General features: G+C 44.7%; 2 protein-coding genes across 4 annotated transcripts in view; one reads left to right on the top strand and one right to left on the bottom strand.

The window, feature by feature from the left end:
- CCSAP (centriole, cilia and spindle associated protein) overlaps positions 1-1,595 on the top strand; it is a 19,533-nt gene extending 17,938 nt beyond the window's left edge. The window contains exon 5 of the mRNA XM_027046902.2: positions 69-1,595. The gene's annotated coding sequence lies outside the window, so the exon portion shown is untranslated. The remainder of the gene's footprint in view (positions 1-68) is intronic.
- A 20,206-nt stretch (positions 1,596-21,801) lies between these two features.
- On the bottom strand, positions 21,802-67,111 carry RAB4A (RAB4A, member RAS oncogene family). 3 transcript variants are annotated; one of them, XM_027047014.2, is made up of 8 exons: positions 66,560-67,111; positions 41,871-41,951; positions 39,517-39,631; positions 34,607-34,669; positions 32,894-33,048; positions 31,560-31,655; positions 27,377-27,513; positions 21,802-23,274 (listed from the first exon to the last, which is right to left on the bottom strand). In XM_027047014.2, exons 1-7 carry the CDS (start codon positions 66,588-66,590, stop codon positions 27,398-27,400), a joined length of 657 nt encoding a protein of 218 aa, XP_026902815.1. In that variant the 5' UTR covers positions 66,591-67,111; the 3' UTR covers positions 21,802-23,274; positions 27,377-27,397. The 3 variants fall into 3 exon arrangements, with proteins under 3 accessions (XP_026902815.1, XP_026902817.1, XP_026902816.1); XM_027047015.2 differs by lacking the exon at positions 21,802-23,274 and adding an exon at positions 23,660-26,325 and having other exon boundaries at positions 66,560-66,874; XM_027047016.2 differs by lacking the exons at positions 34,607-34,669; positions 39,517-39,631; positions 41,871-41,951; positions 66,560-67,111 and adding an exon at positions 34,271-34,298 and having other exon boundaries at positions 32,894-33,010.
- Between the last annotated feature and the right edge of the window lie 4,535 nt (positions 67,112-71,646).

Raw genomic sequence — 71,646 nt, 5'->3', positions numbered from 1 at the left:
GGGGATGACATCCAGATACCAGTTAGAGATGTGGCTTACCCCTACTTTCTCCACTTTTTCCTCTACAGAACTCATTCGTAACAAAGCCTTGACGATGTACGTTGTTCAGACTTCCGCTGAAATGCATTTCTCCCGGATTCCTAGCCAGTGGAATGAGACGATGGTGGTGTTTGTCTAGGCACGGATGTTGAGCATGTAAATAAAGCGCTCCTTCCCTGGTACATTTCCTTTGGGGTAGAACAAAATGGTTTTAAGGAATGCTGGTTTCCATCCAGCTGATAACAGGAATCTACAGGAAGGAAGAGTGCCGAATTCTCTGGAAGAGGGAAAAAAGGTCCTTTGCCTGGGCCAGGTTAGCACCTGTAGATGGGTGAATAAAATTTGCTATTAGGTGTGAGGTTGAACATTCCCTTGCTGTTTTTACTCTGGATCTTTGAAGTGTTGTCAATTTTTACTCTTTTTGTTTTTGTTTTTTTTTTTAAGTAGGCTCCAGGCCCAGTGTGGGGCTAGAACTCGTGACCCTGAGACCAAGAAAGAGTATGCTCTACCAATTTAGCCAACCAAGCCCCCCACAGTCAATGTTTAGAACACAAATATGTTGTATTCCACATAAAATCTTCACACGATGTCCTCTTACAACTGTATAAGCTTTGAAAACTCAAGAATCGTGAGCTTTAAAAAAAAGAAAAAAGACTTTTTAAATACTTGCATCGTTCTGAGGTGAATCCTTTTACACAGAGAGCTCTCCTAATCATTGAGATGGGTATTTAACAGGAAGTTCTATATGTTGGTCCAAAACAACCCTGCTAATAATCCTGGTGAACGTTACTGTCGTTATTAAAGTCCTTATACACTGCAGGTACCTAACGATCAAATTAACGTGGCATTGTGATGGTGCAGCTGACTGTGAAAACTGTTCCTTCCAAAGCCCTTCGTGCTCCTTTGTGTTTAGGCATCCAGCTCAAGCATTCCTGTTGCACCTGACAATCTCCGGGAAGATGGCCTTGGGTGTAGGTCAGGTTCCACACTGACGGGCTGCCTTAGAAACCCGGCTTCCTCTCGGCTTTACCACGCCAGACTCCCTCCCCTTTAGGGAACAGACTCGTATTTAATGTGCTTCCTACTGGCAACTCCAGATGGAGACAAAACCTAGACGGCAATATTGGCCAGTTTTACCCCCTTTTTAAGTAGAAGACCAATGGACAGGATTTTTAAAGTACTTTTCGTGTGCATGAACAATGAGTACATCAGCCTGAATTAACTGTGAGTCCCCTTCCCACGTCCAAGTCATTAGTTGGTGAGGGTGTCTTTTTAGGGGTGAAAATCACCTTTGGAGCCCATGAAGTTTTTTAAGCGGTAACAATTTGATGGTCTGACTGTTCCCTTCATTCTAGAAACTCATGTTCCTAATTCTTATAAATCGTGTTCCTAATTCTTGGGACAGCGTGGAAGACAGCAGGCTAGTTTAAAATTACCTTTCATGTTGAAAAGTCTGAAACGGAAAATCCAGTGAGAATATGGAATAAAATAATTGCTGCCTAAGATTCTCTTTTTTAAATTTTGGTTTTAAAATTAAAAGTTTGCCATAAACATGGTTTCTGTGTTACTTTTATTAAGAGCAGCAATCGGACACTAAGTAACATCTAGCAACTCTGCTGGACCAAGGCAAATGACAAGTGAATAGAAATCTATTTCTTTTTTTGAAAAAATATTTTGAAATACTTTTTTAAATGTATCTTTATTTATTTTGAGAGACAGAGCAAGCAGGGGACGGACAGAGAGAGAGGGAGACAGAATCCCAAGCAGGCGCCGCACTGCCAGCACAGAGCCCGATGCGGGGCTCGAACTCGCGAACCACGAGATCATGACCTGAGCCAAACTCAAAGAGTCGGACGCTTAACCGACCGAACACCCAGGCGCCCCTATTCTTTCATTTTAAACTAAAAGGCTGCTCTTATGTAGGAGGTATCAAAATACTCAGTACCTCTGGGTTTTATATATATGTATGTATGTATGTATACACACACACACACACACACACACACACACACACACACACACATACATATACCCCTATATATATATAAACTCCACTGCAGTAACATTTCTAAGTACATATATACATTTTTTTAAAAGTTTACTAAAGGTATAATAGGGTATAGATTCTCTGAATTGCTCATGATGTAGTAGGTACCTATTTATGGTACTTCATATGTAATACCTTTGTCATTGTTTCATTAAATAAAAATTGCCAATAACTTGAAAGGTGTGTGTGTGAGGTCACTCAAACTCTGTAAACTGCACGGAAGAATGGTGTCTGTGAGCCCATAGACGTCACCCCCCCCCCAAAAAAAAACTCTCCTCCTCAAACAGGATTTTGTGCAATTGGCAGAGTTAAAAAAAAAAAAAAATTCTAGTGATAACCTTCCTCCTTTGACTTGAAATGCTGTACTGAGCATAAACTTTAAAAATGGAATGTTATCGTACTTGGTATTTAAAATGTTCAAAAGTATTATTGGCAAGGAGGGAGAGAGGCGAAGCATATGTTAGAAGTGAAAACAACTTTTCTGAGTAAAAAATAGTTTTACACTGGATTAGATACAAAATGGTGCTAATGTTTCTTTATGTTGATTCTGTGTTTGGTTTGATACTAAAATGCTAATGCCTGACTCATAAGGCCCCTGCTATATAGCTTGGTGATAAGTTAACATTTAAAAAGCAATACTGGGGCGCCTGGGTGGCTCAGTTGGTTAAAAAGCAATACTAAAAATGTGACCTGATCATTTCAAATGCTTTTGAAATGGAGTTTTTGGACAGCAGAGTGAATAGGGAGTAATACAGTGTAAGAACACACTTAATCCCAAATTCTAGGCAAGGAGCTATGTCGAGATTATTGGCCCAGATTTGCTCCCTTCAAGCCTAGTAGCGTAAAAGGGAAATAAATTGCTTCTTTAACACTTATTTCCATTTTGAAAGTCAGGACACCTGCATGAAGACATTGGAAGGCTCTCTTGAGATTTCTTTTACAATTTGCAAAACTGTACTTAAGAACAGTCCCTCCCCCCTGCCCCCCTCCCGCCATGTTGTTTTATGGTTATTTTGAGTAGTGCCTTCCCTTTAACATTCTGAAGGAATATAAGGCCTACTTACAATCCCAAAGCTCAGGCGATGAGAATTCTGGGTTGTCTTTTCGAAGAACTATGTATTTGCTTTTAGCTTCTATTTAATATTGCAATTACTTGGAAAAATGTGAATAAATTTAGGATTATGGGCTGAAACTTCTGTGGGAAATACTTCTGAGTAGTAGATCAATGGCTGTGTGTACGATGCATGATCACATTGACTCCTGAATGGGTTTTTTTCCCTCAGACAAATGTTACCAAGATACACTACACCCAGGAATAGATGCTTTCTGGATATCCGCTTTGAGTTGAACGATAAGTGTTTTGTCGTCTTTTCGCTCACGTCTTCCCATTTTGAAAATTACAAAAGCAATAATGCGTGCATGCTTAGAATCGTTCAAAAAGAGGTATGGAGTAAAAGGTGGAAGTTCTTCCGATACCACCCCTGCGCCGAAATTCCTTCTTCGAGGAAACCTGGGTCAGGTTGCGTAGGTAAGCTTGAAGACCTTCTTCCCTAGGCACTTACCTGTGGAGCCACACAGACCCTTTCTTCGGTGCACAAATACGCAATAGTGCCATACGCCTTCTAGACCTTTCTCTCAATATCGCGGGGAAGGTTTGTTGTTCTGGGTTACGTGGAGTTAACACACGCCTTCCTTTTCCTTCTCGCTGAACACGGCTGCGAAGCCCGGACAGAATGTATGGCACCACCACTGGACGACACGAAGAAGTAAGTAGCACCAAGCAGGTTGGGGAGAACCCCAGAATTCCAAGCACCCCTGAGGTGGTGAGTGTGCCGGCTTTGTGTTCCTCTGGTTCTCCCAGCTGTAACGCAACGCAGCCCCAGATGCAGCAGTGGGCACAGTGGTGCCGAGATCCTAGAGAAGCCAGTCTTGAGGAACAAACATAAATGCTAGAGCAGAAAGAGTGGGGGAAATGCCCGCTTCTTCCCCTCCTTTGTCTCCATGTTTCAGGCGAGGCCTCCCTCGGCTGCCAACAGGAGGCCTGCGGGAGCCAAGAGTCTGAGGGAAGGGAATTTCTCTTCCATTTGGTAGAGCTGTGGCACCAAGGAGGTAAGGCTGAGCCCGTGTGCTCGCGCTCCTCTCTCAAGGACGGGGCTCGGTTACAGGAGTGGGCCGGAAGTGGTGGGCTAGAGGACCCAGAAAGTGCTAGGGAGAGAGTAGCGAGGGAAGAGCTCACACAAGTGACTCCGCGGAGTTATTCTCGAGCTCTGGCTCAGCCCTGACCTGCTCACCTGTTCACGCTGTGCACCCGAGGAGCTGGTCCTAATTGGCGTACCAAGCACATCCGAGACCTGGGCTGATAGGAAGATTCCCTCCCCGGGTCTCCCAGGGGTCCCAAGATGGTGACAGATCCAAATAGCACTGCAAAGGCTTTGAAAACCGCACTGACGTGAGAACCAGCACTCACAGAACGTATGGCCCAAACCTAACCAGAGTGATCACTTGCCAAGACAAAGCTCAGCGTTCTCCATAGGATTGGCTCCCACCTCCTCATGCAACATTCAAAATGCCTAGGATTACTGTATAGTTCAACACAAGTCCTCCATTCCGATCAACAGAGAAGAAAGGAAAAATTTCAGGGTCAGGTCATAGCGATGAGGGACCATAAGGCAAGTTGAGGGCCAAGCACAAGCTAGCACAACCCCCGCCCCCGCCCCACCAAGGTGGGATAAGTGTGATGTTCCTCAGGCACTCCTGGCTGCCCAAGAACAAAGGAAAGGACACAAAGCAAATGGTTAAACTGCTAGTCTCCATCAGTTTACAAATATCTCATCAATAGATCTCCAGGAACTCCCCACTACCTTAATGCTAATGCTTCGCTAGAGGGAAAAACAACCTTAGCTTGACAATAGCTAGGCCTCCAGTAATCTGTAACTCCTCTTTAGCATATGGAAATCCCTTTAAGAAACTGACTCTTGACTTTGCCTCCCCTCCAAACTCCACGGTAGATAAGCAGTCACTCTGCACAACCCCAGGGCAGCTCTTCCTGCCCACTGGGTCCTGTCCCCATGCTTTAATGAAATCACCTTTTGTACCAAAGACGTCTTCAAGAGTTCTTTCTTGGCCATCGGCTCCAGACCCCACGAACCCCACCATCACCCCCAAACCCCATCAGTAGGAGTCACAGCACGAGAAGAGCAAGCATAATGCTGTATAAATATCTGCGGAAATGAGGGGCTGACAACCTCCCGAGTAAGCTGAGTGAACGGGAAACGGGGTCAACCCAAAGAAATCCAAGCCAGACATGTCATAAACAGTCGAAAACGAAAAGACATCTTGAAAGCAGCCGGAAAAAACGAAACGTTACCTATAGGGGATAGTTCAAATGACAGTCCATTTTTTCATCACAAACTAAGGAGGCCAGAAAAAGGGACACATCTCTTAAAGTGCTGAAAATAACTGAGAACTCAGGATTCTATATCCTGTGGAATATCCCTCAGGAATGAAGGTAAAATGGAGACATCTTCAGATGAGAATAGCTAAGAGAATTCATAGCTGGCAGATCTGCTTTAAAGGAAGAGCCAAAAGATGTTCTTCAGACCAAAGAGGAAACTTGGACCATTGGGAGTGAAGAAGAAGCAACAATGATAATATTCGGTCTTTGGCCCTCAGTTCCCGGAACAGTTCCAGAACCCTAAAGGCTTGTCTTCATGACAAGCCCGTTTCAATCACACCCGGAATTTGGGTTAATGAAGTGACTTTGGGAAGTACCCAAGGACGGGGGCTGGTTGCCCGAGGAACTCCTGCGATTAGGGGTTTGGAGCTGCCAACCTCTGCCCTGACCTCTGGGGAGGGGAGGGGGCTGGAGATTGAGTTCAGTCATCGAGGACCAACCCTCAATCATGCCTGTGTAATGAGGCCTTCACAAAAACTCAGAAGGACAGGGTTTAGAGAGCTTCTGGGTTGGTGAACACAGGGAGATGTGGGAAAAGTGGTGTGCCCAGAGAGCGTGGTAACGCCACACCCCGTCCCCCATACCTTGCCCTGCACGCCTCTTCCATCTGGCTGTTCCTGAGTTCTAGCCTCTTACAATAAACCAATAATCTAGTATGTAAAATTTCCTGATTTCTGTGAGCCACTGAAGCAATTTATTATTACCAAAAACATTCCTTAAACGTGTCCGCCATTTTTATTGTCCCTTTGGAGAACATAGTGTTTATACCCTGAGGTCTCCTCATGTTGCTCGAACTCCTTTGCTGACTTTGAAGTGAACTTCGTTCTCACGGTGCGAGAATCCATGTTAGGGCTTAGAGCTCATATAATCCAACCTCCTCATTTAAAAAGAGTCAGGGGAGGTCAGAGAGGAAATTGAATTGCTCAGACACCTCCCCCACGGTAAAATGGAGCCTGTGGATAATGGAGCGACCTGTGAGATCAGGCCCTAAGCTGAAATCAAGAGTTGGATGCTCAACCCCCTGAGCCACCCAGGTGCCCTGGAAGTTTTCCGCTATTATTTCTTCAAATAAATTTTCTGCCCACTTTTGTCTCTCTTCTCCTTCGGGGATGCCTATAATGTGAATATTGTTATGCTTGATGGAGTCACTGAATGCCCTAAGTCCATCCTCGTTTTACATAATTTTTTTTCTCTTACCTGCTCAGCTTTCCTACTTTCCATCACTCTTTCCTCCAGGTCGCTGATTCGTTCTTCTGCTTCATCTAGTAAACTGTTCCATCTGGTATGTTTTTAATTTTTTTTTTTTATTGTGTTCTTTATCTCTGATTGGTTTGTGTTTATCCAATTGTTAAGGGTCTTGCTGATGTCCTCCACTCTTTTCCCAAGTCCAGTGAGTATCTTTTTTTTTTTTAATGTTTATTTTTGAGAGAGTGCAAGTGGGGGAGGGGCAGAGAGAGGGGGACAGAGGATCCCAAGCAGGCTCTGTGCTGACAGCGGCGAGCCCAATGTACGGCTGGAGCTCATGAACTGCGAGATCATGACCTGAGCCAAGGTCCGACGCTCAACCGACTGAGCCCCCCCCACAGTGAGTATCTTCATGATCATTACCTTAAATTCTCTCAGGCGTATTATCTCCATTTTGTTTAGGTCTCTCGCTGATTCTGTCCCATTCTTTTGTTTGGGACATATTCCTCTGCCTCCTCATTTTGTCTAACTTTCTGTATCTGCTTCTTTGTGGTAGGAAAGACACCTATGTCTCCTGCCCTTGAAAGTAATGGTCTTCTGAAGAAGGGGTCCTGCAGTCCCCTGTTGTGCAGGGTCCCCTGTCGCTAGAACCTGCCGTTTCAGGGGTCTCTCCTGTGGGTCCTGTGTGCACCCCGCACTAAACTGTGGCGGCACTTTTCCTGTGTTGTCCCCCGGGGAAGCTTTTGTTGGTGGGTGGGGCCTGAAGTCAGACCAGTTGTCTGCCTCCAGTCCACTGCTGGGGCCTCCGTCTGACTGGCGTGTGTCGTTCTTTCTCTCTCTGGGGCAGGAGTCACTGTGGAGTGGTGCTGGCCACTGTAGGGACTGCTCGCGCTCCCACCAGGACTGGGATAGTGCTGTGTGTGGACCCTGGTCAACAGTGTATCCGAGAGGGCGGGTCCACCAAAGTATAGCACAGAGGGTCAGTGCTGGGGGGTTGGGTGGAGGGTGGGTGTGGGGTGGGGGGGTGGTGGGCGCCAGCAAGTTTGGCCTCCCTGCTGTCCCTCTGCACGGGGAGCCCTGCGGTGCCTGGATTGAGGCAGGCTCTCCAGGATGGTGGATTGAGGGAGGCACAGCGTGGGTGGGGACAGCAGCGGTGCTAGTAAGTTCTACGGGGGGGGGGGCTGTGTGTTTATGCTGGCGGGGGGGAGGGGCGGGAAATGGTGCCTTCTGGTTCCTTTATTCCTGGAGGAAGTCCCCAGTGCTTTCTGTCCCTCTGGGGCATGCTCTGAGATTAGTAAATAACTCTCCCTCCCATATGCCCCAGGTGTTTTTCAAACTGCCGCAGGGTCTCCGCGGGCTATTTGTTGTGCCTTTTTTTTTTTTTTATGCTTATTTATTTATTTATTTATTTAGAGAGAGAGAGGGAGGGAGAGAATCCCAGGCAGGACCTGAGCTGTCAGCACAGAGCCCAACCTTGGGGCTTAAGCTCAGGAACCGTGAGATCACGACCTGAGCCAAAACCAAGAGTCAGACGCTTAACCTGTGAGCCACCCAGGTGTCCCTGTTGTGCTGTCATTTTCAGGGCGGGGACTCCGCTTCTTCTTGCCCACCTGCTCTCCCAGAGCGGAGCCCACTAATTTTTTTAATTATAGTTTTAAGGCCCACTGGTTGTAAGGATTCCTGAAATTTGGCCCGTTTGGTTTTCGAAGCCAAACGCTGTGGGGATTCATCTCCCTTGCGTGGGCTCCCCGGGGTGGGGGTCTGTTTCTCTGCCCTCTCTATGCCCGTGGCATCCTTCCCTCCCATGAACAGTCCTGAGGGTCCATTTAATTCTCAAGCCTTGACCCTTCCTACCCTCTTTTATGTGGCCTCTTCTCTACCTTCGGTTGTGAAGTTTGCTCTGCCCATCTCTGGATTATTTTTCTGGGTTATTCACACTGAGGTGCCATTGAGTTGTATCCATGGGATAGGTGGGCCTACAGTCCTCCTCTGCCTTCTTCCCCAGAAGCCTCTCTCTTTTTTTAAAAACAATTAAAATATAGTTACATTAAAATACTAAAGAAAGAAAGGAAAGACATGTTACATCGGTGTTCAGGGGTACGGCACAGGGATTCAATAAGTCTGTACATCATGTTGTGCTCACCGCGAGTATGGCCACCGTCTGTCATCACACAACGCTGTTACATTACCATTTACTCTATTCCCTACATTGTACCTTTCATTCCTGTGACTTAGTCATTCTGTAAACTGGGAGCCTGTCCTTCCCACTCCCCTTCACCCATTTTGCTCCCTCCCACCCCCTCTCCTCCGACAACTACCGGTCTGTTCTCTGCATGTATGGGACTCTTTCTGCTTTGTGTGTGTGTGTGTGTGTGTGTGTGTGCGCGTGTGTTATATTCCACATAGAAGTGAAAGCATAGGCTATTTGTCTTTCTCTGCCTTACTTCACTTAGCGTAACACTCTAGGTCCACCCACGTTGTCGCCAGTGGCGAGATTGCATCTTTTTTTTTTTTTTTTTTAAGGCTGAGTGATAGTCCGCTGTGAATCTCTTCTTTACCCGTTCATCTATCAATGGAAACTTTGGTTGCTTCGATGTCTTATTATGAATAACAATAAACAGTAAACATAAAGGTGTATATATCTTGTTGAATTAGTGGTTTTGTATCCTTGGGGTGAATACTAAGAAGCGGAATTACTGGGTCGGATGGTGTTTCTTTTTCACAATTTTTGAGGAACCCCCATACTGTTTTCCACAGCGGTCGCACCAATTTTCATTTCCACCAACAGTGGATGAGAGTTCCTTTTTCTCCCACATCTTCACCAACACTTGTTACTTCTTGTCTGTTTTATCCTAGCCATTCTGACAGGTGTAAGATAGCTCAGTGTGGTTTTGAGTTTCTGTGGTGATGAGTGATATTGACACTCTAGCAATTTAATAGAACCCGGGGAGGGTGTCATGGGACCCTCCAATTTATAGTTGGTCAGACAGAAGAACAGGGAATAATCTGGAGTTGTGATCAGCATCTGCAGTGGAGACAGAAGGGCTGTCTCGTGGGACTGAGCCCTCAACCCGTGGGGTCTGATGCTATTTTCAGGTAGATAGGGTCAGAATTGAGTTGAATTGTAGCCTACCGCTGGTGTCACAAAACTGCCTGATGTGTGGAAAACCCCCAAATCTAGTGTCAGAAGTGAAGTCGTTGGTGCTCTGGTTAGAGTACTGAGAGTAGAGAAGACACATATTAGGAATTTTTCCTCAGCACCTAACAACAGCGGGGCGCCTGGGCGGCTCAGTGGGTTAAGTGACCGACTTCGGCTCAGGTCACGATCTCGCGGTTCGTGAGCTCGAGCCCCGCGTCCGGCTCTGTGCTGACAGCTCCGAGCCTGGCGCCTGCTTTGGATTCTGTGTCTCCCCCTCTCTCTGCCCCTCCCCTGCTCACGCTCTGTGTCCCTCTGTCTCTCAATAATAAATAAACGTTAAAAAAAATTAAAAAAAAAAAAAAAGAACCTAACAACAGTGCTTTAAAATATATGAGCTTCTGTCCCAATAGTGCTGTCATGGACACAGTGAATGTTCCTAAAACCCGGCGGACGTCTGTAAGAAATGTGGCCAGCATCATCCCTACAAAATGACAGCACGCGAGAAGACGAGGAATCTCTCTGTAAGGCCAGGGAAAGCAGGGCTCTGACAGGAAAGAGTGGCTGTGGGGGGGCAGACTGCGTTGAGCTGCCAGAAAAAGGTGAAAACTGCAAAGAAGATCACGCTTGGGTAAAATATATGAAGGCAAATCTGATCATCGAGAGGAGTAGTAGACAAATTTCTAGTCCTAGTTGGAGAGTTCGACGCTATCGGTAAGAGAACTAGACAGAAAATAAGCGAAGATGTTAGAAGAGCTAAACAACATCATTAATCAAATAACTGGCGTTTGTAGAACACTCTACCCAGCAACAGAAAAACATTTTTCAAGAGCACATGGAACGTTCATCAAGACAGGCCATATCCGAGTTCATAAAATAAACATTGCCAAATGCAAAATAGTTGAAACCACGTAAAGTGTATTTCTGACTCTAATGGAATTAAACTGGAAATCAGTGAGAGGACGATAACAGGAAAATCTCAGATCGGTTGGAAGTTAAAAACCATATACTCATAAAAATCCATCAAAGAAGTCTCAAAAGCAATTTAAAAATACGTCAAATGAGGTTGCCCCCGGGTGGCTCAGTCGGTTGGGCGACCGACATCCGCTCAGGTCGTGATCTCACCGTCGGTGGGTTCGAGCCCCATGTCGGGCTCTGTGCTGACAGCTCGGAGCCTGGAGCCTGCTTCAGATTCTGTGTGTGTCTCTCTCTCTCTCTGCCCCTCCGCTGCTCATGCTCTGTCTCTCTCTCTCTCTCTCTCTCTCCCCCACAAAAATAAACATTAAAAAATTATAAAAAAACACTGACATGAAAGAAAAATGAAATTACGACATATTAGAATTTGTGGGCACAGCTAACAGCACAGTGCCTAGAAGGGAATTTAGAGCCTTGAGTACTAATATTAGGAAAGAAGATCTCAGATCAGTAACCTACGCTTCCAGTTGTTAAGCAACCGGAAAAGGATGAGCCAAATGAACCCACATGAGTAGAATGAAAGACAAAGAGTGGAAATCGATGAAATTGAAAACAAAAACAGAGAAAATAAATGGCAGGTTTTGCAAAAAGAATGAGAAAGTTGATGAACATCTAGCCAGACTGACAGAAGAGAAAAAGTCATGTATTACCAGCATCAGGGATAAAATGCGGTTAATTTGCAGTTTACTTGAGAAGAGTGAGGTTAGCATCTTTTCATGTTTATTAATCATCCATTTCTTTGATGAATATCCTGTTTATGCACTCTGCCCAGTCAAGAGCCCTTACTGATATAAAATGTCACATCGTATTTTTTCATAAATTGCCACGGATGCGTGAGGTTTCTAGATGCTTGCTCTTCTGTGGATCAATCTGTCTACATCTGAGCTCCTGCCACTGGTTTAATTTAATTTTGCAGTATACTTTAGTATCTGGTGTTGCAAGCCTCTCTACGCCCATCTTGTTCTTTGCTTTTCTTGGCAATCTTCTTTTTTTTTTTATATGAACGTTGGAATGAACTTACCAATTCTAAAATTCCATATGGGAGATTTAAAAAGACTTTTTTTTTTTTTTAACGTTTATTCAGTTTTGAGACAGAGACAGAGTGAAAGCAGGGGAGGGGCAGAGAGAGGGAGAGACACACACACAGAATCCGAAGCAGGCTCCAGGCTCCGAGCTGTCAGCACAGAGCCGGCCGCGAGGCTTGAACCCACGAACTGTGAGATCATGACCTGAGCCGAAGTCAGATGCCCAAGCACACCTGAGCCACCCAGGTGCCTCCATGTGGGAGTTTTATTAAGGCTGCATTAAATTTGCTAATTTTGAAGGATTCATATCTTAATAATACTGGGTCTTTCTATCCCCAAATATAGTATGTCTCCATTTGAGTTAGTCTTCTTATATTTATTTCAAGAGTCTTCAGCAAAAATGTCTTGCACGTTTCTTGCTGGATCTCCCCCACCCCCTTCCAGCAAATTTTCTAAATGGTTCTTTCCTATATATAGGAAAGGAGTTAAAGTGAAAGGAACACTATTACTTTTTTGATAAATGAGGGAAGGAGAACGTAGGCGAGGACTGAGAAATTAACAATGCTGTCGAATTGAGTATTTTGGAATTACCTCCAAAGAACCAGGGAATTGGAAATGACCCAATTGCTTATCGGTTAGGAACTGGTTAAAGAAACATGGTCTATGCACACAAGGGAAGCTTTAGTGAGAAGAAAGCTCTCAGTGTTTAGGCAGAGCTCCAGGATATAGTATAGATGGAGAGTAGGTCATACGTTACCTTTTATTTAAGAAAAAAAAAAAGAATAAAAAATATCTGTCTCTACATCAAGAAACCAGAAAGAGGCACGAACTAACAAGTGGTTACCTACAGAAGTGAGGGAAGGAATGGAGTGGTGGTTGGGGAGAGAGGCCAATGTTTACGTTTCATACCGTTTTGATTTTTGAACGATAAGAACGTATTCAGTATTTAAAGAAGTCCTAGAGAGAACACAAACGAAATACCCCTCTCCAAAGACAGGTCCTCCCACTGAAGATTCGTCTTTGTTACATTTTAGCTTTTCCATAAATACTGTAGCAGTCACGAAGAAAGTATACTTCCACTCCGCAAATAGCAGTCTATCCAGCAGCACTGTTACGAAGTATACACTGAGATTTAAAAAAAAATTTTTTTTTTTTTACATTTATTCATTTTTGAGACACAGAGAGCGACAGAGCATGAGCAGGGGAGGGGCAGAGAGACAGGGAGACACAAAATCTGAAGCAGGCTCCAGGCTCTGAGCTGTCAGCACAGAGCCCGATGCGGGGCTCAAACTCACAAACTGCGAGTTCATGACCTGAGCCGAAGTTGGACGCGTAATGGACTGAGCCACCCAGGCGCCCCTACACTGGGATTTTTGAATAGTGAGATATAAATCCTGAATTTTCACTAAAAGGACTAACCTTTTCTAGGTTAATAATGACAAAATATAAACCTTGTTGTTGTTGTTGTTTTCTAATGTGTGGATTTAAGATTGGGCCTCTGGCTCTAGGAGTGGGAGTATAAATTGGCGTTAAGTTCACTGGAGGGCAATTTGGCCTTATCGGAACACATCTTTGACGTGGCAGGTCCACTCTTAAGCACTTCCTGGTATATCCCTGAGTGCAGGTGTGCTGGCCGAGGGAATTCACCAGGGTAGCACAGCAGGCAGACTGCCTGCCTCTCGCCATGAACTAGACCAACGGGGGGGGGGGGGGGGGGGGGAGGGGGGGTGCGGGGATGAGGAAAGGAAAGTGCCCAGCAGTCCTGAAGCATACAGGCTCCCTGCACCATTGCTAACTGCTCACAGATGTACGGGGTAGCCTGGGGCAGGAATCTTGCTATGTGTATATGGTTTCAGTTTGTGTTGAACTATGACAGATAGTCTGACCCGGGCCAGAGTAACTACTTCTAACCATTGGCCTTGCCATTAAGTTATCTTTTAGTTTTTATGGCGTAGGTGTTGACTAGTATCTGTGATGACAGCATCGGTTTCTCTCTCACATTCTTATGGCTTGAGGATTTCACAACTGGGGCGTTACCTTGTCTTTGTGCTGCCCTGCTATTGAGAGGAACCCTGGGAAGTTGGGATCAAACGCTTGCTTCCTGCCAAGAGCCTCCTCGAGTGGCTCACCACGCTCGGATGGCCACCTGCTTCTTGGGCGGGCCCCGCACGCCGGCTCAGCACCCGGGGCTTTTGCACCCTGCTCACTGGTGCCTGATTCCTGCCGCCCTTCCTGCTTTCTACAACACCCGCTGGACTGGACTTTTACTTTACCCACAGCCAAGGACTCTGCTGTGTCACCCAGTGACAGAACAGACCCGACATGGGGGTAAAATCTCGCGCCAACAAGAGAGCCCTATGAACAAATCCCAACTACAGTTGAGGCCACTAGACGGGTCCCAAGATATGACTACATTTGGTAAAAGTTTGAAGCAACAGGCTCGCACCTCCCGCCAAAATTACTTCTGGAAATAAAAAGGGGAAAAGTAGAATAATCCGATAGGTATAGATTAAGTGAAATCCTAAGTAAGGCGATTTCTCTTTTACTCTTGCTCGAAGACTAAGTGAAATAAGTAGAGACGAGAAGCAGCAGAGGCTATGACTAGCCTGGGTCCAGAGTTTATTGCGCGTGCGCGCGCGCACACACACACACACACACACACACACACACGGCGCAGGAATGTGGCCACAGGAAATACACGAAATGTTGCGGTGAGGGATGTAAGCCCCAGGTATAAGGTAGAGGACACTCTCATGAGGGGGGCGACTGCCGTTAGCACAGGCCTCACAGGCACATTCTTACCTTTGCCAAAGAAATATTTAACTCGCAAACAACCTCAGGACTGGACAGCTTTAAGAGCCAACGAGAAGATATTGACAAGCATTCTGAAAAGAGTTAGCATGCGCTTTCGGTCATGCACTTTTCACCTGCTAATATTTTCAACTCACTGAAGGCAGGGCCAAAAGGCAAGTTATCAAACTTGTAAGTTTTTTTTTTGTTGTTTTTTTGGTAAATCAAAACATGGTGTCACAAGGATGACATCAATATCTTCCCCACCTCTAACGATTTGGCACTAAAGTTTTTTTTTTAATTTTTTAAATGTTTATTTTTTGAGAGAGAGAGAGGGAGAGGGGGCCTGAGGAGGAGGGCAGAGAGAAGGGGAGACACAGAATCCGAAACAGGTTCCAGGCTCTGAGCTGTCAGCACAGAGCCTGACACGGAGCTTGAACTCACGGACTGCGAGATCATGACCTGAGCCAAAGTCGGACACTTAACTAAGCCACCCAGGCGCCCCACTAAAGATTATTTTTAAAATAAAAAATTTTACTATGTAAAATAAAAACTCTTTATAAGTTCTTAAAAACTCCAGTAAATGTGTGTTTGAAATTTTGAGGGAAGAAAGGATTCCAGTCAACACAAATCCCAGTGCCTTTTCCGACTGCTGTGCGGTGGGGTCCACAGCCTGCACCCAGGGCCTCCTGTCACTTCCTAGGGGTGGCCGGCTGCTACCCTCTGCCCTTTGGGCCCCAACTGCAAAGGGCTGTGTTGAAGGCTAAATCAGGCGTTAATGTGAAAATACTTTTCCGCTGCAAAAAAACCGCAGAGCTCTCTCCAGGGCTTAATGTTATGGACATTTTAATTGACAGTATTAAAAATGAGCTTGCTAAACTAAGTTTTCTGGTAATTTCACGAGTAAGCGTTTTTATTTTACAATTTTTTTTTTTTTTACAGATTTTAATCTCTACACCGAACGCGGGGGCTTGAACTCACAACCCTCAGATCAAGAGTCACGCGCTCTACTAAGCCAGCCAGGTGCCCCAATAAACTCTTTTAAAGAATCAGTGGTCACCACCACCACCACCTGTCCTGCCAGCCATCTGTGGTTTCAGTTACCTGTGGTCACTCTGGTCCAAAAATACCAAACGTGAAACTTCAGATATAAATAAGTCATTAGCTTTAAATTAAGCTGCATGATGAAATCTTGTGCCAATCTGCTCTGTCCTACGGAAGAGGTGAATCATCCGTTTTTCCAGCATATCCGGGCTGTGCACGCTACGTGCCCCTTAGTCACTTGGCTGACTTGATGATCAGATTGGCTGTTGTGCCGTGGTTCTTGTGTCCAAGTAAGTACTGTTTTATTTAATAATGGCCCCAAAGCACAAGGGTGGTGATGCTGGCAATTTGGACATTCTCTTACTGTGCTTAATTTATAAATTAAACCTCATCGTAGCTATGTACGCACAGGAGAAAACGCAGTATGTAGGGCTCAGCCCTATAGCTGCAGGTTCAGGCACCTACTTGGGGGGTCTTAGAATGTACACCCGTGGATGATGGGGGGACGGCTGCACTTTGATCAGAGAGACCGTGAACGACCCAACGAGCGCTTGGCAACGGGAACTGGATTTCTCCAAGTGCAAAAGTACAGTTCTCATCGCTCAGGGTGAAGGTGCGGAGAACCAGTCAAAAACCTGTATAAACAATTTAAGGAGAATACAAAGTTTGAACGTTGCCATTCCTCTACCCCTTTGGCAAGGCTGCAGGTACTGAGTTTTCAAGATCTGACTCTAGCCCTGGCTCCTCCAACACGGGGACTTGTCTGTTGTTAACAGGGTTATGTGATTAACAAAGTGGAGAGATTTGACACATTGCAGCCCCAAGCATTTAGGACCCAGCATACAATCCTTAGACAGCTGAGCATGCCTAGGCCTGAAAGCAGGGGCTTATGGGTGATCATATGCTCGATGGCTTCCCACAGCCCTCAAGCCTAAAGCTCGGTGACTGCAGCAGCAGGTTGGTGACAATTGTGCGTGGACCTTGGCCACCTGCTTGCCCACGGGCTGTGTCGTGAGGTGCCAAGAGGCTAGCCAAGGGTACACAGAACGCTAGTCCAAACAACAAAACCTGCTGCCCCAGAGTCAAAGCTCTTGCCCCTAGAATTTAAAATAACTGGGTACCTATGTTCATTACCCAACTTTTGGAAAGGGTGTAGGCTGCACCAGGAGATACGATTTTAGACATTTTTATGTGCCTTAGAGAAGAAATTTTGGTGTGACTCATCAGCTTCATGAATTTAGATGTGCAAATGTCTCTCCAGGTTTGGGAAGTTCTCAGCCACTACTTTAAATAAGCGTTCTCCCCCTCCCATCTCCCTCCCTCCGTCTGGGACTCCAGTGACGCGTAGATTGTTTCTTAATGGCGTCCTGTAAGTCCCGTAGACTTTCTTCATCCCTTTTCATTCTCCCTTTGCTTCTCTGACTGACTGGGTAATTTCACACCACTTGCCTCCAAGCTCATGGATTCTGTCTTCTGTTCAGCCCTGTCTGCTATTGAAGCTCTCTACTGAATTCTTTGGTGTAATAATTGTATTCTCCAGCTCCAAATTTTTTTTTTTTTGATTTTGAGGTTTTCTCTTTGTTGGACTCATTTTGTTCCTGTATTTTCCTGATTTTGTTACCGTTTGCGTCCTCTTGAGCATCTTTAGAACAACTGTTTTGAATTCTTTATCAGGCGACTCATAGATCTCCATTCCTTTGGGGTCAGTTGCTGGAAGTTTATGGTATTCCTCTGGTGGTGTTATGATCCCCCTATTCTTTGTGATCCCCGTTACCTTGTGTAGGCGTTTGAGGAAGCAGTCACCTCTTCCAGACTTTATGGACCGGCTTCAGTAAGGAAAGACCTTCACCTGCGAGTGGGGGCCGCTGGAGCAGGCTGTGTCTCCAAGGCTAGCAGCGCAGGGTGCAAGGTCCAAGTGCAAGGGCGTGTGGCAGCTCCAGGTCTGATGCTGCATTGGTTCGGGTTGCATTGCTACGAGGTCCGTAGCATCAAGCGCATGAGCCTCGGCGGACGCCGTGGGGGTTCCGCAGTGGCTTCCAGGGCTGTTTGGATCCTCAGTGCCGCCTCCAGGTTGAGAAGCTAGGGACCAGGGCAGGCAGTAGTGGTGGCCAGGCTAGTGGTGTGCACGCACTTGGCCGTGGAAGCCAGCTGCAGCTGCCCGTGTGGTGGCAGGGGCTGGGGCCGCAGCCAGCAGCAAGGGCTCAGGCCAACTGCGGGCCCATAAGCAAGCAGCTGGGGGTCCCTGGCTGTCGGTGTGCACTTCCACGGTGGTAGGATCGGCCAGTGATGAGAGGCTGGCAGTCTGCAAATGCGCCGCTGGTGGGGCTAGCCACGAGGGTGCGCATGGCAGTGGGAGTCAACTATGGCCGGGGTGGGGGGGGGGCGGGTAGGGGATCCGGGCTGGCATCTTGCACTCTTAGCCGCAGAGGCCTGGGCAGGCTGCCAGTGCAGATCCGGGGCTCTGGTGGGGGCACCGGGAAGGAGCAGAGCGGGACTCAGGCATCTGGCCCCGGGGGCAAAAAAGGACGAAATGTGTAGGGGCTCCATGCAGGTGGGAGGGCTGTTTACTTCTTCAGTGGTGAAAGCCGCTGGGGTCCTCCGGAAGAGCAGGTCACTGGCAACCGTGGTTACTCTCGCAGAGTGGCTGCTACTATAGCCCTTGTCCCCCTTCCTCGTTCTTAGCCACGCCCGTAGGTCTCAGTGTTGCTAGCGTCTGGGGGCGGGGGGACCCGAAGTGGGTCCTTTGTATGGTGCCCCAAAAGGCTGGGGAGTTCTCTCGGTGCTGAGCCAGTGCTGGAGGCACTCCTCCTTGGAGGATGAGATGACAGAGGCAAAATGAAGTTCTTCCTTCCCTTTTTTTGTAGTTATTCTCAGGCTGTTTGTCCCACTATGCTGGAGTTTTTCCGTGGACTCCTGAGATCGCTTGGAATGGATTTTGTGGACAGTTGTCTAATGTTGTCTAAGTCGGTCTTTGTTGGGGGACAGAGGCTGGGGACTTCTACTGCACCGTCTCGGTGCTCTCATCTGGAAAGGCGAGCTAGGAGTTATGAAACTCCCTCCCAGACAGAAAGGAATTTAAGCAGGATCGTATGACCACCTTTTGGAGAGTCTGAACAAGGGGATCTTGCGGTGGACAGACTGGACATCCAAGTACGTTAGAAAGCCTTGGGGACAGACCTGACTCATCATGTGTCCTTCCCACAAGCACTCCTACGTGCCAGGCAGCGGGCGCACAAGTGCAGCGCTGTCCCAGGGAGGTCTTAGCCCAGGAGAGAAGACAAATAAGGATAACATATGCATAAATGAAAGGTTAGGACAGAAGAAAGGTTACAACAGAGAATGACAGGAGCAGAGCGTGTTTGCAGGTGTCCGGGGGTGGGAGGGGCTTAGAGAAAGCTCCCAGGGGAGAAGTTCTACGCTGCCCCCTATCGGGCAACAGAGCCACTACCTGACCTGGAGAGCCAGTGGGGTGCGTTCCAAGGCAGGGAGAACAGTCCATGCAAAGGCACCGCGGCAATGAGAAAGCAGGGGGCATTCAGAAAAACACGAGTGTCATATAAAAGCACCATTCTCCCCAGGAAATGGGCCTAACAGGTACTATGGGGTATGTGATGTAGATTTATGGCCATGGAAACTACTACAATGACTTTTCTGGAAAAGAGAATAATGTGGGAGACTTACTCTGACTTACCAAAACAATTCAATGTAAAATGATTTGAGGGCCCTCCACCCAACATAAAGAAATCATCATGTCACCTTCATACATTGTTAGCTGGTCCTTAAATATTTAGTGAACACAATTATTTCCATGTTTTGGATATTTTCCACATTTGGGGCTGCAAAATACTCAGAAACTTAGCAATCTGTGTGCTTCACACCAGCTTTCTTTAAAGTGGAACACATCACCCAGAAGTTACAGAAACGAGTAGTCAGAGCAGAGGCTTATCTACACAGAAGTTTAGGGACGATGTCCTCTAACACAAAGAAGTTGACATTATTGCAAGTTTATGGTGTGGCTCAACCCACCTCATAGTTGGCTGGCATAAGTCGAAGTCAAATGCATTCTTCATAATGGGATATAAGCACATTAGGATGATTTCAATGAAGTATTTCTCATGCTACTGCACCGGCAGAGGGGATACTGGAAATACTTAACCAATACGGCAAGGTCACCAACCACGCCGATGCTATGCTGGCCGTGGGGAGCAGGCCCGCTGCCCTGCTGTCCCTGCTGAGGGACAGAGCTTCTGGTACAATCAGCCACATGCTCTGATAATACTGTATGAAAGACGTGCATTTTGCTTTTTCCACACATGGCAGAAAACTTTACGTAAGTGCAAGGTAACAATAAACATAACCACTCTTGGCTTTGTTATCAATATCTTTCGAGAAGTCCCCAATGCTCTGGTGTTATATAAAATCACAAACTCTTTTCAGAGATGCACACTCAACTATTTTTGGGTGAAACGACAGATGCCTTGGTGTTTCCAAATGCTACAGCATTAAAATGTGGGGCAAAGGTCGATAAAACAAAGGTGATCCCCTGATCACACTGTTCTTTTCCAACAAGCAGTATTTTCTAACCTGAGAGGGTGATGGCCGTCACTTCCTCAGCTACGGGTCTTCCTGAGTCCGGTGAGTGTTCTCGGCTAAATCTAAAAGTCTAAAAACAACTCCTTGAAGAATTTCATACAACTGGGAATTAACCAAGCAACGGCCAGCTGGGGCAAATTGTGACTGTCCACGGACAGGCAGAATGATTAGTCTTTAAAGAGATTCACTCTATAAGTGGCACAGAAAAAAAATTATGAAAAAATTCACAGGTGTTTTAAAGTCCTTCTAATCCTCTCCTCAAAAAAACAAACAAAAAAACCCCCCAAAAACCGAAAACGGATAAACTTCACAGAAAATTAAGAACCCCCTACTGGCTTGCAGTGTGAATTGCTAATCATTTAAGTTGTTTTTTTTTTTTTTATTTTTTATTTTAACATCAGATTCTTCACTCTGAGTAATATCACTGTTCCTTGAGACTTCAAAGACTCTTTTATAAGTCCCAAAAAATGTTTTTAGTAGAAAAAAAAACCATTACAGATTCCCACCCTGGGATGCTCTCATTTTCACTAAATGCTGGGCTTGTAAAATAAACAATTTCAAGTCTAAATGGAGTTTAGAGAATTTTCGAGGACGGCTGAAAAAACGCTTCTCTACAGAGGTGAATTGAGAGCATCCTGAAAACGTGGTGAGTTGTGGAAAGCGTACACATAACATTTAGCGGCGTATGATATAACAACACGTATTTGGTTTTCGTCCTTGGTTCCCAGCACAGAGCTCCTAAAACCCTTGGAATTTCCACGATGGGGGTGTCTGCTGTTAATCACCGAGTGTCACTTTGGAGCACACTGGAGTTTATGCTAATGAGGTGACTTAGGGTGGGGTCCCGTGAGCCTCGGGATGGGACTGGTCACCGCAGAGACCAAACGATTAGAGGCGCTGGAACTTCCAGGCCTACCACCGCAACTTGGGAAGGGTGGGTGCGGGCTGGAGACTGGACTCTTGAACAACAAGATGTGATGAGGTTCCAGGTGGGGGAACAAGAACATCCTTGTGCTAGTGGTATCTGAAGTGTGTGTGTGTGTGTGTGTGTCGGGGTGGGGCAGACGAAGCCCGTAACCTGCGGGATCTGAGGCTATCTCTAGGTATAGAATATTGGAACTGAATTGTAGGCCGCCCCCCTCATACCTCTGGTGAATCAGAGAACTGGTTGAGGGCGTTGGAAAACACTCCACTGCCCAATATACTAAATTATCTCCCTTCTTCATTTTTCCTGAAAGGCCTTTATTAAGAACCACCATGGTTTGGTTCTCCAGCCAACTTTTATTGGTCAAACGATGTGGAATTCTATGCAGTACCTGTGGTTTAATTAATAGGCTCATTTGTAAACCAAGTTAACATCTTATTGTAAAAATTCTTGCTTTTGAATCAAGCGATGTGGCAGAACAGACATGCTCCTATCCCATGCAAAGAGCTGTTCAAAAGTGAGCAGCCTGCAGAACTATCATAAATGAGACGCCGAATCGAACATTCTTCCAGCGAGGTCCATGTGGTAGTCCAGTCTGAAAACTTACTTCATTTTCTGACTTTTCAAAACAAAAATATTCCAGGCATTAAAAAAAAAAAAAAAAACAAAATTAAGACGCCTAACACAGATACATACTGATCTTTTTACCCAAGTCACCTCCCAGAGTTTCTAGTGCCACTGTGCTCTGTTGATTAAATCGAACAACAAAAGCAGTGGCAGCTTCTAACTGAAAGGCAGTGAAATTCACCAATCAGCCTGCAGCGAAAAGTCACAGTGAAAGAACATATATAAGGTGAAGAATGCTTTTTAACCTTTTGGCCTTAAGCAATACTGTATTTCAACTTTAAAGAAAAGTTCTATTACACGTTTTTTGCATCGACATTTTAAAATATTAGAACAAGTCTTTGTAATACAATATATATTACACTTCGATATACCTTATGTGAATTAAAAACATGTCAACTCGATAACCGTAGTAAGGCATTTAAGTATTCAGCAAAAGCTATACAGAAATTTCTTGATGAGTGGTATTCCTTTAATATTAACTTGATTTAGTGGGTTTCCTTAAAATGAACACGAAACAATAAAAGACTTAAAAAAGAGGCAGTGACGTCATCCACCGAATCCTAGGAAAAGCACAGTAACGAACAGTGTTTTCCAGCAGGGAGACCAGACAGAGCAGCAAACGGGGAACAGGTGAGCTGCCCCAGTTATACCGTCCGTCGCATTTACCAACAGCCGGAAGTAGAATCGATTTCCTGGTAAGTTTGGGTAAAGGTAACAGAATCCTTAGTGCTGATCACAGTGCCTAAAACACAGCAGGTACTCTGGCTACACTTCCTGAATCGATCTGGACGAAGGTGCTGTAAAATCAACAGAGTGCTGGAAAGCGTCAAGTTCATGGAAAAACTCCATTTTCCATTTTATTTCCGTGTCTGAGTAACTACTGGTCTAGTATTTCAAGTGTGGGTTACGTAAACACTTTGTGGACCGTGGCAAATGGGAAGTAAATAAGCATCTCACTGGCCGTCAATGCCAGAGTCTTCGAATACCGGGTCATCAATATAACCAACTGTGCAATGTAGCTGACAGGATGATCAAAGTACACTCGCCATCGACAGGTTTTAGTTCAGACGATTAAGGAAAATAAAATTTTAGACTGCACTGGGAGCAACGTTCTATCAGATCCTACATCAGATACCATGCCGTGGAGACGTATTGAGTAAGAGTCTATATACAGCACACAGTGAGGATTTAAACCAAAGATGAAAGGGAAAATATGGACCAGAAAATTTTTACATACATGTATACCTCTAACGGTACTGTCCATTTAATGAGATTTATTATATGATTTGCTGTGCCACATCTACTAGCTTGCATATTACCCCAAATTATTCTTCTTCGCAGGAATATCTACTTCTGTATAACGTAGAAAAAGACGGTGGTAAAAAACTTCTTCTTCAAGCTCCGACAACTGTGCCCCAAATAACACCTGAACACCTAAAAAATATGAAGAACAATTTAGAAATCCGCATAACTATAAATGTGCAGACAAATACAGCTTAAAGTCCCATAGGGACTTGGTGAACAGATCTTCCTACTCCACTTAAACGTCATGTACACCTGTTAGATGATGTTGCAGGTGCATAAAAAAGTCCACTGTGGCAAATGGGAAAAGGGAAGCTTTACAAAGCTACGATCTCTACTTGCAAATTTTATAAAAAAAAGCCTATTTTAGCAACAGACACATTTAGACTTCAGTTAACCAAAAAAACTCTCCGTATTGATACAAAGGCAGAAGAATCTCTATCTCAATTACTCCCATCAACGACCACCCTTCCTTTCTTTCTAAGAGCCTATAGTTTACATTCTTTTAAGCAGAACATTTTTTTTTAACTTGTAGAGTTTAATCTACCATTTCCTATTTGTTTTCTATTTGTCTGATCTGTTCCTTACTCTCCCTTTCCTCTTTCTGCCTTCTTTTTGGTTATTTAGATTAATTACGTGTTTATTTCCTTCTCATTCCTATGTTGGTTAAGGAGCCAAAACTCTTCGTCATGTTATTGTAGTGGTTGCTTTAGGACTTTCTTCTTACGAAGATTTTACTTTTTGGGAGCAGTTTGAGGTTCACGACAAAAGTGAGGGGAAAGTTCATAGATTTCCCAGTTTCCCAAATACCCGCTGCCCCTCATACATGCAGAGCCTCACCCGTGATCAGCATCCCAGACCAGAGTGGAACATGTGTTACCAGGGATGAAGCTGCACGGACACATCGTCATCCCCCCGAGTCCATTATTTACACTATGGTTAACTCTTGATGCTGTACATTGTATGGGTTTGGACAAATATATAATGAAATGTATCCATCGTTACAGTATCATAGAGAGTATTTTCACTGCCCCAAATATCCTCTAGGCCCTGCCTATTCATCCCCCCCAACCCCAACCCCTGATCTTTTAATTATCTTCATGGTTTTGCCTTTTCCAGAATGTCATCTTGTTGGAAGCATACAGTATATGTAGCCTTTTCATGGTTTGAGAGTTTTTTTGTTTTTTGGGGTTTTTTTTTAGCGCTGAATTGTCCATTGCCTGGATGTACCGTACTTCAGTGATCCATTTGCTGAAGGACATCTTACTCGTTTCCAAGTTTGGGTAATTATGAATAAAGCTGCTTTAAACATTCACGTGCAGATTTTTGTGTTTTCAACTCCTCTGGGTAAATACCCAGAAGTGAGACTGCCGGATCACATTGTAGGAGAATGTTTAGTCTTGTAAGAGCTGCCGCGCTGTCTTCCAAAAGCGGCCGGACCATTTTGCATTCCCGGTGGGGACGTATGACAGTTCTGCTGCACGTCCTCGCTAGCATCTGGTGTTGTGTGCGTCTTTTATTTTGGCCATTCTAGTAAGGATGCTGTGGTGGTACCTCATCGTTGTTTTAATTTGCATTTCCCTGATGACATATGATGTGCAGGATCTTTTCATATACTCACTGCCACCTATGGTACGTCTTCTTTGGTGAGGTGTCTGCTAAGGTCTTTGGCCCATTTATAAATTGGGTTGTTTTCTGTTAAGTTTTAAGGGTTCTTTGTATTATTTGGATAACAATCCTTAACTAGATGTCTTTCAGAAATATTTTCTCCCAGTCTGTGGCTTGTCTTCTCACTCTCTTGGTGTCTTTCCTAGAGCACAAGTTTTGTAACGGAACCCAGCTTATTGACTGGTTCTTTCGTGGATGGTGCCTCTGGTGCTGGATCTAAAAAGTCATCATTACATTGAAGATCACCTAGGCTTTTTCCTACGTTATCCTGTAGGAGTTTTATAGTTTTATGTTTTACATTTAGGTTTGTAATCCATTTTGATTTAATCTTTGTGAAAAGGGGGGTAAGGGGTGTGTGTGTGTGTGTGTGTGTGTGGTGTCTAGAGTCTTTTTATTTATTTTTTGCACGTGGCTAGCCACTTGTTCTCGCACCGTCTGTTGAAAGGACCATCTTTGCTCCTTCATCAAAGATCGGCTGACTGTATTGACGTGGGTGTATTTCTGAGCTCTCTGCTCTGGTCCACTGCTCTCTTTGTTCATGCTTTCGATACCAAACTGTCTGGACGACCATAGCTGTATAGTGTCTTGAAGTCCAGGATCTATGGTCGTCCAGCTTTGTTCTTCTCCTTCAATACAGCGCTGCTTGTTCTGGGTCTTCTGTCACTCCGTGTCAACTTTAGAATCACTTTGGTTTTTCCTAATACAGATCTTACACGTATTTTGTTAGAATTAGACCCGAGTATTTCCTTTTTTTGAATGCTAATATACACAGTATTGTGTTTTTAATTTCAAATGGCACTTGTTCATTGCTGGTACATAGAGAAGTGATTGAGTTCTGTCTATTAACCTTGTATCTTGCCATATAACCTTGCCGTATAACCGCTTGCGTAGGAGCTTGTGGATTCTTTTGGATTTTCCACATAGATAACCATGTTGTCTGCGGACAGAGACATTAATTTCTTCCTTCCCTATCTGGGTACTTTTTATTTCCTTTTTTATCTTACTGCATGAGCTAGAACTTCCAGGATGCTGAAAAGGAGTGGTGAGCACAGACATCCTTCCTTGTTTCTTGTTATGAATTGGAAAGCTTCAAGTTTAATGCTGTTAGCAGTTTTCTATAGATACTCTTCCCCACGTTGAGGAAATTCCCCTCTATTCCTAGTTTACTGAGAATTTTCATCATGAATGGGTGTCGGATTTTGTCAAATGATTTTTCTCTTGATGTGATCGGGTGATTTTTCTTCTTCAGCCCATGGATGTGATGGATTACATTAACCGATTTTGGAATGTTGAACCAGCCTGGCATACCTGGGATAAACCCCACTTGGAAGTGGCATAGAACTCTTTTTTGTACAGTGTTGGCTTCGATTTGCTAAAATTTTATTGAGGATTTTTGCATCTATATTCATGAGAGATACTGGTCTGTAGTTTTCTTGTCATGTCTTTGTCTGGTTTTGGAATTAGGGTAATGCTGGTCTCGTAGAACGAGTAGCAAGTATCCCATCTGCTTCTGTCCTGTGGAAGAGATTGTAGAGAAATGGTGTAATTTCTTCCTTCAATGGTGGAACTCACCAGTGAACCCATCTGGGCCCGGTGCTTTCTATTTTCGAAGATTATTAATCATTGCTTCAGTTTCTTTAATAGATGTAGACTTAGTCAAATTGTCTATTTTTTTCTTGGGTTTTGGCAAATAGGTCTTTCAAGGAATTGGTCTGTTTCATCTGTATTATCAAACTTGTGGGCATAGTGTTCTTTTACTATCCTTTTCATGTCCATAGGCTCTGCAGTGATTCCCCTCTTTCATCTCTGATATTAGTAATTTATGTCTCTCTTTTTTCTTAATTAGCCTGGCTACAAGATTATTGATTGTATTGATCTTTTTCAATAAATCAGCTTTGATTTTGTTCATTTTTCTCCATTGATTTCTTGGTTTTGATCTCATTGATTTCTGCTCTAGTTCTTATGATTTCTTCTGCCTACTTTGAATTTAATTTGCTCTTCTTTTTCCAGTTTCTGATGGTGGACACTTAGATGACTGATTCTGAGATCTTTCTTCTTTTCTAATTATGCATTCAATGCTATAAATTTCCCTCTAACAATGCTTACACCACATTCCACATTTTGATAAGCAGTGTTTTGATTTTCATTTAATTCCAAATGTGTTTAAGTTCCTCTTGAGATTTCTTCCTTGACCCACGAGTTATTTAAAACTGTGTTAACCTCCACAGATTTTGGATTTTCCAGTTATCTCTCTGTTACTGATTTCTAGTTCAATTCCATTGCGGTCTAAGAAAAGACACTGTGTAATTTCTATTCTTTTAAATTTGTTAAGGTGTGTTTTATAGCTCCGAATGTTGTCTATCTTGGTGAATGTTCCATGTGAGCTTGAGAAGAATGTTTCAACGCTGTTGTTGAAAATACCTAATTTTAATTATACAATCACCTCTCCATTTCAACGTAGCTACAAGAAGCGACAGCAACCTTTACAGCTAAGCATGTATAGAACGCCCAAGTAACGAAGAGTACAAGGTTGTGTCAGCAAAGATGCTGTGATGTGAGCACGTACCTGTGCACTCCCGTGCTGCTTTTAACAACCACACTCCTGAGCACTTGGGGCCTGTGCGCGACGTGGTGACCTCAGCTGTCTCAAGGCAGCATCTCCATACTGAATACCAGAGCCCATTCTTTCTGGGTCCAGCTCACCTGAGGACCAAGCAAGTCTTCTTTAAAAGAAGTTTTTATGCTTCTGTGGTACCCCAAATATATTCAGTGAAAAAAGCAAAGTGCAGAACACTGTGTGTAAAGTGTTTTGAGGGGGGTCTGGGTGGCTCAGTCAGTTGACCATCTGACTCTTAATTTTGGCTCAGGTCATGATCTCACGGTTTATGAGTTTGAGCCCTGCACTGGGCTCTGCATTGACAGTGTGGAGCCTGCCTGGGATTCTCACTCCCTCTCTCTCTGTCCCTCCACCATTCACACTCTTTCAAAATAAATAAATAAATAAACATTAAAAAAAAACCCAATGTTTTGAATAAAGAAGTAAAACCATATACACGTTTTCTTGCATGGGCATAAAAATACCTTTGGAAGGATATATAAAGAAGTGATAATAACGGCTGGCTTTAAGAAGGAGTTTTAGATGGCTAGGGGCCAAGAGAGGGGTGTGGAGGGAGACTTTCACTGTATCCTCTTTTGTATTTTTTGAATTTGGAATTATGTGAACGTAGTATGTACACAAAACTAAATTAATTTCAAATTAAACTACAAGGAGACCACTGCCTACTTACCAGAATGGTACGAACCCAAGTGTGGTAATATCCCCCGTGGGCGTGGCTTTAGTGCAATAAGCACTTCTATTCATTCTAGTGGGGCTCCATTCCTCATATGTAGCAGGAATGTGACAGCCTCGACCTAATATCCAAATGCTTAGGTTCTTTGACCTGGCAATTCCACTCCTGGGAACTTATCCTACACACTCCACACATGCGAAACGAGAATATAAAAGGTTATTTACTGCAGTATTATCTGTGACAGCAAGATGTCGGCAATAATCCAAATGTCCAAAGTAGACTGGTTAAATAAATTATGGCAACACAGACAACTGAATATTACATGTGCACACAAAATACGTACATGTGTACCTTAGCATATGTATGTATAGGGAAGTCTCTGTATGTTGATTTGTAATCATCCGTAGATCTAGTAAGTACAAAAAGCAAGATGCAGCAGAATTTATAGTATGCTAACTTTTGTGTACAAAAAGAAAAAAAAAAGAGGAGGAAATGATGGCTTTTGAACCATATTTAAAAAATACTGCTGAAAAATTTTAACTAATATCTTTATATTCTTTCACCTAGACATAATTATGATTTTGAGGATCTCAGAAGAAATAGACCTTGAAAGTTTTATATGAGTCAACTTATGTGTACTATATTCATGGATGCAGTATTAAGGCGGCAAGGTAATTAAATAAAACCTCAGGCTGAGCTTGACAATACTCAACACCAAGTCAATTTTAATAACAACGTATGTTATAGAGTCTTTAAAAGTAACAGTTTTTGTGCCAAATTTCGTAAAGAAAAAATATTCTGTTCTCAGATCAAGAAAATCCAGAAGGATGAAGTGTCCCTCTCTTGTATCTGGGCCCTTGACCCTCTCTCCCACTACCTCACCCAGTGCCCTACTTTCTCTGTCATGCCCTCTCCCTACTTCCTCTCCTTTACTTTCTACCTCATTTTCTCTCTCGGCACTTAGAAATGCTAAAATGTCTTCCATCACCGAAACCTCTTTACTCCTTTGTACCCTGCCATACCAGTACCTTCTTCCTCAAGAGAGGAATCAAAACTCACTTTGCTTTCTCACCTCCTCTTTGTTCCTCGTTTGCTGTCTTCTATTTTCATAATTTTGCTGGAGCTGTTCTTGATGATCAGTGACTTCCTATTACCCACCCCTGTGGCTATTTCTTAGCTTAGTTCTTAGCTTATCAGACTGATCTCCATCTCACTCGATCGCGAACAAGTCTTTGACTCGCTTAGTGTTTGGGCTGAAATGGTACCCGCTTTCCCCTGGTTCTTTCCAGACATCTCCGACCGTTTCCTTCTCTTTTGTAAGTTCCTCCTCTTCTCTCTCGGTCTCCAAGGCTCTGCTTTTGATCACTGCTTTTCTCACTCTCGGATGATCACGTTCCTTCCGTAGTTTCGACTACTCCAACGTACTGATGACTCGCAAATGGATACCGCCAGCCCAGACCTCTCCCCAGAGCTTGTAACTGCACGTGCTTGTTGTGCCAGTGGCACTGCAAAGGGAACCCATCAGAAACGGACTCCCCTTCATTCCCTTGAGCCCGCTTATCCTCTGGCTTAATGACATCTCTTTACCGAGTTGCCCAAGTGTGACATCTAGTTATCCTTGGCTCCTCATGCCTTCCTGACCCCACCGCCTCACCGCCCCCCTCACCCCAAAACCAACTGCCCTACTATTTAGCGTTGGAGTCACATGACGCTGCTACCAAAATATTTCTTAGATTCATCTATATCTCCTTATCTTTACTTCCACATCCTCCTTAAAGCTTTAATCAGTCATATTTTACTTGGATTACTCAAAAATGCCTTAATTGCTCTCCTGGTCTCTAGTGCTGTTCTTTCACTCCGTCCTCGACGTGGCCGCCTACATGCATGATGTATCTCAGGTCCCGACCTGACCTTACCACTCACTGATCCCATCCCTGAATAGCTTCCCATCCCGTACAGCCGTGGTTCTCAATCCTGGAGGAGCGCTAGAGTCAATCACATACGAGGGCTTTTAGCAATGCCGATGCCCAGACTATGCTTTGGCCCAATTAATCAGCATCTCAAGAGGTGGGGCCTGGGATCTGAATTTTCGTGTCCCAGGTGACTCTAGTGGACAGCCAGAGGTGAGACTCAGTAACCCACAGGACAAAGTTCCAGATCCTGGATGAGAATCACTGGCCTGGCGGGTGCCTCTCTCCAACCTTCTCCTCGGCCACCCCCCCCACTGTAGTCTCTCTGTTCTAGTGATTTCAACTTTGTGGTCATTTTCTGCCAGTCTCAACTCCTGCTGTCCCTTCTGCTGGACTACCCTCCTCTCCACTCCCTAGGTTGTCTCATTCCTACATTTTGAAAGACTGGGCTCGGTTATCACCTCCTCTTGGAGGGTCACCACCTCCGTGACCTGGCTGGGCGGTTCCCCTTCTCTGTGCGACCCCAGGATTCTATGCGCCTCCCAATTATTGTATCCTCCACACCGTATTGTAATGATCTTTTGATGTGTCTCATGAAAGACAGTTTCTTGAGGGCAAGGGTTGTGATTAATTCATTTTTGTATCCTAGCACCTGACAAAGAACCAACCTTCGGATATTTGAGTGAATCAATTAAAAAGTGAACGTCTACATATAATTTCGGTATCTTAACAAAACTCAACTTTAATAATGACAACTACATGCTATCTTGTCGGCTGCCTAAACTAGGGTTATTTTATTTTTTTATGTTTTTTTTAAAAACTGTTTATTTTTGAGAGCGAGAGAGAAAGAGAGAGAGTGTGTGCAAGCGAGGAGAGGGAGACAGAGGATCTGAAGCAGGCTCTGCACCGAGAGCAGAGAATGCAAGCAGGGCTCGAATTCACGAACCGTGAGACCATGACTTGAGCCAAAGTCGGACACTCAACTGGCAGAGCCACCCCAGAGCCCCAGGTTATTTTAAACTCATTTTTACTGAAGCGACAAATACAACAAAATAACGAGACGCGTTACTACCGAAGCATGCTCAGTTAGCTTCAGAAATAAATTATCCACGAGGTACAAGCTGCAAGTACCAACATCGTGCATGTACCCATAACTTCCTTAACCTCACGCAGGCGGTCCACCATCACGCCACATGACCGTGGCCCAGCAGGGCTAGTAAGCTGTTGTCAGAGAGCGAACAGAGCTCCAATCTTCCTCCTCGAAGCGATGGATCCCAAAAAGGCCGGGGTTCTGAAAGCCAACACCCACTGAGGCCCCGACTGCCCATCCTCTGTCACCAGTGGGCCATGGAAGCCACTATGAACAAGGGTGGGGTTTCACCTCAGCCATGTGCACAACGCCTTCAAAACCATAAGTGGCAATTTTAGGTTGGCGGATGTAGAGAGAATACTCCTGGACTAAGTCACTCCTGGAAAACTAAAAGGTGATACTACCGGGCTAGACAGTAAAATATGCTGAAGAAAAGTTTATTGATGGAAAACTTTTTACCTGATTCAATTTTGTTAAGTATTTTTCTTGCACATTGTACAAAGGCCTCTTCCACGTTCTCCCCCGTTAGTGCACTTGTTTCCAAGAACATCAGCTCTAAAAGTGACATCAAACAAAACACGAAGCCATGTTTAGAGGACGATCACAATTCAATAACGGACAGCCTGTTCAGAATTCTCTTCGAACGGCAGGCAAAAAAGCAATTTATTACTTACGAACCACATATTTCTGCAAATAAAATCAATAAATGTAAATACGGCTTTTTAAATGTCAGAAGACATCTATGCTTTCCTGAAAAGCGGGAGACGCCTAGTGCTAGCACTTAAGTCTACTGGAGAGACCGTGCGAGCTCCAGCGTTCAGTAAGGAAGCAGGCTGCTAGAAAGGGCCCAGCTGTCGACACGAGATGGAGATCCTCCAAATATTCTTCATGTCACCATGGATACAACCGAAAGGTTTTTCATTTTGGAGGGGACTACACGGCAGCTTGTCATTCTGACGGCGAAGAGGCCTTCTATGAATTAACACTCTTCGTATCCACCAGGGCGCTTACTACCCCAGTGGGGAGGCGGGCTCGCCTTGCTTCTGTATTTCTAAATGGTTTCTTTCCAAACTCACGATGGCTTAGGTTCTTCTCCCATGCTTATTTTCTTAGCACAACACCAATCTGTAAGAGTATAATTTGGTAGTCCCAGACTCCCAGTGACAATTGGCGCTAGGATATTTTAGTTCTTGACTGGTTCTAAAAATTATTTAAAATGTCTAAATTCTGATCGTTTTGTGATCTATAAGCAACCATTAATTTTATGTGTCGCTCTCTGGTGTTCTGTATGGAAAGTCATAGAGGTTCCAAAGGCATCTAGAACCAAATGACTTTAATTTAATGTAACTAAAATAAAGCCAATAAGCCTAGTATCTCTTCCACTGCTTCCTCTTCTATTTAGATCTAACATTTTACCAACTTAGCTCCAAATTACATTAGAGAGGGGGAAAAAAAAAAAAAAAGGACAGGACATCACCTGATTAGGGCCTTTAAAAATTATTACTATAAATTTCACTTTAGACCAAAGCCTGGGCTGTTCAAAGACCTTGGACTGAAAGGTCATTACACAGTATTAGCACACTTGCTTTTATCCTCATCGTAACCTGGCGGGCAGAATACAGTGAAAATAGGTTAAGTGAGTCTAAATTTACTAAAAAACCACAGGAGATCTCACAGTTCTTAAGTACGGCTTAATCCTAAAATTTCGGTAGATACGGTAAACCCAAAGCAATGTTGGTACCCCCAGATCCGCCCATTTGAAAAGCGGTAGTATTAAGTAAAAGGTCACTTGCCATTTTCTTGAGCAAATCTGGAGGCTTCTAAGAAAGTAACTTCACGATCTGCATCCAGGTCCTTCTTGTTCCCACAGAGGATGATCACAATGTTCTGACTCGCTAGCATTCTGGCATCTGTTAACCAATTAGTAAGCGCATTGTAGGTTTCTCGGCTGCATAATATAAGATTGTGAAAATAATACATGTTTTTTATAAAACTAGCAACTCTTTCCAATCATTCACACTACTCACACTGCTTTTAAACATGTCAGGGTAATGTCAACAACCTTTAAGGTTACTCAGGTAACCTGAATGCTCAATTACACACCACGCCATAGGGTTTGTTTGTTTTTCTTCCAGAAAAATGGCGACAGCAAGTCAGACATTTTGCTGTTTGTTTTTGCCCAATCGGTGCAAAAGGAAACAGAAGTTCCTTTATTCATTTTGCTAATATTTATTGAGCTCTTAGCTCTAGGCTCAGTTGTGTGCAACGTGGGGAAGCAAGTTCTAACAGGCAGCTGCTATCATGTAGCAGGTCTGTGCGGCATGTTCGTACTTTGTAGGAGTTTATCACATTCTTTATAAAGACTCTGTGCATAAACTCTACCTCCCTTTTCCATGAGAAGCCTGAGGCCCGGAGAGATTAATTAAGTTGCCCAAAGTCACACAAGCAGCCAGTGGAGGAGCCAGGACTTGACTGGGTCCGTCGGACTCCAGGACCAGCTCCGCCATCTGCCGTCTTCTGTCCTGATACATTCAGGGACACATCTGCCCTGCGGGCAGATTACTTAGCCTGATGACTTTGCAGTTGGCAAGCTGAGCCTTTCACTGCCTGAGCAAGTGCGGCAGGGCCGGGCCAGGAGCTGCCACCTCATTGCCAGGGTGCCTCCTTCCGAACACACAGACCGGGTGTCACAGCAGCAAGGTGACACTCTTTGGGCAAGTTCCTACCGGAAAGAGCTGCCAGATGATAGGGTATAGGTGACATTTTTAAGGTGGTGCCGGCACACACTGAGATCAGTGCTGTCTGATGGAACTTCTGCAAGGACAAGAATGTTCTATAATCCGTACCGTCCAATTCAGCAGCCACCAGTCCCATGAGGCTACTGAGCCCTCGAGATGGGGCAAGTGAGACCAAGGAACCAGACTTCTAATTTAATTCGTGATACGTGGGTGACAGTGCACTCAGATCCTTATGATGTGCCAAGAACCTTAACACCAACTGATTTAACCAGCTGCAAACCTCCCAAGTCTTACGCAATTATCAGCGCTCCCTGTAACGGACCAGGACATTGAAGTCCAGACGCTACGGCACCCTCCCCGAGGACCACCCAGCTAGCCGCCCAGAGCTGCATGTGAACCCGGGCGGTCAGAGCCCAGAGCCTGGGCCCTCACCTTTCGTCGACATCGATGACTTCTAATAATGTACCACACGGAAACGTTCACTTTGGGAACCTTGAGGAATGTGTCAAAGCATCAAGCTAAGAAACATAATGAACCGCTGGGGATGCTTTATCTAAAACCTCACTGCTGCATTTCCTTACGTGGCAAAGGGGCGGCAGCGGCTGGCTCAGACACCTCTAAAGCCCCGGATGAAGGGGCCGAGGGGATTCCAGAATCCCAGGCACAAAGCACACACTGCAGGTAGGTGCGCTTTGGCAAGACCAGGCTCCGGGGAGCAGGGCTGCCTCTTCCACCGGGGGTGGGGATTGGGGGGGGGGGTCATGTTACCTGGTGATGTCGTAGACGAGGAGTGCTCCCGCGGCACCTCTGTAATAACTTCTCGTCACAGACCTGAAAGAGTTACACTACTCTTACTTCCGGCCAATCAAGACCCTCTCCCACTGAACACTGTCACCTATTTTTGCTTTGCAGACCACCACGCAGGGACAGGTGTTGCATTAAAACAGAAATGATGCAGACATCTGAGCGAGCGCACGGGGGGCGGCTCGTCTGTCTGAAATCACGTCACGGAAACGCTGGGGAGGTGGGGGGACGTGCGGCTGAGACAACGATGACATTTCCCAACAGGTAGATGAAGCTCTCCCCCAGCACCCAAGATCAGCTCTGAACTTACAAGGAGGGGCAAAGTGTCTTAGGGAGCCATCAGAACCCCTAGGCAGGCGCTCAGCACCCAGCACTCCTGCTCTGCTTCCTCTGGGGAGTTTCAGGCCTTCTCCATGGCCCTGAGTAGCTGCCCCCCTCTTTTCCCGGGAAAAGGGAAGTCCTCGGGTGGGAATCCACTACATCTTCCAACTGGGAAGCCACTGCCCCCACCGCCCCCGTACTCACCTTCTTTTCCCCTCCCCACTCCTAACAAGGAAAGGCCGCTTTGCCTATGCCAACTGAGTGCCTCTGACACAGCTTATCCGTTCTCACTGTCCTCAGGATTATTTTCTCTCAGTAACCCGCTTTCTCCCCAGCAGTATCAGTCTCTCCTTCTCTGTTAGATTCCACCCCCATCAGCAACATAAAATGTGCTCCGCTACGTCCCATCTCGAACAGCAAGACGTGTAGCACAGTCCTTTCGGCTACCATCCCGCTGTTTGTTCCTCTCTGCACCCCAATTCCTCCAAAGCGGTTGTCCCCAGCAGCTGTTTCCTTCTCTTCACCACTGCTCTGGCGTCCGTGTCCGCTCCTCCGCGTCTCCGAGTCCGGCGGCATTTCTGGGTCCTCATCCCTCCACCCCGCCTCACCCCTCCCTGAACCAGCCGCCCCCCTCTCCTCCCTCACTGGCCACTTCTCCTCCTCCAGCTCGGGGTCACACTCTCGCGAGCCAGCCTGCCCTGTTTGTCCCAGAGTTCCTCGGAGCTGGGGCTCAGTCCCGGGTTCTCTCTTCTAGTCACACCTTGACCCGAGAGTAATCTGCGGCTCGGGCTACTTCTGGAAGATCCGGCTGCTGCCCCAACACCCCCTCGTGACTGCCTAATGAACATGTCACACTTAACATTTACAAGACAGGACGTCTTGGCTCCTACCCGCCACGTCCATTCTGGTTTGGGGGGTGGGGAACGCCACCGCCCCTCTGTTTATCAGCCAGAAAACTCTTTTATCCTCAACCTTCTCCACACTGGACCCACCGGTCAGGTCTTGGCTCACTAACTGACGTCTCCTGCGTCGTCCATGTTCTTCCAGCTTCACCAGGGCCATCCTAACCCAAACCACCGGTCTCCGCCTGGATCCCTGCAGTCACCCGCTACCACGCGTGTCCCCACTGCCACTTGTGTCCCCTGGTCCATTTTCCTGAGCAACCAAATTCCTCATCAACACCTACAAGGCTTCCTGTGCTCAGACGCTGGAAATGGACCTCAACTGCCAACGGTCGATGATTGAATCAACCGTGTTCACCTACCGACACCTCCGTAAGAACCCCTGAATGATAGGGTTCAGACAGCTTCTGAGTTCATGATCACTTGCAGGGGCAGAGAGGGCAGAGCACCCGGAGAGGGACTGGGAGCTCAGCACCCAATTGCCACATACATTGCCCAATGCATCTCTTGGCTGTTCCTGGGTTGTACCCTTTATAATAAGCTGGTGACAGTGAATGCAGTGCTTCCCTAAGTTCTGTGAGCTGTTCTAACACATTACTGAACCTGGGGGATGTGTTGTGGGAACCTGTGAATTTGTATTTTGCTGGGCAGAAGGGAGGATGGCCTGGGCACCTAATTTAGGACTAGTGTATGAAGTGGGAGCAGGTCTGTGGGACCCCTTAGCCTGTGGGGTCGGACGCTAACTCCAGAGAGAGTCAGAATTGGAGTTGAATTGTTGGACACAGAGTTGGTATCGGAAAACTGGAGAAGAGGTGTGGAAAACCCCCCGTTTGGTGTCAGAAAATACACATCACAGAACAGTGCCTATCTTTAGGGCAAAAAGAAAACTGGGGAACTTATCAAAAACAAACAAGATGACTCATGATTAGTTTGATACTTTGAAAAGGGCAGCTGTTTTTAAATGTATTTTTCGGCTCTTAAACTCCAAAGGCACACAGATAGCTTGAGGCTTTTCCTTTCTACCCGTAGACTGCGCTCTGCACGGCATATGCTTGGAGACCTGGCGACAGGTGCAGCGTGAGAAGGGCCGCACTGTGAGTGCTTCCGGGGGCCGCCTCTCGGACTGGAGGGAGGCCTCTTTTCCACATACGCGGGGGCAACTCTTTTCTATTTTAGTTTCCAGAAACTAGCAGACATCTAGCTTCCAGAGAAAGGGATATGTAAGAGTTTTCCTCAAGATAAACTAAATTATATTGGCTGCATCATTCACTTTAAAACATGGTATTTTGACATGTGGTGTCTAACAAATGATTCAAGTATACAAATTTAAGCATTTAAGAATACTTTTTTGAGGCAGTTAATGTTTCTCAAAAGTAATTTACAGCAGAGTAATACAGGTACATAGTTTGAAAAGGAAATACCGCTGACAGTCTCAACATGAAACTCCGCTGTCTCCCGCCTCACTCTTCCTGGGAGCCCCACTCCCAAGGCGAGTTCCTTCCCTTGCACTTGACTTTTTTCCTAAACGAAGTCACTAACAGAATACATGTTGAACACCTATGTGCTATCTTCTCCCCAGGGCTTTGGAGAAGCAACAAAGAAACGCACAAACGTCCCTACTCTCATGGATCTTTGTTTCCTTTCTCTGGCATTTGCTTTCATCTTTCTGTAAAATGCTTATGAAACTATTCGACTTGTGAGTTTCAGGGCTTACTGCTTTCCTGCTTTGATAAGAATCTAGCACACTCATAACCTCCCACCCCCTTCCCTGTCTCCTCTTCCTCCCGGGGAGCACCCTTGCCTGCCCCCGACCGGCCTGCGGTGCCTCCTTGTTCTTCTCCCCAGCTGGGTGGATGGACTTCACCGTCCTCTTTCAGGGTTTACTTCTTTGTATTGATGAAGCATACCCTCCCGAAGTTTCGAAGAAAGAGTGTGTGAAAGATAACCTTTGTTTCCCCTACTCTTGAATATCTGAAGGTCTTCTGACTTTATTATCTGTCACACTTGATTGATAGTTTGGCTAAGTTTCGAAGGTCGGAATGGGATTTTTCATGCTGAGTTGGCAAGGTGAGGCTTCAGTATCTTCTGGCTTCTGCCTGCTGCTGTTGAATGGTGAAATGCAATTCCCATTTCTGCTCCTTTAATGTGACTGTGTTTTTCTTCTGGGGATCTTTTTGTATCTCCACTGCCTCTTTGTCCTCTGAAATTTCACACGACATGCACGCTAGTTGGGATTCTTTGCCCCATTCATTTGCATTTGGTCTAAGGCGGGCCCGATACATCTGGAATCTCATTTCTTCAGTAGAAAAATCACAGAGATTGGGCTATTTCATTGGAGACGCCAACATGTTAATATACTTAGGCCTTTCCTTTGGGGCTACTCATTCTTCTGCAGAGAAAAATTGTTTCTCCTGAATACGCACCTGGCGGCCAGCAGCCAGGGAAGAGGTGGGAGAAGAGGGTGAGGGTTCGCAGACTTTCACTGATTTCCTTCTTTTCAGTCCTTCCCTCGTCCCTGTCCTCTGCTGCGCCTTATGACTTCGCGTCTAGACCCTGCTTTAACTCAGAGACTGAACTTCTCATCGTGTGTGTATGTGGGCACACATACAGAAACACTTTAAACCTCCCTCCTGTAGAACCTGAAGCTTCCAAATCCTGACCTTTCTTGGGACTCAGCAGGAGGATGTGGCCTCCAGCTCCCTGGCCTCCCCCATTATGGGCACTTAGATGTAGCTTTTAGTCAGTCACCATCCACTAATCACGTACCCTCCCTTTCTGGGTGTTTGCGAGTTAATGCCATTTCTGTTATTTTATAGTCATTCCGGTGAGGGTTCGGGGCTGAGAAAACACAAGTCTGCGTGTTTGATGAGTGGTTCCAGAAGAATGATCGTGATTAAAAATGGTTTCGATATTTCTGAAGCAAACAATTATTGAACATTTAAAATATAATATACTCCTGACTTTAATGAAATGAAATGCTTATAGTGAGAGTGAGTTTTACTTAACTGAATTTTAAGACCGTGAATATCCGTTCTGTTTTGACTTTGTGTATCTGTTCAAAAAACACACCTAAAATATCAATCTACTTTCTTGCTTTAGTAGTTACAGACTATTAAACATGTAACCTCCTATGCAGTGATCTGGGGTCATAATTTCAAACATCAGTTATGACTATAGTGTAATAAAAATGTGCAGGAGAGAATATTTGGTGGAACGTATACCAGCCGTCAGAACGTGCTAGTTAATATAAAACAAAAGAAAACCGCAAAAGAGGTTTTTAAAAATTCTCCTTTAAAAGTGGAAGATAGAGAAGAAATTGTTGTGCTATTACTTTGCCTTAATTTTAATCTCAAAGTATACTGCAGAATACACAAGGTCACATCCTCCAAATGTACTCGCTAGTCCCAAAGAATAACTCAGCCTCTACATTAGGATGCGTTCGCTCAAAAGAGATTCTAACGCGTTCTTTAGCAAGTCAGTGTCACCTGGAGAAAACAGTCCTTTAAGACAAGAAGCTGCTCTTTAAGCTTCCAGAGGTGAAGGTTCTGAAATCTGTGTAGGGGAGAAGACAACTACACATATTAAAAGGCTATAATTGGTTATTTCAAATCCAATTTTCAAATATTTTTATTAAGTTAGAGAGAAAGCTACCTGAATCGTTCTTGGCCTGCTGTATCCCATATCTGTAACTTTACATATTTACCACCAACATTTATTATCTTTGAACCAAACTCCACTCCTATTGTATGATTTGAGTCATCTTTGACTGAAAAAGAAAAAGAACAAGATATTTAATTTTAGAACATTAAGGAAACAGGCTTACAGATTTAAACAAGTGAAATCAAGGGTTAAAGTCAACGGAAATGTAATTTACTGTAGCCTTTCATTTTTCCAACAGTCAGTTGATACGAAGCACTCACTGTTTTAAACAGAACACACAGACACTTCCTCTTCTGAAGGAGGCGATAAGGCTCTTTTGCAAGACCCCCAAAACAAACCATACATTTTAAAGTCTAGGCTTGGAAATGGCTACACCACATGAGAACCACATCTACCCGTCCACGGGGAGGGTACTCACAAATGGTGACTGCATAAAATACCCGGGTGCCCCCCGAAAGGGCTTACGGCCCACTGCACCTCAGTCAGTAATGAAGAGGTGAGAATTCCCACTATTTGAATGGATAAATATCCCAAAGAAATCAAAGGGGAGGAAAAACACTGTAGCCCCCAAAAGAAACTTGATGGACACCAGAGATGAAGGGAAAAATAGGAAAAGATAAAACAAAAACAAACGAACCCCAAACCCAAAGCCTCTACGCGTATTATCGTGGATTTTAGTACTGTGTGGCAATAACTTGGAGTGAACTTGTTGGAGAAGTCAATACTCTCTGTGCCAGGAGGCGGGCAAGATAAGCAGCTTGCTAAGCCCACCCTGAGTAAGCAGTCTGTGAAGGAACACTGCTGTGGTGATGAACACCGAGGATGGCTCCACGGCCCATGACTGGCTTCCACTTTGTGGCTCCATGGCCTGTGACTGGCTTCCACTTTACAGCCGTAGGGCCAAAGTCAGGGATGCCACGTGACGGGGTGCTGAGTTTCCTGGTGTGTGTGTGTGTGTGTGTGTGTGTGTGTGCGCGCGCGCATGTGGGTGCATACGTGCGGGTGCACAAAACAGGTTCATACTGACCACACAAGCCTGTCCCAGTGTGGAGCTAGAGTGGACGTTCTAGAATTCAAGCTACCGAGAAACCTCGGAGTAAAAGGCTCAAAGGGTGATGGCTAAAGTCGGAGGGCATCCTGATTACAACATGGCCACAAGAGGAATAAAGTGAAACCTTTCCCGTGATGCTCTAGACCACGCGGACTAACACCACACAGGTACCGGTCTCTGTGGCGAGGCCTTAGGGGAGGAGATCAAGGGAGAGCTCGCCACAGAGAGAGGACACAAGGATTAAAAAGCAGGTGGGCAGTGGGCCCACAATGTCCTGGGGGCCTTCTCTTCTGAGATGCTACAATGCAGTGTTGGCAACCTGTGAGGGGACCTGGGCCCCCAGGGGGGTAATATGTGTTCCACTCGGTAAGGACTGGCTCTGTGACTAATCCATGCTGGGGCCGTGTCACTGGACAGAGGTTCCAACAAGTCCTTGGAGATTGAAAATGGAAATAGCAGAATACACTTCTACAGTTTTACTCCTCAAAGCTCTTTGCCTGGATACCCTCTGCCGTCTCTTTGCCCATTTTACCCACCCCCACTTCAGCAAGGGCAGTTAATTCTGCTTCCGTGCCTTTACCCACCTGCCGCGAAACAGGTCATTCCCCACCATTCTTCCCATGGCTCTAAGAGCACTGTTTATTTTCAGGGTCTCTAGGTCTAACAAGTCTTTTACAATACCTCGGAGTAAAAAATCCAACCTCCCTTACCAAAAGAGCGCCAAGTCAATGGCAAAAAGATGGGTCTGTGGTCAAAAGGTCTGGGCTTGAGTCTAATCAACTACCCTCCCAAGGTGGTGGGATGACCGTCCCAAGAGCACACACCCACTTCTCTAAACCTGCGCCTTTTACCTGCGAAACGGAACTGAGGACAACAGCTGCCTTCACTGTAGTACAAGGCTGCCGAGGACCCCACATGACTGGCTTATCTACAATGTGCCACTAGGGCTCTTTGGGCGGCTGGCTCCCTGTCAGGGAATGACATTCCTCCTTTGCCTTCCGCTTCACCATGTTGTAGCTCAGTGTCTGGAATGTATCTGAGTATGTGGGAAAATGGATGGTATGATAATATGCCGAATGATGAGCCATCATCAAACTGAAATAACTTGACGAAAACCACAGGCATGTTGCTGAAAGCTTAATACGACATAAACTTTTAACGTTATTTTAACACATTTTAAACTATAACTCTTTGCTGAAATAATATTCACAAGTTTTACTACAAACAAATCTGAGCAAGGGAGCACTCTCAGAAAAAGACATGCACGAAACACTGACCATTTGATGTCACTTACATTTTTTTTCTATAAACTGATGAAGCAAGCAAGACTTGCCAGTTCCTGCATTTCCAATAACCAAGAACTTAAACAAAAAATCTGAAAAACAAAAAGAGACTATGAAAAAAACCTTTAAAACGTGCTATGTTTATTCTTAGACTATGATTAAAAAAAAGAAAAGTTAGTAAGACCTGACTTGTTAACAGAAAAGAGAAGTAACTACCCTGTGAAAACAACAATACACGTGTCAACTTACCTTTTCACCTCTTGGATATTTGGCTTACATGCCAATTCAGTGGTTTCCCAAACTGTGCTCCTGGGACAACTTCCTTTCATGTTGGAAGTCTGGCGACTGTTCTTGTAATGTACAAAATTTGTCCCTTTGCGAGTCACTACTCTAAGAAATACGCATAAGCAGTGACAAGAAAAAATAGCCTAGAAATTTCAAGTGTTTCTGTACAAACGGAAAACCCTGGGAAACTTCTAGGCTTTGAGAAGTTCACTCCTTTCCTTTTAAAAATAGGTATGCTTTCCAGGGGTGCCTGGGTGGCTCAGTCGGTTGGGCGTCTGACTTCGGCTCAGGTCGTGATCTCGCACTCTGTGGGTTCGAGCCCCGTGTCGGGCTTTGCGCTGACAGCTCGGAGCGTGGAGCCTGCTTCGGATTCTGTCTCCTCCTCTCTCTGTCCCTCCCCCACTCGCACTCTGTCCCTCTCTCAAAAATAAAATAAAAACATTAAAAAAAGTTTTTAAAAAGATAAAAAAAATAGGTACGCTTCCCCCTGCCCTTGCGGATTTTTGTGGTCTCGCTTCTATCCCCTTGTCTGTAACTTGTGGGAAGGACAGCTTGAGCCAAGTTTGAGTCAGTATTCCAAGGGTGAAATTTGTCTCATTCAGCGTAGAAAGAATTTCTCATTTCTTCTTTACAGAGTAATATGTTTAATTTGGGATATTATTTTACATGAAATGGAAATGAAGACTCTCCAGTGCAATTTGTTATTTAATCAGCATGATGTAGCATCGGTAGCCCCACGATGCCTTAGTAATCCATTTTGCTTTTGCTGTTAGCAAAGAACTTGAGTTATGCGGAGCCCAGGTGCTGCAGAGGACCCCTCCCACCCCGACCCCTTCCACTTTGATCAGAACCCATCGACCGCTAGCCCCCATGCTGCTGGACTCATTGCGTGGCCCTGATGAGTCTGTACTGCGGGTTCCCTGGTTTGCACCTTTGAAAGTGTTGCCTCCATACATCTTTTCCGAACCCAGACCAAGCGCTCCGAGCCCTGGCTCCCTCTTTCCCCCAAGGAAGCTCAAACAGCCCATTTCTTTGCTGAAGCTTAGCCTAGCCCTGTTTCTTAAGACCTATATTCATCATCACTCCCAGATTAAGCCGATTCAACCTCTCACGATTTCCACAAGGTTACAGGCAATGAGCTTAGTGGATAGTGCTATGAGAATTGTCGGCGCTTAAAAATAACAAGTTTTATGCTTCTCGTTGTGTGTTTTGAAAGCATGCACATTCAGGTTCACGGCAGATTCGGAGTAGTCAGAAAGAAGCATTATTTATAAATAAATGGATAAACAAAATACGGTGCATACAAACAGCGGAATATTACTCAGGCTTGAAAGTGAGGAAATTCTGACACATGTCACAACACGGATGGACCTCAAAGACATTACGCTAAGGGAAACAATCCAGTCACGACAGGAGAAATACTGTATGATTCCATTTCTATAATGTACCTAGAGTAATCAGACTCCGAGACAGAAAGTAGAACCGTGGCTGACAGTGGCTGGGGAAGAGGGGAAACGAGGAGGTGTTGTTTAATGGAAACGAGCATCAGTTTGGAAAGATGAAAAAGCTCTGGAGACAGACTGTGGTAACGGTTGTACTCCAATGTGAATGTGCTAAATACAAATGAACTGCAGACTTAAAAATGGGGGGAATGGCAAATCTTACGTAATTCTACCCCCCCCCCCCACACACTAAAACATGCCAAATCTAATCATTTTCATCAAACAGCTTCTATAACCTAAGACGTCGAAGGGAAGATGGTTAAGATTGCCAGGTTAAAATGAAAACACTGGAATCTTTCAATCTTGTTCAATATCTTCTTCTTCTTAAGATATAAAGCCCGATCATTGTGCAGTTGACCTTTGAACAACTGAGTGCGTCCACTTACGTGTGGATCTTTTTAACAGTACGGTACTGTAAACGTATTTTCTCTTCCTTGTGATATTCTTAGTAGCATTTTCTTTTCTCTAGCTTGCCTAATCATAAGAACGTGATATATAACACGTACAGTATAGAAAATACATGTCAACTGGTATTTTATGTTATCAGTAAGGCTCCCCATCAATAGGAGGACATTAGTAGTTAAGTTTTTGAGTGGTCAAATTTATACGAAGGTTTTCAACTGTCCAGAGGGTTGGCACCCTTTGCCCCTGTGTTGTTCAAGAGTCAACCCTATAAGTTAGAAACAGAAAAGGGTGAGGGCTAAATAAAGATGCTGCCAATATGCAGGCAACAGTAAGTACTGAAAAAGAAAAGAATCTGTATACGCAAATTGAAATGTTTATGTGTTATGTCTACACAGAAAACTGAGGATCACAAATCTACATGCTCCTGGAACAAAAACTCGGACAGCTAAACATAGACTTTGGCTTGACTCTTGTTCCACTGTTTTCTTCTCCTTTGGAAATTTTGCTAAATGTACTTTACTACGGTAACTGCTACCTGGGTTGTCCCATAGCTCCAAAAGGCAAAAGGGTAACATATCCACTGAGCTGCACCTTGCTGGACAAAAGATATGTAGTCTCCAGATGTAAAAGCTCCTCCAAAAACTCTTTATACTCTGTCTTGTAGCTCAAACAGGTTAAGTATTCATACTTTAGTGGAAAACCCTTTTGCTGGAAAACCCTTTTGTGTCACCATCTAGAAATGCTGGATAAAATAGATCACATTCCCGCTCCCCACACGTCCCCCCAAAAATGCACAGCGGAGTTTTCAGGAAAGAAAGGAAAATTCTAGACGCTTGGAACAGAGAAGAAACAGAAAAAAAGCAGTAGGGGCCCAGATACGGGACTGTCAGGGAGAGTAAATCCACACTTAAACACCTCATTACCATAGTGAAACTACAGACAAACACTATAAAGGCGATCAGAAAGAATGGAAGAACTCCCTATAAAGAAACTAAGTTCCTTACCCCAGACAGGAGAAGGCAATGAGATAATACCTTCCCAGTATTGAAGGAAGGAGCACAAAACCAAAAACTGTCTAATGTAGAATTCAATGCACGCACTATTATACTCAGCCACGGTAGACTTTTGCTTCCAAGAGATAGAATAGGAGACTTTTCCCTGTTCCTCCTGCTCAGTATAACTTAAAAGCCTGGAGCCTGCTTCACATTCTGTGTCTCCCTCTCTCTCTGCTCCTTCCCTGTTCACGCTCTGCCTCTCTCTCTCTCTCAAAAATAAACATTAAATAAAAAACATAAACAAAAGTCAGCTCTCTCTGGCCATAGGACTAGGCAAGGGCAACCTAACAAGAGAGAAAACTTTTACACATTAACTGCTCTTTAAACAAATGAAAAACAGAAATCTTCAGCAAAGAGAAGGTCTTATCAAAGAAATAAAACATAAGGAAGAACCATCAGATAGAAATTTTAGAATTGAAAAATACGGTAACTGAAATACATAGTTCAGCAGATGGGCTCAACAGCAAAATGGAAAGGGGCAGGGAAACAACTGGTGAACTGGACAACAAAATGATAGAAAATATCCAATTCGGAACAACAAAGAGAAAATAGACTGAAAGTATATAAGTAGAGCCTCACAGACCTTTGAGACTCTAAAAAAAAGCTCTAATATTTGTGTCACTGGAGTCAGAAAAGGAGAGGAAAAAGACAACAAGGATGCAGAGATACTCAATGAATCAATGGCTGAAAACTTTCTCAATTGGGCAAGGGACATAAACCCAGATTTGAAAAGCTGAGTAAATCACAGAGAAGATGAATCCAAATAAATCCATACCAATGTACATCATAACTAAACTTCAGAAAGCTAAAGACAAAGAAAAAAAATCTTGAAAGCAGCCAGAGAAAAATGACAGGCCAGAGAAAATCACAGCTTACCTAACAGGGAAAAAAGTAATCCAATGACAGCAGAGTTTTCATCAAAAACCAGAGAGGCCAGAAAGAAGTGGCACAATATTTTTCAAGGGCTGGAACAGAAGAACTCTCTAGCCAGAATCTTATATATGGTGAAAGTGACCTTCTGGAATGAAGGGGGGAATCGAGACGTTCTTGGGGAGGGGGGCAGGAACACTACAGAATTTGTCAGCAACAGACCTATCCTCAAAGGAAGGAGGACCATGGGACACAAAACCATGGATAACTACAATAGGCTTTTTCTTCTTGTCCTGTTGAGTTTTCTAAATTATGTCTGGCTATTTAAGCAACAATGATTAACACTGTCCAATGTGATTCTAAATATGAGTGCAGGAAACATTTCAGACAATTTTGTTAAAGGTGGGTTACTGTAAAGGGATGTCAAAGAAGGTAAGGTGTTTATATTTCCCTCAAATGCATACAGTGGTGACACCAGTAGACTGAGATGTATACACAATGTAATAATTAGAGCGACCGCTAAACAAGCTATACAAAGAGAGATGCTCAAAAATAGTATACATAAATAAAAAAGAATTCTTAAAAATGTTCACATAAACCACAGGAACACTGGAAAGAGAAATGAAAAACAGAATAAAACATGGCAAAAATAAGTCCTAATATACCAGTAATTACAATAATTGGGTAATGTATACGTGTAGCAATTAAGAGACAAAAATTGGCAGATTAGATTAAAAATATGCCATAACTATTGGCTGTCTACAAGAAACTCACTTTGATTATAATGACCCAGGCAGGCTGAAGGTGAAAGGACAGAAAACGCCGTATCATGCAAACATTAATCAAAGGAGAGCAATATTATTATCAGGTAAAACAGACTTCATAGCAAAGAAACTGCCTACGACCAAAAGGGTTATTATATAACGATAAAAGGATAAATCGACCAGTAAGACGCAGGAATCCACACCTTCAACTAATACAATGCTATGTCATTTATATCTCAAAAAAAAAAAAAAAAAAAAAAAAAAGACTAGGAATCCTAAATGTGTATATCACAGAGCTAAAAAGCTTATCAAGCAAAAACTGAGAGAACTTAAAGGAAAACCAGAGAAACCCACAATTATGGTTGGAGACTTCAACACCACCGAGAGTTCTTCACAACCAAGAGAACGAGACAGGAAATCAGCAAGCATAAAGAACAAAAACACAGTAAACCAACAGGACCCAGCTGGCATTTATAGAATATGCCACCCAACAGGAGCACACACATTCTTTTCAGGGACCCATCAAGTTAGACTATATCCTGGGCCGTAAAACAAACCTCAACACATTTAAACGAACTGAAATCATATACAATGTGTTCTACAACCACAATGTAATCAAACTAGAAATCAATAAGATGAAGACGGAAGGAATATTTTCAAATACTTGGATACTTATAAATAATCCACTTCTTTAAAAAAATTTTAACATTTATTTAATTTTTATTTGAGAGAAAGAGAGAATTCGAGTGGGGAAGAGGGACAGAGAAAGAGAAAACAAAGAGAGACAGAGAGAGAATCTTAAGCAGGCTCCATGCTGAGCACAGAGCCTGACGTGGAGCTCAATCCCCACAACTCCGGGATCATGACCGGAGCCAAAATCAAGAGTTGGACGCTCAACCCACTGAGCTACCCAGGTGCTCCTAAATAATTCACTTCTAAATAATCTATGATTTAAAGCAGTCTTGCGGGAAATCGAAAAAGTGTATTGGGCCGAATGGAAGAAAAAACACAACCTATCAAACTTTGTGGGATACAGCAAAAGCAGTGCCGAGAGGTGAACTTGGAGCGCTAAATGCATACATTAGGAAAAAAAGAAAGTCACAAGCAATTATCTACGTTCCTAACTCAAGAACCTAGAAAAAGAAGAGCAAAATAAAGCAAGCAGGAGGAAGGAAATAATAAAGAGCAGAAATCAATGAAACTGAAAATAGGAGAACAAAAGAGAAAACCCATGAACAAAAGCTGGCTCCTTGAAAAGATCAATAAAATTGATAAGCTTCTGGCAAAACCGTAATGAGTTCAAGGAATTAAGGTCTGACCAAGGAAAAAGGCAAGACTGTGAGATGGCACAATAAACTTTTTTGGGCACACTTGGACGGGCTGCATCGGAGGGGATAGCCCTCTCAGCAGGAGAACTTCCAGACAAGATGCCCAGAAGGGGAATAGGGCAAGGGGACTTTTGGGGGAGAAGGGATTTGAGAGGGGATTTATGTGTCTAGATGATGTCGCCAGCAGTCTGGCGGGGCAGCTAGCAGCTTGAGATCCTTCATAGCCCTTGAGTTTGTCAAAGGTTAGCAGATGGTGCATGTAATTTCACAGGGTATGCAAAGCAGGAAGTCTCTAAATGGCTAAAAATATGCTTATTTGGGCTGAATTTTAAGCAACTGAGTGTGTAAGAATTTGAGGTTAGTGCTGGTAGACTCTGAACGGATGTCCCAGCTTGCCAGGAGGAAGAAAACAACAGAGGGACCAATATACAGGGCCATCTTTAACCCATTTCTATAACAAGGCGAAAAAGACGACACAACTAGTCAATCTCAGGGATGATACAGGGCATGTCACCAGAGACCCTGCAGACATCAAAAAGATAACAAAGGAATAACACGAACAACTCTATACACATTAATTCGACAGCTTAGATGAGATGGACCAATTCCTTGAGAACACAAAGTACCACAACTCACCCGACATAAAATAGACAATTTGAATAGCCCTCCAGTGACTAACGAAATTGAATCTGTAATTTTAAAACTCACAAAAAAGGAATATTCAGGCTGAGATGCTTTCACTAGAGAATTCTACCAAATTTTTAAAAAAGAACACAATTCCATATAACCTCTTTGAGAAAATAGAAGAGGGAACCCTTCCCAAGTCATGTTATGAAGCTGATGTTTATTATTACCTGATTTATTATACATTTTTATTCAAATATTTTAATGTTATATATTTAATGTTATATATTAAATGTTATGTTTTATATACATATACATATTTTAAGCTTAAAAATATGTTAAGTATGTATTATTAAATACATAATTGCATATTATAAAAATATTAAAAATTTTTATTTACATATATTACAGTGACACCAAAACCGGAAGAAGGCAGTATTAAAACACAACATACTACAGCACAACATCTCCCACGAATCCTTAACAAAATACTAGGAAACTGAATTCGGTAATGTTTACATTTACAAATTTAAATAAAATTATATACTATGACCAAGTAGGCTTTATTTCAGGGATAAAAGGATGGTTCAATATTTGAAAATCAATGACGCTACTCTATTTAGGCTAAAAAGAAGTCAGCCAGCCGATCATACCAATTGGTGCAGAAAAAGCATTTCACAAGAGTCGATGCTCACTTGTGATAAAACCCTCAAAAAAATAAATATAGAACTTCCTCAGATTGATCAAGAACATTTCAAAAATTGTACAGCTAACCTTATACTCAATGATGAAAGATTACTCCCCCCACCCAAGATGAGGAACACAGTAAGGATATCTGCTGCCGCCACTATTATTCAGTATCATACAGGAAGTTCCAGCCAGGGCAATAAGACATGAAAGGGAAATGAAACCACACAGATCAAAAAGAAATAAAACTGTTCCTATTGGCAGACGATATGGCAGTATACATAGAAAATCCAAGGACTCTCAAACAAAACAACCTCCTACAATCAATAAGCGAATTCATCAAGGTGAAGATTAGAGAATATAAAAATCAACTGTATTTCTAATACTAACAGCACACATGTGGGCATCAAAATTAAAAATATAATGCCACTCACAATCACTCAAAAAATATACTTAGGTCTCAATATAAGAAAACATGTAAAGGACTTCTATACTGACAAGTATACAATGATAATGGAAAAAAAACCAAAATAAATCTAAATAAAGGGAGAGATATACCATGTTCATGGATTAGAAGACTGGACACAGTAAAGATGTCGATTCTCCCTAAATTGATACATATGTTTAATAAACTTTCTACTAGAAATCTAGCAAGACTTTTCGGTACATACAGACAAGCTTATTCTAGAATTTATATGGAAAGACAAAGGAACTAGAATAGATGAAACACCTTTGAAAAAGAAGAATAAAGTGGAAGGAACCACTGTACCTGATTTGAAAATTTATTATGTAGCTACAGTAATCATGACTGAATGGTATTGACATGAGGAGACACATATCAATGGAACAGAATCAAGAACCCAGAAATAGACGTACACGAAGTCATCCAACTGATGTTAAAACTGCAAAAGTAACTCAGTGCCAGAAAGTTATAGCCTTTTCAACACATAGTGCTGTGGCAACTGGGCATCTATAAGGGGAAAAAATGACACTTGACTTAAGTCTCATGCCTTATGCAAAATTAACTCAAAACAGATCACAGACTTAAAGGTAAAACATCATACTATAAAACTTTTAGGAAAAATTAGGAGAAAATTCTTCATGATCTATGGAAAAAGCAAAGAGTTTTTAGACTTGACTCGGAAAAACAACAACAACAACAACAACAACAACAAAAACCAAAACAAGCCAGAGAAGGAAAAACTGATCAAATGGTCTTCCTCAAGACTGAAAACTTTTGCTTTGTAGAAAGTTTTGTTGGGAGAATGAAAAGATAAGCTACAGGATGGAAGAAAAGATTGCAAAACATATATCCAACAAAGGACTAGCATCTAGGTTATATGCGTTAAACAAACAAACAACAACTCTCAAAACTCCACAATAAAAACTCAAATAATCCAATTAGAAAAGGCACATAATACGAAGAGATATTTCACTGAAAAGATAGAGAAATGGCAAATAAGCATGTGAAAATATGTCTCTCATCATTAACCATTCATCAGGGAAATGCAAATTGAAACCAGTAGTGAGGTATTGTTACACACCTATCAGAACGGCTAAAATAAAAAATAGTGATAGCACCAAATGCTGGCAAGAATGCTCGGAACCCAGAGCACTCACACACTGCTGGTGGAAATGTAAAATGGTGTAGCTGCTTTGGAAAATAGCAGTTTTTAAAAAACTACACGTGCAACTACCGTATCACTCAGCAATTGCACTCCTAGGCATCTATCCCAGAAAAATTAAGGTTTATGTTCACACAAAACCCTGCACATGAATGTTTACAGCAGTTTTATTTGTAATAGCCCCAAGCTGGAAACACTCCGATGCTCTTTAACAGGTGAACAAACTCTAGTACATTCATACCAGGGAATCCTACTGGGCAGTAAAAAGGAATGAACCGTTGGCATATGCAGTCACCTGGAGGAATCGCCAGAGAAATACACTGAATGAAAAAGTCAATCCCAAGACATTACGCAATGCATGCATGATTCCATTTATATAGCATTGTTGAAGTGACAAGATTATAGAAATAAAGAACAGATTAGTAGTTGCCAGGGCCTCCAGAGGGGGTGGGGGCAGGAAGGAAGAGTGTGTGCCTATAAAGGGCAATAGATCCTTGTGCTGATAGGAATGTTTTGTACCTGCAGCTGTGGCCACATCAATATCCTGGTTGTGGTGTCTTACAAGTTTTTCGAGATGTTACCACCAGGGAAAAACACAAAGGGGACATGAGATCTCTGTAATTTTGCTTAAAGCTGCATGTGAATCTGTAATTATCTCAAGATAAAAAGCTTTATAAAAAATAAAACAATAGGGACGCCTGAGTGGCTCAGTTGGTTAAGCATCTGACTCTTGATTTTGGCTTGGGTCACGATCTTGGGTTTGGGGGGATCGAGCCCCATGTCAGGCTGTGTGCTGACTGCATGGGGCCTGCTTGGGATTCTCTCTCTCCCTCTCTCTCTGCCCCTCCCCTGTGCTTGCATGTGCTCTCTGTCTCCTTCTCTCAAAATAAATAGAAATTAAAAATTAAAAAAAAAAAGAATAGGTAACATATCAAATAATGATTCTATAAGTTTACTATGCACAGTCCTAAACTGGAAGAGTTACCAACGGATGTGCTTCAAGAAGGAAATGGTACCCAGAAGGAAGGAGGGCAGCTACAAAGCCAAGCGGTCCAGTCAGTGTGTTATTTTCTGCCTGGAGATATAGCTGTTTGGCTAACACAGATAAAACCAAGCACCACAATGGGTAATGAGTTATTCTTTGTAGGTGAGAAGAATCCAACTCTGTGAGGAGTTTCAGCTAATGCCCCTCCTGTTTACAAGGGGATCTGGATTTCACACACCTCCTTGTAACTGAGCACCAGGAGACGGGAGTCCCGTGTGCTCATGTTCAACCCCGGGGTCAGGAGTACAGCCTGATGTTCTCTCTTCAGAGAGGTAGTATTTGAGGTCTGATGGCCTCATGCCCCCATGTCCATGGTAGGGTAGAATTTGAATTGATTTTACTGACTTATTTTGTTTTTATCACCGTGGGGTTTTACTTTCTTTTTCTCTTTTCTTTGAAACTGAAGGACATACACATCAAATATAAAGTACATATACGTTTTATATGTCAAGCGGACAGTGCTTAACGGCTACAAAAGGCTTTAATTAGGAGCAGGTAACTAACCATATTACAGAGTAATTAAGGAAGGAAACATGCCCAGGTGGGTTGTATAAGATCACCTAAAGAGAACTTGTGAAATAATTAGGTTTACTTCAAGCAGACCTGATGTAGTTTTATTATAATGGTTGCTAACTTGGGGGCTCAAAATCACAAAGAAGTTTTCTGCATCGAATCTATGATAATTACATTCACCTGATGAGGGTTTCCTTGGCATGAATTAAGCTTAGAAGTGGGGGAAAGACCATATCCCAAAGTAGAAAATCTAAAATGAATATATGCTACCAATGTACTTTTAATTTTTCACAAGAAATTTAAATGTGATAATAGGAAAGGTATCACATAAATAAAAATCAGTTCCTATTTAAAAGTCAGCAATTCAGGAACACGGACAAAGTACAGATCAGGAACAAATGGCCTCCATGCCAAGTGAAATAGCTAACAGAGAGCCAAAGGATTAACTCTATGGGAGAAACCTCACTCATTGGGGACTTGCTGACTTGTCTTTACATTCCTTTCAAGAACCTCTAACTTCTCAGACCAGAGCAGGTTAGAAGCATATATACTAAGTAGGACTGTGAACTTCAGGCACAAGGACAATCAAGTGCTCACAGCAAAGGCAACCACGGACCAGGAAATGAGCCAGGAAGTGCCTCTAAGAGCACAGCACACTTATTCAGCAATTGATTGCCAACGATGACCTTGAATCTTCCAGAAAATTAAGTCATAGTGAGCAGACAAGATGGCCTTTGCCTTCCTAGTTTCTCCCATGAGCAATGGTTTGGCATTTAAGATTTCCAAAGGTCAGAAAGGAGGCAAGGGCTGGTGGCCCGGGCCACAGGACTGGTTCCACGTTTCACTTCCGGGCAGAAGAAATGTGGCGTGCTGCGACAGTGGGGCCATCTGAGAGGATTCCTTGGTTTCTGGCTTCGGCAACCAGCTGGTGTGGGACACCAACACCTGTGATAAGAGATACTGAAGGTTTGGAAGAGGAATCCATTTCGTGGCAAAATAACGAGTGCAAATACAGAGAGGTGAAATTTAAAATACCGGTGAGCCGACACAGTGGAGATGTGGGGGGAGCGGTGCTCCCAAGGGAGGAGGCCCCAGCACCCCAGGTGAATTCATCCTTGCCTGAGACGGGGCAAAGCCAGTCGGCTGAAGATTTAGAGGCGGGACGCTGTGGATGAAAAGTACTTGGGATGAAAAGCCTTACAAGGAGCCTGGGCGTCCGGGGGGATTGCAGAGTGTAGGGCGAACAAAGTGGAACTTCCAGGGTGGATCGGTGGTGCGAGTCTGAAGACTCGAGGGGTGAGTCCAAGGTGGGAGGGAGGGCTTGGTCGCAGACAGGAAGAGAGACCTCCCTTCTTCCAAGACTGCAAGAGAAGGGTAGAGGACGAGCGAGTGTGGAGGTAAGTCACTTCACGGGTTGGAGAAGGGCGGGGGAGGAGAGGTGGTTTCCTGGGCGTGGCACGTTCTTCCCTGTCTTCTACTGGACAGGAGACAAGGGGTCTAGTGAAGGTGGGGACAAAGGGCAAGATGGCCAGGATGAGAGGGGATCGCCAAGTACTACCGAGAGCCCCTTCGAAGCAGACCACAAATCCGCAGTGAGCTTAATCTAAAGAGCGCTCTGTCTGCATGGTGGCAGGTCACGCGGGTTGGGAAGCCAGGGCCGGGGATCTGCACGGTTGAAGGACCAAGAAGGGATGGGTGGAAGGAAAGGCAACGGCATCACGTGTGGAGAGAGAGCAGCTCATCACGTGACAGAAGGGGAGCAGGTGCCATGCGACTGTGTCCAATGAGCAGCCGGGGAAGTGAGTACCTGGGGGCGGGGCGGGGAAGAGAAGTTGCCTAGAGACGAAGTGACGAAATGGACACTAAGCTGCGGACTGACCCCTCTGCACGGATGCTGCAGTCACCCAGGAGCGGTGAGGCGCGGGGGCGGGGCATGAGATGCTACACCAGGGGACCTTGTAGAATAAGGGATAGCCCCGAGGTCATCACGTCACAGCGATGAGCAGGATCAAGTAGGGCACAGAACGCAAGATGGCACAAGCTTCAAAGAGAAAAACGTTCTGGTAACGCTGGTCAGGCAGGAATTAAGCTGCAAAAGCTTGAAGTGTTGGCTTGGGAGAGAGAGATGGCTTGGGCGGTGGAAGAACACGTGACCTGTGAAGGGCAGGTAAAAATAAGGCAAGGGAGGTGGGAAAGAAGGCAAAGCCTAAAGCCCGACTCTGGTACTCTGAGTTAAATGCCAGCAGAGAGGAACCGTGACGTCTGTGGATTTAACATTTGCACCACAGACTGATGGTTGCTCAAGGTCCGGTGACGGGCTCTGTGATTTTGCAGAAGACCTCATTTGGATCAAATCCACTGTGGGGCCCGGGGGTGTGGATGCAAGGTAGTTAGCAGGTGAATGAGCCTGGTCAGCCACCAGCACTGAAGCTGTGAGTTCCTGGTTGCTTTCTACGTGATGTAATAACATAAAAACAGAAAGAATTCTCCCAACGTGCAAAACTGTCCCGAAAAGGAAATCAGTGACCAGTGCGGTGCACAGAGACAAAGAGACCTGATAAAAACAATCATCTTTAAGCAGGGAACAAGTTTTGGATACTTCAAGCATTTTTTTTTTCATTTTATTTGTTTTACAGAGACCATGCAGGAGTGGGGGAGGGGTGGGGGAGTGACTGAGAGAAGGAAGGAGAGAGAGAGAGGGGGAAAAGGGAGGGGGGGGAGAGGGGGAGACAGAGAGAGAGAGAGAGAGAGAGAGAGAGAGAGAGAGAATGAATCTTAAGTAGGCTCCACACTCAGCATGGAGCTGACAAGGACTCAGTCCCATGACCCTGGGATCATGACCTGAGCTGAAATCAAGAGTTGGGTGCTCAACAACTGAGCCATCCAGGTGTTCTGGATACTTCCAAGAGTAGGATATTCCATTTGATTCTGATACATGAGAAGATAAAATCATATTAAGAAGTAAGGGCAAGTGGTTTGTCAAATATTTCAGAGAACACTCCAACTGGTGTAATTAAAAAAGAGAAGGTAAACAGTTAATTTTTTATTGGAGGATACATACACAAAATGTTGTCTTTCTGACTTGCGACTTTGGAGCAAACCTGAATACTGTTAATAATATTTGCACATTTACAAAGATCTGTGAAAGCATCCCTTGTGAATGTTAAAGGTCTTCTGCGTTGGTCTGGAAGGTATAAGCTTTGGTCCCCGTTACTCTCCACCCCCCGGTTTTACCCTGAGTTCAGAGACAGATTTTGACTCATGTTAAATGTCCATGTTTGTTTAGAACATGCAGGGGAGCAATGACATCCAGTGGCCATGTTTAATCTGGGTCACCACTGAGCGGAGGTTTTATGGAAGAGATTTCTGTACAAGATACATGCAGAGTAAAAACCTAACTACCCTTGAGAATGTGACACAAGGCAAATTTGAGCCCAAATTCTGGCTCTACAACTCCCAGCTCTGAGACTCAGGCAGAGCACCGAACCTCTCAGTTTCCTCACCTGTAAGTGGGACATAGTGTTTACCTTTACACTGTTGTTGTAAGGATCAGAGACACTGGACACAAAGTCCAGTAGATTATTCTGCATAGATTATTAGAACTTCATCTTTTTTTTTTTTTTTTTTTTTTTAAAGCAATGTCTACACCCAACGTGGAGCTTCCACTTACAAACTTGAGATCAAGAGGTGCATCCTCGGGGCGCCTAGGTGGCTCAGTCGGTTGGGCGTCCGACTTCGGCTCAGGTCATGATCTCGCGGTCCGTGAGTTCGAGCCCCGCATCAGGCTCTGGGCTGATGGCTCGGAGCCTGGAGCCTGTTTCAGATTCTGTGTCTCCCTCTTTCTCTGACCCTCCCCTGCTCATGCTCTGTCTCTCTCTGCCTCAAAAATAAATAAAACGTTAAAAAAAAAAAAAAGAGGTGCATCCTCTACCACTGAACCAACCACGTGCCCTAACTTCATCTTTATCCAGAGGTAAGAGTTATAATTTAGGCTCGGCACACCATCGGTTTTTCAGTAAGGAAAAATTTCCTGTACAACCATGGAAACAGAGCACGTTAATACCAGAAGAATCTTCAATCGGTACATATTCAAAGATACTGACCTAAAAGCTTCTTTGGTCATGCAATAGCTAGAAATAACACTGTTCTTGGCAAAATGTAACAGGGAAAATTATTATTGTATAATACATCCCAGAGGAAATACAGAGATGGGTCACTTCTAACTTACCATGTTTTTATACTTGTAAACGTTTAAAGGAACTTGTTTACATAGTAACAAAAGACACTTCAAAATCAATTTTACCAATAAAGTTTTACCAGTCAATGTCTAGACTTATGGAGTTCTCCATGAAATTGAAAAAAGGATAATCTAAAATATAGACTTCATTCTCCTTTTTTTAATGTTTGTTTATTTTTGAGAGAGAGACAGAGTGTGAGTGAGGCAGAGTGGGGGGGCAGAGGGAGAGGGAGAGGGAGACACAGAATCTGAAGCAGGCTCTAGGCTCTGAGCTGTCAGCACAGAGCCCGACGCGGGGCTTGAACTCACGAACTGTGAGATCATGACCTGGGCCGAAGTCAGACACTCAACTGACTGAGCCACCCAGGAGCCCCTGGACTTCATTCTTATATAGTATCCTAGATTATATACATATTTATGACAAAATTATTCAAGGTGCTAATATACGAAAAGTGGGAAAATAGCGATGGCCACCAAATAGCAACTTCCATTTCCCCCCCAAATATTACCACGGTCAAAGTGACTCTGAAGAGGAACGTTAGTCTTCAAAACACCAAATATTTTTAACGCATTCACAAAGACCGTAAGAACTAAGAACGAGTGCAAGTGTATCCCGTTTGCAAAACGACAGGAGAAATTTCTTGTTTTCTAAGAAGACAAGGGATTCTAACGTGTGTGCATACGGCCAATGTGGAAGCCCACGCTCTTTCTACTACTGTGCTGCTTTCTCGGACTGCTTCCTCACCGGAGGAGGGGAGGCGTGAAGGAACGTTTAAGCCCATCATCTTCTTCGGGAAGATCCTTACTTGGAACAAACAGTTGAAAGGGAACTGCAGCTTACATGTTTTGGAGGCTGCGGTAGATGCTATCGTAGCAGATAACTGCCTAACAGCTACTCCCCAAGGAGCCAAAGGAACAGGTGAATGTGACCCCAAAGCTGGAGACAGGCATTGGTTATTTTAAGCCAATTATGGCCATTCCCAGCCCCCTCCTCCCTGCCAGACTGGATTAGAAAAACATACAGCCTTGGGGCGTCTGGGTGGCCCAGTTGGTTAACGTCAGACTCTTGGTTTCGGCTCAGGTCATCTTGAGGTTCATGAGTTTGAGCCCCACACTGGGCTCTGTGCTGACAGTGCAGAGCCTGCTTGGGATTCTCTCTCTCCCCCTCTCTCTGCCCCTCACCTGCTCGCTCTCTCTCTCTCTCTCTCTCTCTCAAAATAAACTTCAAAAAATTTTAAAAAGAAAAATATACAGCCTTAAGCTAATCAGTGCAAAGTGTTATTACCCTGGCCACATAATGGGTCCAGGGACAGGGACTTGACCCAATGTGGCTCAACTGGGTGGAGAGGAAGAACTTTTACTCCATCAATGCAGGGAAGAGCTCCTCTTTCCTACGGACGTAACAAGAAAGTGACCGAAGGGCGCCTGGGTGGTTCAGTCAGTTAAGCATCTGACGCTTGACTTCGGCTAAGGTCATGATCTCAGTTTCACGAGTTTGAGCCCCGGGAGTGGGGCTTTGCGCTCACAGTGCAGAGCCTGCTTGAGATTCTCTCTCTCTCTCTCTCTCTCTCTCTCTGCCCCTCCCCCGGTTGCACTCTCTCTGTCTCTCTCTAAATAAATAAAGAGAAAGAAAGAAAGAAAGAAAGAAAGAAAGAAAGAAAGAAAGAAAGAAAGAAAGAAGGAAGGAAGGAAGGAAAGGAAGGAACTCGGATTACAGAGTAGTCATTTTATGGCTCTGCAGGGGTGAGGATGACAGTGCTACAGGTCCTTGCCCACACAGCTGAGCTCCCGACTCAGCCAACCCTGAACACCCTCCTCACTGACAGTTATTTGAAAAAAATACATTTCCATATTACCTCCAGCATTGTGAGTTGGGTTTTCTGCCCCCTGCAGTTGGAAGCATTCCGCCTGATGAAACGACCCAAAGGGCTCATCACCTATTATCGACTGAACAGAAACTGTGGTACGCACAATTTCAAAAGTTCTTTTATTTTTGGTCATATAGAATCGGTTTAAAATCAAAAGGCGGTCAAGTAAGCCAGGATTTAGGACTAGGGGAGTTCACCCAACCACTGGCTACTTGGTAACTACCCAGTGCCAGGCATCTGAATGCTTAGGAACCACACATTCAGATCGTCTGAGACATGTGCCATCACAACAGGGTTACGTCTGCCCCCAAGTGCTCCCGGGCCACTGAGCGGGGTGCCAGTCTCCCCCTGAAGTGCCTGATGGATACACCAAAGCCTGCCCTCAAGGCTCGTTCACCTCCACAGTCGACCAACCTCCTTCCACTTGATCAACCTGTTCTCTCCCTAGGTACATTCACCACTGGGCAGCTGTGAGGCCCTGAAGCTCCAGAAAGCCGTCAAAGTACCTCCACAACTCTCTGCCCCCCGTGCACTGTGAACTGATTTCAGATCCGAGTTCTCAGAAGGGAAATCTATTTTTTAAAGGATGCCCTGTGTGACCTCTTTGAATCAAGCAAACGTGGTCTGTGGAAGACGTTTTAATTAGTCTCGCGTTTATATTACACACAATGTAAAGACTGCTTGGTTTCTACCATAAAGAAAAAAAACTATGTCTTAAAGTCGGTTTTCCTATTAACCTGGCCTTTTGTTTCATACTCTGTAACTCAGAAGAAAAACGCCACCTCTCAAACGGAATCAAATCAAAGGTGCTTTTAGCAGTCCCAGAAGGCCGTGTCCAGGAGCACCAGGGACACAGAGACATCTCAGCAGACCCCTGCTTTCAAAGAGCTCATGGTCTCATCTTGAAAGAAACATTCTCTTTGTCGCAACTGAGATTTGAGCAAATTATAAAAGAGATATGCAAAGTCCTGGGGCACCTGGCAGGCTCAGTCAGTAGAGCATGCAACTCTTGACCTTGGGCTTGTGGATTCGAGTCCCACGCTGGGTGTAGAGATTGGTTAAAAAATAAAATCTTAAAAAAAAAAAAAAGATATGCAGGGTGCCTGGGTGGCTCAGTCAGATAAGCCTCCGACTTCGGCTCAGGTCATGATCTTGCAGTTCCTGAGTTCAAGCCCCGTGTCCAGCTGTGTGCTGACACTTCAGAGCCTGGAGCCTGCTTCGGATTCTGGGTCTCCCTCTCTCTCTGCCCCTCCCCCGCTCATGCTCTGCTCTGTCTCTCTCTCTCTCAAAAATAAACATAGAAAAAAAAAAGACATGCAAAGTCCAGTGCAAAGATAGTATATATTTTATGAGGACTTCTGCAACAACAGGGCATAAGCAAATGAACAAGAGAAACAGTATTACAATTAAGGGAGCACACCACATACAGTAACATTTTAAATGATAACAAAAGAGAGAGATACTTTGTTTTTAAGTTCCAAATTTTTTCTGCATGCTTAAAAATTCATATTTGAAAAATTACAAGCCTCCCTCTAACATACGTCCACTCACCCATAATTTAGCCCTTGATGAACGCTGTACCCTACCCTGCACACCTAAATATCGTTAGCTGCTTTTTTAAGGACTTAGATGCCAAAGACACAGCACAGAAGAGAGACAGAAAGAAACAAAGACTAAGATAACTACGCGTTGTCATATAGGAGTCTGCCATCCTGAGTAGTGCAGGAATGCACTTGGCTGTGGTAGAGTACAAAGCAGTCTTTCTCCAGGTGTCACAGCCATCATTATCAGGGACTTCTTGGTATTGGCCAAATCTCTCCACATTAATTTACTCTGGTTTGGGGAGCTCAGAGGGGGATTACAAAGGGAGAAAACTTGTAGTTACACGGCGTTTATTTGATTCATATGTTGCAGTGCTATTTATTCTTCACATTTACCCAACTTTATTCACCCTTTAAGCAACAGTACCCTGCATGTCATTTTAGCTTTTAAATTACATTCACAGCTACAGAGAAGCACAAAAGTATTCTTCAAACATACAGAGCATGGTCCATTACTAAGATCAGACTGGTAGAGAAAGCAGCGATATTCAGAGAACACAGAGCACAGAGGATTCAAAGGTTTTTCTCTCAAACTATTTTCACTGGCATGTATCCTAACGGAGTTTTCAGGAACGGGGAAAAAAGAAAATCTATTCCATTAGCCTAACCAATCTCTAGAGGGTGGATTATGAGAAGACGTTCAAGAAACAACATCAGCTTTCTCCTCATTCCAAACAAATATTCAGAGCAAAACGCTTGCCTGATTAGATATGCTATAAGTGGAAAGAATCCTGTTACAGCTAATTCCATGCCTCGGGGCCCAAAGTGTGAGATACTTTTCAAAACACATTGGTGACGTGGTTCTTAACAGAAGAGGTATTACTATTATTACTAAGTTAAGAAGGAAAGTTCACATTTTAGGCTTACGTGGAATTATTTTTCATGGAGCACAAGAAGCTTTGGAAACACCATTTACTTAAATCATGATGATATTCCCGTGAAGCTGTGGCCTAAGTTGCCAGTAGTCGGGGTCCCCGGATAGATTTTACCAGGACCCCTTCTAATTTACCCCTACCGGAACCCACCTCACCCTTGCCCAGGCGGTCGGTTTCCCTTCCTGCATGCGGGAGCTACAGAGGTTGCTTTACCGCCAGTTACAAGGACGCCATACCACCAGCAGCAAACAACTGGTCCAACTACTCAGGTTGCTGTGCCTGGAGACAGGCATTGTCTTATAATCCACTAATCTTGCTTTATAATCCACTAATCTGGCCCCCCGCTAACCTTCCCTTGCCTCCTCTAGGGTTAACAGTAACTTGAACTACGTTAAGGGGTCTATTTAAAAGAAAGAAACCTGGGCGCCTGGGTGGCGCAATTGGTTAAGCGTCCGGCTTCAGCCAGGTCACGATCTCGCGGTCCGTGAGTTTGAGCCCCGTGTCAGGCTCTGGGCTGATGGCTCAGAGCCTGGAGCCTGTTTCCGATTCTGTGTCTCCCTCTCTCTCTGCCCCTCCCCCGTTCGTGCTCTGTCTCTCTCTGTCCCAAAAATAAGTAAGAAATTTTGAAAAAAAAAAAAAAAAAGACAGAAACCAACTGGATTCAGGAGATGGGATGATGAAGAATTAAAGATTCCAACTTTCTCTCAGGCAGATGGGTACCAGGGACAAATAGAAGGCTGGGGAGTAGGAATGGGTTGGTTGGGTTTGGGATGCAGTGTGTTAGGATACCCCAGGCCATCCAAATGGAATAGTTAGGTATGGAGTTCAAAACAGGCTCTTAAGCCTGAGGGACTGATATGACTGGACACAGAGATTCAGGAGTGGCAGAAGTCACAGGCAAGGATTGGGAGGGGATGCTTTATAGTTCAAGTGACTGTGAAAATTATCGTCTACTTTTGCTTTTCTAAAGAACAAGGTTTCCTCCTGATATCACTGTTGCATCAGATGCTAACCAACTTGGATATAAATTGGAAAATAAATTACTTAATTAAAAAAAACAAAGAGCAGCTTTGATCTCAAGAGTGCCCCCAAACAAACAAACAAACAAACACACCACCAAAGAGCGAACAAACAAGTTTTCAAAGGTCTGGGCACAGGAGCCGTTATATAGCGTAGGATCTCGACCTTCTATCAGGTCCCTGGACCAACAGCACCTGCGTGGGCTGGGAGCTGATCAGCCGTGGAGCCGCCATCCACCCCCCATCTACTGAATCAGAACTGCAACTTTATGCACCAGGGGACTCGGGGGCCCAGCAGTTTGAGGACCTCTGGTGTAGTGTTCCCCACGTTCTAGTTCTTTAAATGGTCACCCGTTTTCAGTACATGAGGAAAGGAAAACACAAACATTAGAAATGATAAATAGATTCGATTTGGAGAAAGGTCCTTTATGCCGCTGTTATACGCTTCCTTGACTGACGTTTATGTCTTTTATGAAATTCAGGTAATGGTTATTTTGGTGATTTCTCTAACAGTAAGTTATTTTATACTTTACTGGCACCACATACCTTTGAAGATGTTACTTCCTTTACCCCAAATATCCTTACTCTACTTCCCCTATTAAGCCCAAATTTCTCCATGAGTCATATTCTGACTACCAAGGCCTATGTTTTAGTGTCATAGGGCTGCCATACCAAAATGCCACAAGCCGGATGGCTTAAAACTAGAGAAATTTATTGTCCAACAGTTCTAGAGGCTAGAAGTCTGAAATCAGATGTCAGGAGGGCCATGCTTTCACTGAAGGCTCTAGGGAAGGACCCATCCCTGCCTCTTGCTAGCTTCTGGTGGGTGCCCACCCCCTTTGTGGTCCTTGGCCACTGCCGTCTCAGCCTGACCTTCATATCACATTCTCCCTGCACGTGTCTATACCCAAATCTCTCCCCTCTTATTCGGGTAGCAGTCATTGGATTAGGGCCTCCCTGAATCCAACAGGACTTCATCTTAACCTGATTACATCATTCCTATTTCCAAATAAAGTCACAATTTGCAGGTACCTGGGGTTAGGACCTGAACGTATCTTTTGGGGGATCCAATTCAACCCGCAACGGCCTACAATGAAATATTTCTAAAAGAAAACATCTTGATAATTCTCCAAGTGATGTGGTAAATACTATAATACTGTGCTTTCCAAATAAGGCACAAAATAAAAATATGAAGACTATATTGTAATAAACTCAGCACACGACTAACAATTTGCATTCTTGTTTCATTAAACCGTGTTCGTTGTAGAAAGCATAAAGTCCAAAGTGTAGAGACTGATCTTAGATTTTTTTCCTCAGTCTTAGCCTGCTTTAGTCCTTACTTTTTTTCCCCTAGCATTTTCTGCACCACTTATATTTTTTAGGCCCTTTTTGGCCATCATTGCTTGAGACTACCTAATCCACTTGTTAATTTTGTCTCGCAAATCTTGGTGTCAGGAATTACTTAAGGCCAGTTTGTGTCACCTCCCAAGTCTCAGATGGCGGGAGTTCTTTAGCCATACTAACTGGCTTTAAGAATGCTCTGAAATCTACACTGGGGAAACACTGTTTCAGTTTAGATATACTTAGACAAGGGTTTCCAACGGAAACAGATCTGTTTTAGATTTTAACTGTGTGTTACAATCTTACATACAGTATTCATGTGGTTATTAGTTTCAGGGCGGGCAAAATGTTTACTACTCAGTCTATGGAAGAAGACATATTGCCTTAATTTGCTAAAAAGCATTAAAGGCAGATATAGCTCATCACTAGTACTTTATAAGCACTGGCTCTTTATTTTTCACCCTATTGCTGTTAAACTACACAGAGCCTCCTTTTCTGGAAGAGAAAATAAGTATAGAGCACAAAGGAGTTTAAAGGTTAGGCAAACATTCCTTTACCAGCTAGCCAAGAGGCACACGTCTGGAAGGTGGAACCCGATTGTTTTACTTTTGGGGAACAATGCTGTGCAAATATGGTCAATGATAAATGAAGGTGACAGCTTACGACTTTTGGCTGGCAGTTTCAACTGCCACATTTGCTGTTTCTGAAACCAACTTTCTTTTTTTCTTTTCTTTTTTAACGTTTATTTATTATTGAGAGACAGAGGCAGAGCATGAGCATGGGAGGGACAGAGAGAGAGAAGACACAGAATCCGAAGCAGGCTCCAGGCTCCAAGCTGTTAGCACAGAGCCCGACGCGGGGCTCGAACTCACAAACCGCGAGATCATGACCTGAGCCGAAGTCCGATGCTGAACCAACTGAAGCCACACAGGTGCCCCTAAAAACCAATTTTCTATTCCATTAGTTTCTTCTAACTTTCTCTATTAGAGAAAAAGATTAAATTGTGAGTAAAAACATATTTGGATGGAATCATGACAAAAGAATACTGTTGCTTAAAGCCTTATGATATTTATTTATTTATTACATTCTTTTAACATTTATTCATTTTTGAGAGAGAGCGAGCATGATCAGGGGAGTACAGAGAGAGAGGGGACACAGAATCCGAAGCAGGCTCCAGGCTCTGAGCTGTCAGCACAGAGCCCGATGTGGGGCTCGAACCAACGAACTGTAAGAGCATAACCTAAGCTGAAGTCGGACGCCCAAACAACTGAGCCACCCAGGCGCCCCCTTATGATCATAATTTAATCAGTTAATCTGTGATGCTCAAAAGTTCAATTAACTGCATCTAAAGTGTAGTAGAGATATGCGATATTTTATGAAGGTTAGTTCATATAACACAAATGAAATGTAAAAGCTCCGTCTCCCGAACTCTTCCAGTCCTTTCTTCCTCATTCATAATCCCCACCTGGTTTTCTTATTCAGACTTTCCACCCCTCCCTAACGCTCCTATCCAGGTCAGAGAAAAAAAAGTGTGGGGTAAGGAGCACTCGAAAATAAAGAAAAGCACAAGGACAACCAAAAATTGCTAGAGAAGCGTATTTTCTTTGCAAAATCTCCCGACTGTGGTTCTGTACAGGGAGGACCCGACCACACGGATGAACGGGACCATTTGTGGCTCTGACAACACTTCAAAAGCCATCGGGTTCCTGGAGGATGTCCTAAGTCTTCTAGGGATGGGTGTAATGCCCCGAGGGGCACCAAGAACAGGGCAATCACAAGTCACAGGAGAGGCTGAAGGTGAAGCAAATGCACTGTGACCTCACCCCTCTTAGGAGAAAGATGGAACCTTCCATAGGCTCTCTCCACCTCGCCCTCACCTCTGTACCACTGTTTAGGCTCCCCTGATTGGAACTCCATTTCTCCCCAGCCCTGGGCATCTGCCATTCTGCCGCCCTGACCAGTTGCTACCTCCTAGGCTCCCCACTCTGGGCCAGGGTTCCTTCTAACATACTTTCCGAAGGCACAATCCTCCAGAACTCCTGCCCGGAGTTTTAACTACTCATTCGTTAGTGTCCTGATGGCATTAACCCTGTATCCGCCACTAGACTGCATGCTCCATGAGACCAGAACCACGCCTGTCGCGTGGCCTGCGGTATTTGCAGCACCTTGCTGGCTCCACCCTGCCATTCCACGCGTGTCTGTTGAAGGAGCAGCGGGCCACCACAAGTGATCTGAGTCCGGGTACATACTTTTGAACTTGAACCTCTCCCTGGGATTGTAACACTCCCAATCAAAGTCTTAATCTGAGAACGCACAATTCCGAACAAGTAATCAGAGACTGGTAAACATCTCGAGCCTGATGGAAAGGAGACGTGTACGATATTAGTTATTTTTACCACGCAGGACTAAAACAAAGCACAACAACACAGTATATGAATTGGGAAGGCTTTCGATTACTCAAAAAAAATGATTCCCTTATAGCATCCAGGTGTGGGTGCTACAGGGGCAGCAAAGATTAAGCAGATAGGGCTCTGCTTCCAGGGTGTTTAGGATTTTAAAAAGGCACATTTATAAACAGCCATAATGCAACCCAGAAAGGACTAAACACCCGAGAGACGGAGAAAGAGAGAAATAAATGAGGCAAGAGGTCTCCGCACGAAGACACGGGTTAGTCTATCGATTACTTCTCACTGTAATCCCAGGGCAAAGAAAGGAATTCCAACCCAGGAAAGGTCATGCTGGAATATTCGAAGAACACACTGAAATACAGGCGTCGCCCTAAGTCCTTCACGGCCCCTCGCCGGGGACAACATCGCAGAGGAAAGTCTTCAACTGGCTTTCCAGACCCGGAGCTCCTGATAATTGGAAAACCCTCCGCGTGTGAGCGCGTAGAAAAGGCCGGAGGAAACTTGAGAAAGCAGATCACGTAAACGGGCGGCGCACGGCCGGGCCCGCGCCCCCGCGCCCCCGCCGCCCCCGACCTCCCGCGGCCCGGACGCGCCCCCGAGACCCGCGGCCCCGCGCGCACCCGCCCGCCTCGCCCGGCCGCCTCGTACCGTAGGTTTCGGACATGGCCGTCTGCGACATCTTGGGAGCGGCACCGCCTCTCGCCGGGTCACCGGCTGCAGCTCCGGCCGGGCCGGCGGGCGTGGGGGGCCGGGGTTCGTCCTCCGCGCCTCGGTGGGAACGGCGAGCGGCAGGGGAGCGGAGGAGGGAGGGGCCCGCGGTCCCCACGGCAACGGCCGGCCACCCCGCGGCTGCGGCCCTGCCGGACTGCGGGCTCCGCGCAGGCGCACGGCCTCCGCCCCCCGCCGGGCCCGGACGGGGACTGGGAGGAGGAGGAGGAGGACGAGGAGGAGGAGGAAAGGGGGCGCGAGGCCCGGCCCTTCCGTGGTCGCGCGTGCGCACGCAGACCGCGGCGGGGGCGGGGGGCAGCTGGCGCGGGGAGGCCGGGGCCCGGGCCAGGGGCGGGGCCGGGGAGCGCCGGGAGGCGGGGGCGGGGGGCGCCCGGCGCGGGGAGGCGGGGGCTGGAGTGGGAGCACGGAGGTGGGGCAGGGCGCGGACGGGGGGTTGCGGCTGGCCGAGGTCGGGTTGCAGGGGTGGGGAGGGGCCTGCGATCCGCAGGCTTGTGGGGTGACCGAGTGTTGGGGACAGTGGGGTCTAGCTCCTGGGCAGGGACGGCAAAATGCCTGCAGTGGGAAGACAGTCCTGCCGGATTGGCCCTCCGCGGTAAAGACTTTGTCGTCGTCGTCGTTAGCGGCTCTCAGGCAGGAAAAGACTTCTTTAAACTATTATGGTCAACCGGGGAACGTGGTTAATGGGTAACTAGGAGGCGGTAGCCCCAGTCATCCAGCTAGAAGACCAGCCCCTGTGGCCGAGGAGGCTGGCTTAGCCGGGAAACTGAGCTTTACGCAGACCTGCCAGGCCCTCTCCTGTAGGGCTAAGCTGGTGTCTGGAGAAAACGGTCAGAACTTAAGGTGCCCTGGTGCTGGAGAGAGTCCCCAGAAGACTGTAGACATTGGCCCTTCTGCGTCCCATGTTAGGGGAATCTGGCTTACGGGCAGCCGAGAAGCATCTCCAGGACCTCAGCTTAGGTTAGGATTCGGTGGCTGGGTATTCTGATTTAAGGCGCAAAGCTGAATTCAGAATCCCCTTCTGCTGGAAGTGCAGAGGTAAATGTTTATTAGGAAGAGAATTTTGGCTGGGAGTTTGCTTCGACTGAGCATGACCAGAGTCACATCCTATGTCCTAAGACCCAACCTTATTCAAAAGGTATAGTAGGATACTAAAATATGCCTTGGCTAAGCTCGCAAGTAACGTGCACTGTGGGGAAAAGGCTAGTAAATACGTTTTTTTCGAGTCCCTTTGGCTCCTCATAAATTGGCATCAGACTTTGAGAACTTTCCCCTCTTCCCCAATGGCCATTTGGCTCTACATTTTACTCTTCTCTCTGATCTTAATAGCAAATAGATACCCTTGCTTCTAAATCACAGAGAAGCCCCATGCTGAAATATTGTGAGGACTATAATCTAGAATTATTTTGCATATATTTCTTGTTCGGTGGCTGAGATACTTTGTTGCTTTCCTAATTTGGTTTTCTGCATGTTAATTCGGATGTACACTCCTGAGTATAGCAGGCTAATCTGATGGAAACTATTTCCAACGAAAGACAGGGATCCCATTCTTTAAATCTAAGATTTCTTCCTGCCAGAAGTTTTTGTGGATAAGAAATCACCGAGTTACAGTGATTGCTTGGGTTATTGATTAAAACTGGACCTCGAGATCTCTGAAACCTGGACAGAGTGGTAGACATAAAAAAGTTAAGCTGCTGTTTCAAAGCTGAGAGAAGTTGTCTATTCTGTGGACCATGAAGACTTAGACCTTTGGGGAAAACTCTTTGTTTTGGAAAAACTACCCAAAGAAATCTAGTTTGCAAATACAAAGGCACATATCACAATTAGAAAAGGAAATACGCAAGAACTGAGGCTTGAAGGAGCCACATTTTTGGAATAGCAGTGTGGAAGATTCTTTGCATCTCAGTAACTGTGGATCTTTGAGAGAAACCAAATTTCTCCTAAAATCTCTTCGAGACCACCTTTGATTTTGAGGTGCTGTTGATTGTGGAAGGAGAACTTATTGCAGAATTAGTGTTTTCTCCAGTTATTTTCTCCTTTCTTTTCGGGGGGGGGGGGTTGTGATGGAGTAAAAGTAAGTTTCCAAAAGCCTCAGCACACTGGGGATATGTCCACAGGAAATGAAGGGAGAAGGATTTCTTCCAGAAGATCCGCTCCTCCAATGCCTCCTTTACTTTCCTTCTTGCTCCCTGGCAATGCTTCACATGAAATGAGCAATTAGGAATCTCAGGGGGCTGCCGGCCTCACAAGGATTCATGGTCTCCAGGACCGGCAGAGGACCACAGGGGTAGGGACAGTGGTCTCTGTAGGGAACAGTGAGCACAGATGGACAATGACTGAAGGGGCCTTTTAGACTCCTAGGCAAGGGTTGGACCGAGACCAGTGGTCCAGTCCCATGGCGTGGAGCCCTAAAAAGGCTTAGGAATGAGAATCCAGCATAGCCTTGATGGCCCAGAAAGTGATGGCATTGGGAATGAAAGGAAATGGCATCCTTGGTGGGGCTAGGTTTGGTGGAGAGCATTGGTTACAGCCGGTGTGGTTTGGTGACTTGACTTGATGGCTGGAGTTGAAGAACACGAGCCACCTTATGTCTGGGTCCTTGCAGACTCAGAAATACTTCCGTGTTACTTTAAGAAGGGCACCTGGGTGGCTTAGTCGGTTAAGCGTCTGACTCTTGATTTTGGCTCAAGTCATGGTCTCATGGTCGTGAGATCGAGCCCCTTGTCAGGCTCCGTGGTGAGCGTGGAGCCTGCTTAAGATTCGCTCTCTCTTTCCCTCTGCCCCTCTCCCCTGCCTCCCCTGCTTGCATGCTCTCTCAAATAAAATTAAAAAAACAACAACAACAAAAAGAAGGACCCAGGTTCTGCCCAGGTAGGTAGAGGCTTGAAAAGGTGGCCTCAGTTAAACACCCAGGCTGGTGACACCTGTGACCTATAACTCTTCAGGTTGAAAGAGACCTCAGAGGCCCCTAGACCAGTTTGCTCTCCAGGGCCGAACAAGACTACCACATCTCTCATTGGACACGCCTGTTGTTCGGGAATATGCAGTCAGGATGGGCTAAATTATCTGCAGTAACAAAGATCTCCCAACATGTCTATGACTGACACAATGGCGTTCATCTCTCAGACCACCTGCCCCACTCATGGTGGCAGAGACTCAGCTCCGTGTGAGCACTCATAGACCCAGGCTGACCCAAGTCTCGTATAAACACATGCTCCCACCATTACCCAGGCAGGAGAAGGAACCAGCACTGATTGTGCATCCGCTCATGAAGATTCCATCGGGAATGGATAGAATCGTTTCCGTTTATATTTCATGGGCCAGAGCAAGTGACGTGCCCACACCTGACTTCGAAGAGGGTGGGGAGTACCACATCGTATGTCCCAGAAGGAAAGGAGAAGAGGGTGTATTTGGAAAGATGTGATGACCACCACAGGGCTTTGTACCTGTCGAGGCAGCTCAGTCTGCTTCGGTTTGAAACAACTTTGTTGAAGTGCATTTGAAGTACACAAGTGATGATTTTTGGTATACGTGTCTACCTAAGCTTGTGCCACTGGGATGTCACTACTGTGGGCCTTTTCAGTGGAGACATTTTCTACGATTCCATTTTATCTTCTTTGTTGCTGATTAGGAATACCTTCTTGGAAGGTTATCTTAGCGGCTGTTTTAGGGTTCATGGTACAGGTTTTTCACTTGTCACAGTCCACCTTCAAGTGCCATGCCATTTTCTGCAGAGTATAAGAACCTGGTACCGCGTATGAATGGAGTCAAACAGTGTCCTTTTGTGACTGGTTTCTTTCAGTTAACATAATGTCCTTAGGGTTCACCCGTGTTCTAGCATGTGTCAGAATTTCCTTCCTTTTCGAGAATGAATAATGTTCCTGTGTGTGCGTGTGTGTGTGTGCATTGCATGTGTGTGTATGAGATCTGTAAAACACGCATACACATATATACCATAGTTTCCAGAAAATTCTGTCTTCAATCGATTTAAAGAAATATTTCAATGTATCCACCTAGTTACTATGTGTAGCACTCTTCCATCCCTTGTGTGGATTCAGATTCCATGTGGTATCATTTCCTTTCTGCTGGAAGTAATTCTCTTTGCAGATCCTGAAGGGCAGGTCTGCTGGGGATGAATTCTTTCTGCTTTCATATATCTAAAAATATCTTTATTTCACTTCTATTTTGAGTGATGTTTTTCTTAAGTTTAGATTTCTCAGTTTTTTTTTTTTTCCCCTTCTAACACAGTGTTTTCTGGCTTATATTGTTTCTGATAAGTCTATGGCCATTCTTTATTCCTTTGTATGCATTGGGTTTTTTGTTTTTAAAATCTCTGCCTTTTTGAAAGATGCTATCTTTTTTTTTTTTTTTTAATTTTTAACACTTATTTCTTATTGAGAGACAGAAAGAGACAGACCGTGAGCAGGGGAGGCGCAGAGGGAGAGGGAGACACAGAATCGGAAGCAGGCTCCAGGCTCTGAGCGGTCAGCGCAGAGCCCGACGCAGGGCTCGTTGGTTTGTTTTTTTCAGCCATTATTTCTTCAAATGTCTCTTCTGCCCCTCCCTCTCTTCTCTTTTGGTGACTCCATCGTACATATACCGCGCCATGTGAATTTGTCCCACAGGTAACTGATGCTCTGTTCATTTTTTGCCAACCTTTTCTCTTTCTCTGTGTCATTTTAGATCACTTCCATTGCCATGTCTTTAAGTCCGCTAATCTTTTCTGCGATATTTACTCTGTTAATCCTATCCAGTGTGTTTTCCCTTTCAGACATTGTAATTTCATTTTTAGAAGTTCCATTTGCATATATGCCTATCATGTTCAGTACTTATTCTCGTTTTCTCCTTTAGCTTCTTGAGCGTATAGAATGTGTTATAATAATGCTCTTAACATCATTTTCTACTAATGTTATCATCTGAGGAATTTCTGACACAGTTCCCCTTGATTGTTGTAGGTGGTGTCTTCCTGCTTTACGTGCCAGGTAATTTTTGATTAGATGCCAGACATT

Source organism: Acinonyx jubatus, chromosome D2, assembly GCF_027475565.1.
Source record: "Acinonyx jubatus isolate Ajub_Pintada_27869175 chromosome D2, VMU_Ajub_asm_v1.0, whole genome shotgun sequence".
Taxonomy (NCBI): domain Eukaryota; kingdom Metazoa; phylum Chordata; class Mammalia; order Carnivora; family Felidae; genus Acinonyx; species Acinonyx jubatus.
The sequence above is the reverse complement of the archived record's forward strand: the minus strand, read 5'-3'. Positions and strand labels throughout refer to the sequence as shown.

Coding starts and splice junctions, on each gene's coding strand:
- RAB4A (XM_027047014.2), bottom strand. CDS start 66,590: ATGTCGCAGACGGCCATGTCCGAAACCTACG. Junction 39,632..41,870: donor TCAGTTTATAGAAAAAAAAT/GTAAGTGACATC, acceptor TTTCTTTTTCAG/TCAAAGATGACTCAAATCAT. Junction 34,670..39,516: donor GCAGGCCAAGAACGATTCAG/GTAGCTTTCTCT, acceptor TAACTCTTTCAG/GTCTGTGACGAGAAGTTATT.